A 67,420-nucleotide genomic window follows, 5' to 3' on the forward strand; every position below is an offset into this window, starting at 1 on the left:
TGCACAACCATGTTTTAAATGAAAGTGATAGATAGAACAAGGTTTATAATAAAGCCGAATGATCAACTTGTTTTATAATCATTTCGGTTCCAAATAATACTGTTAGTTGTTGTTTAAAAAAAACATAATCGTATCATTGTACTATACCAGCCAAAGCCGAGAAAGAAATCAGAGCTTTGAATAAGGGAGATACATTAAACAACAAACAATACTTGAAGTAAAGGCTTTTGACCACAAAGACAGTAAATCTCCGATGAAAATTTTAAACGGAAAGTTTAACGGCAAATTGCAAAATCAAAAGACGAAACATATAAAACAAATGGATAACATGTTTAATATTCTTTCATTTTTGCTTAATTTTCAAAATTATTAAGATAATCTGTTTAAACAAACATTTTATATTCTCTCTTTTTTTCAAAACACAAAATTAAATTTCAGTAAATAGTTCAAATATAATCTTTAACTTTTCTTTATTACCTAAACATGCTTATTTACAAGTAGTTTTTATATCTTTGCCTTGAATATAACAGACTGTCGTAGATAGTTGTAAAACATTCACTTTCTACTTCACGGTCGAAAATAAAATAGAACACAATTGTTAACATCATTTAAAAACTAATTATTCGTGAATGTAATGCATTTTTCATAAAGTAACTTTATATTGTCCGTCATTAATACATTACCCGTTTTTCATCTATTCATTGTAGTTCAATGTTAAATGCAAAATAGATAATAATTTAAGAACTTACGGTAAAAGATTGTTCAATCTCACGTTTATAACGAAAATCAAAAAATACAATATAGTCTGGTATTTTACCAGTTAATGAAATATTAATAGAACATTTATATCATGGTGAAAATGCAATATTGCAAACGATAAACAATATTAAAGGCTCAGGCTAGTGACCACAAAAGACTAAATACAATGTACCAAAAGGATATTTGATGATCGTCTATTGTAATGGTTTACTGCTATGTATGAATATTTAGTTATTTATTGCACATCTAATAGCTTTAAAAAGATTTTTGCTATTTTTACTGACTTTCCTTATATATATTTCGTTGCTGTAAAACTCATTAAAAAGGTATATTTTGATTCCAAACAAAACTGTTATATTATGTAACAAACATTCATCATTCGATTACCAAATCGGAGATTGTTAAAAATATTTTTCATATTAGGGCAAATTTTGCCCTAAATCATCTCCTTTGACATTCCACGTGGGGACAATGGAAATCAAAAGAAGCAATTTCAAGCAGAATATATGATTATGGTTCTCAGTCGTACGTTTATGACTTGCAGTGGTATTTGTTTACCGCCAAGTGTTTATGGACAGTGTTTTCTTGCGTGTAAATATTTTGCTATAATACTGAATTTCTCGACATTTTCTAACAGTCTTTACTCATTAAAAGGGGGTATATTTTTATCCAAAGCAACACTGGTACATTAAAATAATAGCATTCAATATTTAATTTTTTAAATCCGAGATAGTTTGAAATATCTTTTCCCTGAGGGTTAATTTAGCCTTAAATCTTCTGCTTTTACATACAAAATCATGAAAACAAGGGAAGTCGGAAGAATTAATTTCAAGCAGAATATAAGGCTCCAATTCTGAATCGTACTTTCATGGTTTTTGTAATTTATCTTATTGATTTGATAAACATAAGGCCAGACATTTCTCTGCGTTAGCGGTTTTAATTATAAGACTTAAAGTTCTATAATGTTAATGTGGTATTCTTCAACATGGAACATGGTTCATTGACTGCAACACATCGTTTAATACCAGTGAAACAGGAACCAGATGACCCTTCTAGAGAAGCTGGATCATCTCTTTGTTTGATGGGATTTTTTTTTTTTAGCTTTTATAAAAATAGAAGATGTGGTATGATTGCCAATGAGACAACCCTCCACAAGGACCAAAATGACACAGAAATTAACAACTACAGGTCACCGTACGGCCTTCAACAATGAGCAAAGTCCATACCGTATAGTCAGTGATAAGAGTCCCCGAAATGACAAAGTAAAACAATTCAAACGAGAAAACTAACGGCCTCATTTATTAGCATGATGGTGTCTGACTTATGGTTATATTTAATTTTATTGTCCCATTGTTTATTCTTCCTTGTTTACAGTCTTCAATAACGTTCTTTTTTAAATATTTTTACGAAGAACTGTAGACGAAAAACAACGAAAACAGTATAGCCGAAATCAAAATTAAAAATAAAATTTAGAGCCAAAGCCGGCAAGAAATCAGGTCTTTGCATGAATTACCCCATGGTAACAATGGTTTAGAAACGTAAGGTTTTACTCCTTCGGGCAAAGTTGATCTTAGATGAATTTGAATATTGTGTTGGTCGTGATAACTTCACGTATTTAGTGTTTAATATATCATTTGCTTTCAAAAAAATTCTTCATTTCGACGAAACCTAAAAAGTTCTCAGGACGCACGAAATTAAGACCCATTATTTTTTTATTAAAACTGAATATATGAATATCTGCTTGTTATTGGATAGTAGCCGATCACATCAGATTGTGAACCATTAATATAAAACTTATTACAATGTAATGAAATCTTTTGACCTTTAGTAATTGTATTCATTATGAATCCTCTCAGTCTGTAAAAAGATTTAAAAGCTATTTTGATATTGCATGAAATACATTGACCATGATTCTACAACAATACTTCATTCAAGGTCAAGACTCTTTTTGATGATATCTTTATGTTCTTTTACATCGTATGTCATTGCTTTAATTATAAATAGAAAAAAAAGGATCTATGACAACAATTCCGTATTGTCTTATCTTGCATTCTACAGGTGAATTGTCGTTTCATGATACAACTAATGTAAAAATATGGAAAACCAATGGTACAAAATGCAAGATAATAAAACTTATTGACTAACCTTAGAAATCGTTTTAAAAAATCCCATAAAAACACCCGTTTGATGCTCTTAGCCATCTGTGACTTTCCAATTTAAATGCTGTAACAAGAACTATGCTTAAACGACCAAAGTTGGAGTAGTTGTCAAGTGACTGTCACAATCCTGACTTTGTACAGGCATTTTTAAAAATAAAAATAAGGGATTGGACCAAGTTTTTAAGAATGCAATCATTAAACTTGCATTGCAGTCATTTCAGTTCTTGATAGTTATGTATTCTGCTGTACGAAAAGCCTGGAAGCTAAATAATTAATTATAAATGGTTCCAGGATTATAAAATTTGAAACGCTAGACGCGCGTTTCTTCTACATAAAACTCATCAGTGACGCTCAAATCATAATATCTAAAAAGCCAAACAATTGTAAAATTGGACAGAATAGAGACCCCTGAAATTCCAAAAAAGTTATGTCAAATACGGATAAGGTACTCTATTCCCGGGATAAGAAAATCCCTAGCATTTCGAAAACAAACATGCATTTAAAGAGTAACCAGTGACAGATTACTCTTCCGGTCTAATTACATACAAAGAATAAGATCTGGTATGATTACCGTTGAAACAAACTATCCACCAGAGAGGATGTAACAAGTATTGGAAATGTACGGGCCTCAGCGATGAACAGATACATTCAATAAAGTACGCGGTAATGTGGAAAAAGTTCCGGGAGAACATTTTCATGAAATTTGTCAATTGTGCACGTGTTGCTGAAGGATTTCGATTGTTCAAAATAATATTCTGTATTGTAATGTTAATCTGTAGAAAAAAAAACCAGACGAAATTGAAGTTATAAATATTCTTTTTTTTTCATTAAAACATTCAAAATGTTGTTAACATTGAATACAAAATACACTTCGCATAAACAAAAATTGCAAGTTTTTTTATGAATAAAAGGAAAATACAACAATCACGTGAATCCTTAATAAATTTTATCATGTGTTTGGCATTTAACGTTATTGAAGATTGTAACCAAGGAAGAATAAACAATGGGACAATAAAATTAAATATAACCATAAGTCAGACACAGTCAAATATGATAATGAAAAGAAGTGTTATGATTTACAATGAGACATCTCTCTCAGAGACCAAATGGCAAAAAAGTTAATAAATTTATTTTTTGGGTAAAATATATGACATAATTTCAATCAGAATTTACAATTCTTGTTCTCCTGAATAAAGCTTTTTCTTTCTTATTAAATTACCTACATTATTTCAATAAACTCCCATATACGTATTCCAAATATATTAATATTTCAATTTTAATTACGTTTACCAAAGGTTTATGCAACACAATTTAGAATTTCCACAACCTAATTGATATACACAACCAAAAATAGAATATACATCGATAATTTACAGCGCATTTCAAAACACCATTTAAAGCTACTCATTTATTTATATAATGTACGTGTACGCGTACTTGTCCCTAAAGTAGTGTAAATTGTTTGTTTATATATCATTTCATAGTCTTTAATCAATTTCGAACAATAAATTATCGTTTAATCTCACGTTAATAAAGAAAATGGAAACTAAGAGCATAGTACTATTGTACATGTACATATAAGCATTTCTGATATTTTGCACCAGAAAACTTATATTTTCCAGCTAAAAATTTATATATGGTTCCCTTGGAAATTAATTGGCGACAACTGAAGTCAACTGTGACATGTCGAAAACTTCAGATTATTTAAACTGGCTCTTGTTATTTTTTATACCGTACAAGAGAAGTTTGTCAAAAATCTACATACGTATACAACACTGGGTAAAAAAAAAAAAAGAAAAAAGGCGGTTCCATTTTCTAAGACACCTGTAAGCGCCTGTAATGAACGACCCCTCATTGTTTTAACAATGATATAATTTTCTCGTTACTACATGATAGTAATGAAGTTATTCCCTAACTATATTCTAATTCGTTTTCAAATCAATATACCTAGGAATAATTAGGTCGTTGACATTACATATTAATAATAACAAATAGTCACATCTATAATATCAATAACTAAAAAGAAGATTTCCCCAATGGACTGTGTAAAAAGAAAATCACATTGTAACTACCTTAAGAGACCATCTACATGTTGATTTGATTTGATTTTAAACATATTTATTCATTAAGATATGAAAAGGATTGAGCAACAGGTACAGCCTATAAAAGCTCTCTCCATATTACATGTACAAGGTATAATTCAATCACAACAACTGTATTTAAAATAATGCAATATAGTGGCACATGTATGCTACTTGTGAGCACACACGAGCAAATATATGTTAACAGTGTTACTTACTAAATGCAAAATATATTTAAATATATAGGCAATTAATCATCAGTTATTTAAAGTACCTTGAAACATGCAAATATCCTTTATAAGTCATTAGAAATATATATATGGCTTGAAAGAGACACTAAGCTCGCTTAGTGGAATAAATGAATTAATGTTGGAGTGTAGAAAAAAATAAAAAATAAAACAAGATGAAACAAAAATTAAGTAAGTTTCAAACAAAACGTTGAGTGTCACTGATATATTTCTGAACAGATTTAAAAATAGCAATATTCATATCATATGAAAATAATCTGTTTCCAAAAAGTAATAATTCAATATTTATCAACAATGGAGTAAATGGAATCAAGAAGGATCTGTCTTACATCATTATACTTAGGGCAAATAAAAAAGAAATGTTGGTTATCCTCAACAGGATGGTTACAGTTTGTGCAAAAAGTGTTCTCGGATAAGAACTGATTAAACAAATGAGATTTAAGGTTGCTAGCATTATTTCTGAGTTGACAATGACTTATATTTAGTTTCCTTATCCCATAGTTGAAAGGTTTAAATATATCATCAGTCCTATAAAACTTATCTAGTCCACTTCTAAATATACCCACACTTGGTGATTTTTGTAAACTCAAAGGAAGACTATTCCAAAGTCTTATAGTGGAAGGAATGAAACTATTAAAATAAGAGCTAGTTCTAGTAAGAGGCGGGTGAAAAGTGTTATTTTCATTCCTCAAAGTATAAGAGGTTTGTCTGGGAAGATATGGCTGTACTAACTCATATAAGTATGCAGGTGTCATCCCATTTAATATTTTGTAGAATAGTATAAGCTTATGTTTATTACGTCTATTCTCCAGAGTTTCTAAACCTAATTCAATATACATGTTGCTGTTATAGTTTCTGTGTCATTTGGTCTCTTGTGTAGAGGTGTCTCATTGAAGACCTGTTAATGACCTTCTGCTGTTGTCTGGATGTTGTCTCTTTGACACGTTCCCCATTTCCATTCTCAATTTTATCGGTATACTACTGTTGCCTTTATTTATCATTGTCAATCATACCATATCTTCTTTATGTTATATCTAAGACCAACATTATATACAAGAAGATTAGCCAACAAATATTAGAAAAAACACGTTCAAGTCAATTCGTCAACATTTTGCACTTCTGAATTTATTCACATTTCATAGTTCATAAAAGGCATATTAAAAATAAAATAATAAAAATACCAAGCTACTGGATCAATTCAAAACGGAAAGTCCCTTAAGAGATTATATAATCAAATGCTCAGAAACATCAAACGAATGGAAAACAACTGTCATATTCCTGACTCGTTAAGGCATTTCCGCATGTAATAAAAGGGTGAATTAAACTTGGTTTTAAAGCTAGCTAAACCTCTTACATGTACTTGTATGGCAGTCGCATAAAATTCCATTATTTTGACAACAATGTATGAAACAAAAATATGATATATGAAAATATGAGAATAACGTCCACTGTGTTTTTAATGTGTGTTCTTATGTTGTACTATAACACCCCTGTCCAAGGTTAGTGGAGGGTTGGCGCTTTCAAACGAGTTTAACCCCGCCACATTATGATGTTCCTGATCCAGGTCAGGAGTCTGTAATTCAGTGGTTGTTGTTTGTTGCTGTGTTATATATTTGTTAAAAGTTCTATATTTTGTACTTAAATTAGGCCATTAGTTTTCATTTCATGGCCTTAAAAGCTGACAATGCGGTATGGGTTCTTGCATTGTGTTATAGTCTTTATCGTGATAAAAAAAAAATAAGCGAAAAAAAAACCAACAATTAGCTTCTACATCGGTACCCGTAGGGATTTGGTTTTAGCATACATTTTTCATAAGCCTTTTATTTGCAAAACACTGTCTCAGATTTTAAATGGAATGTAAAGAACAGATTAAAACATCGTGTACTACTAATATAATGTTTACACTAGAGACATTTTTTTTAGTTCATGCTGTGTTTAATTAGATTTCTATATTACAACCAAAATGACTAAGCTAAATTCAATCTAGTGCACAGACTGCCTTTTTTACACTTATAGCATTATTATATTATTGATTACATACTGGTTGCATAAGACTAAAAGTGCACTCATCCTTAAATACAACTTTATAATTTCCATGCATTATAAAGAAAGTTACATCATTTTAGAAATAGGGGATAGGAGGTATAACAATATTTGGATTATGATGCCTTGGATGAATACGTTCAACATTTAGAACTAACAATTTAAGGAACATGATCTGCTTACCCTTCCGGACCACATGAAATCACCCCCATTTTTGGTGGGTTTCGTGTTGCTCAGTCTTTAGTTTTCTATGTTGTGTCTTTTGTACTATTATTTGTCTGTTTGTCTTTTTTTTTTGGCCATCGCATTATCGGTTTATGTTCGATTTATGAGTTTGACTGTATCTCTGGTATCGTTCGCCCCTCTTTCATGCAAAAGTCTTACTTCAATGACTTTTGATTTAATGAAAAGTAGGCGAACAATTTATCTGTGTTAACGGGTTTGATCATATATAGTTCAAGTCATACAAAAGGTAATCTGGCAACCATGCCCTTATGGTTTTAGTCTGGTTTAAATAGCGAATAAGATATATTCTGAGCAGATATGTTGTGATGGATGACCTTAAACTTTTTGTATACAACGCCTTTGTAAAATGTGCAAGTCTCAATCAATAGAGGACGAATCCCATCTCTTGCTGTTTTGTGAACGCTATGAACAATTACGAACAACATTATTTAATGATATCCGAGATAAGTACAACATAGACTTAAATACGCTACCAGCAAACATCAAATTAAAACATTTATTTTGTAATTACAGCAAGCTTGTTTCTAACTTTATTTTGAACTGTTTTACCATCAGACAATCTAGAATCAACTGTTAACGTGCCTTGCTATAATTTGCGTGTAAATTTGAACTATATTTATTCATTTATTTTATTTTCAATAATGATACACAATTAATGTACAGTGCATCATAAGCCTATTTGGCTGGCTGAAAATTACTTGTATATATGAATGTAATTTTTGTTATAATTCAGGTTGCACTTTAATATTAAAATATTCTATTCTATTCTATTCTATACAGAAATGCTACATGTTCATGTATTACTTGATTTCAAATGGGGACCTTTCTGTAGCGTAAACGTTAATATTTACGATTTTCAATTGTTTTTTAAGATTTAAATTTAAATTGTTTAAAAAAGACACAAAACTAACAAAAATTAAGTGATGGCATTTAAAAATCAAGTCTGAGGATGGATTACGTTATGTTCTCCGGAGGGTCAAACATATTTGCACTCGTTACCCATCAAATTGATCAGCTGTCTTGATATCAGACGCTCGTCTGGAGTCAAATTGTTCCTCTGCGGTCACGTTGATGGAAGTTAAATTAAAACCAGATTTGTAACATTGTAATATAATGGAATTTGATGCGACTGTCATATAAGTGAGAGGTTTAGCGCTATAAAACCAGGTTCAATCCACCATTTTCTACATGAGAAAATGCCTGTACCAGGTCAGGAATATGACAGTTCTTGTCTATTCGTTTGATGTGTTTTATCATTTGATTTTGCATTTGATTAGGGACTTTCCGTTTTGATTTTTCCTCAGAGTTCAGTATTTTTGTGATTTTACTCTTTGATTGACTTTAATAGTTGAAATGCATGTAGTGGGGAATGATAATAATTATGAATGTCATGCGTATCACCCTTTAACGGCAAACATTCTTCGTTCAAATCGCTTAGTGTTATTTATTTGGACGTTACCACAATACTTCTCATTCCATTTCCCTTTTCTTGAAAAAAAAGTTACATGATTTCGCATCGCCCTTATTGGGTGGGAAATTGAAAGTTAATATTTATATTATATGTGAATATATGGCGTTTGTGGTTAGTATACGTTTACGATACAGATACATACTATAATTAAGGAAATAAATGTGTATGGTATTGATGTAGCCATGTGCGTTTAGGACTAAAGACAGGGTTTTGTCCTCAACCTTCTGCGATTGAAACACTTTCAGACGATAATAATGCTGACCTTTTATTTCATCCGCCCTTTTTCCTGCTCATTTAACCTTCTCTAAGCGAACTGCACAGACCTATCAGACGAATTCAATTACCGACTTCCTTTTTATGCAACTTTTACCCAATAACTGATATCAACTAAAACACTAATGAAGTGTTACTCCCCTTTTTTTACAAAATACTCAATAACTCAAAAATAAAATTTTGAGTCATCACCAAAAAGTATACAGATCTTTAGATTAATATAACAAAGAAGTGAGTAAAGTTTTAAGCAATAATCATAAATCGTTTTTGAGATACGGCACGACATGTAAAAACCCCCTCCCCCTTTTTTACAAAATACTCAATAACTCAAAAATGAAATTTTGAATCATCACCAAAAAGTATACAGATCTTTAGATTAATATAACAAAGAAGTGTGTAAAGTTTTAAGCAATAATCATAAATAGTTTTTGAGATACGGCGCGACATGTAAAAAACCCTCCCCCTTTTTTACAAAATACTCAATAACTCAAAAATGAAATTTTGAATCATCACCAAAAAGTATACAGATATTAAAATTAATATAACTAAGAAGTGTGTAAAGTTTTAAGCAATAATCAAGAATCGTTTTTGAGATACGGTGCGACATGTGAAAAAAACACACCCCTGTTTTAGTTACAAAGTGCCGTAACTCAAAAAGTTTAAATCTTATTTTCAACAAAAAGTATACAGATCATTTGACCATCATAAAAAACAACTATATTAAGTTTCATGAAATTTAGATAAGTCATTCTCAAGTTACGGTGCGACATGTTTACGCCGGACAGACAGACGGACAGACGGTACGACAGACAGACGGACGGACGGACGGACACCGGACATTTGTATACCATAATACGTCCCGTCAAAATTTTGACGGGCGTATAAAAATTGATTTTCTTTTATAAGTACAACTAACATTGTGTAGGTCGAACTATTCTTATATCAAAGCTGTAACTTCTGTCTGTCACAAATTGTGTCGTATCATAGTTTGTATTCAATTATCCTATCAATAATACAGTAAGACAACATTTTATGGAGATTTTTATTCAATCAAGTGGATATGGGAACTGTAAGAAAATGTTAATACAATAAATGATAACTTTATGTAGATGATGCTGTCAATTACTTTTGAACACAGGTATACTTCTGTTGCCTTTATTTGTCAACTTTACCATTATTGTCTATGCATTATTCTATGAATATTTGAGAAAACCAGGAAAAAGTTTGTATATACTTAGTGTATTTGTCTTGGATTAGAAGATACGTTTTAAAAGTAAGTTAAAAAGTTTATTTTACCTTGGTATACCGCACAAAGCATTCTCTGTAAAACAAGGAGTTGTGGTTTGATACATGTGACCAATGATACAACTATCAAACAGTTTCTAGATAACGTAGATGTAAGCATATACTGCTCACCATACGGCCTTCTTCAGTTCTCTTTGACATACACATTACATAAAAAATTTCAATATAACAGTGATTATGTTCTATTAAATTGAGGTAGTTCCTGTTTGTCCTGATAAATAGTTCTTGGACTGCTTGTCTTTCTAGCCGGATGAAAAATGTAGCATAGTATCTTTTTCTGCTTACGGCAGGAAAACTACTGGGAAATCTCTAAATAGTGTTATGATTTTCTGAACTAGTTTTAAATAGTTTAATGAATTCGGCTGGATAAATTGACGAAGAATAAAACCTTATTCAACGGACAATTTCGAAAAGCCGCTTTTGTACTATTTCGAAGAATATTACAGTGAGTTGACTGTTAGAGTTGCTCTCCACCAATTGCAACTCATTCAAAATTTTGACCAAATTGCAATTTGTTTTTTAAAATCAAATTGTTCAACTGGTCAGAAATTTGAACCAACTGCTGTAGAAAACCACAGCCAAGTCATGAAAGTGCAAGGTGATAAAATAAAACATACTTACAATCCTATAAGACTTTAACTCCACTTTAATGATGTTGTAACAAAATTTTCCATGGGGGAGATAATAACTTTTCTTTCAAAAAGTCTTTATTCAAAAGAATAATATTTTAGGTTATCACCCCTGAAAATTTATCAATAGCATATTGTTATTTCACACATATTTTACTGAATATATGATGTTTTATTTAAAATGATATCTGATTCTTATAAATATAGAAGACTTTTAGAAAGAAAAACTATATGAAAGCTTAGTTTGGACAATTTAATAGCAATTCAAAATAAACAGTTCCCCTTCAGCATGGAAATGATTATAATATAACTATACAAACTGATAAACTAATTTTTGTCACAACATCATTAAAGTGGAGTTAAAGTCTTATAGGATTGTAAGTTTATTTTATTTTATCACCTTGCACTTTCACATTTTGACTGAACAATTTGTTCAATTTTCTGACCAGTTGAACAATTTGGTTTACAAAAACAAATTGCAATTTGGTCAAAATTTTGAATGAGTTGCAATTGGTGGAGAGCAACACTAACAGTCAACTGACTGTAAGTACTGTATCTGTTTCATAATTACTATCTCTTCTTAGAAAAATTAAGGTTTCTATTATTTTTTACTCTACTATTAACGACTGTATATCTTATTTTATTCCACGTGATATCGTCTTTATTTAATTTTTATTACAATTATGTCTTATTGTAAAGCTAAGAACTAGACCAGGAACGATATCTATAGATGCATTTGATGGTATAGCAGCTGTACTAAAAACGATATTCTCACGAAGGCGATGTAGGTGAAAGTATCGTCTCTGTTTCTATAAAAGCAGAACAGTGCAAATGTTGATATCAACTAACATTGGAAATGTTGCAATTTAACTATCAATGCACGAAATTCAAAAAGGAAATTATCACAAGTATCATTTTTGCCTGTAAATTGACATAATCAGAAGATATTTACATCTAATATTCAATTCATATCATGTAAGGACTGTTTGGTATACGTACGGTTTGGTATACGTATTGGTTAAAATGAAAATGAAAATCAGGTGGACAGAACATATAAATCTACTCTGAATGTAATAAACAAGGGTATTTTAACCTTTTCTTAAATTCCAATTTTCACAGCATACATTTTGTGTTATATTATGTCTAATATTCGAACAAATAATAATAGTGCTTGCTTGTCAGGAATATGACAGTTCTTGTCCATTCGTTTTTTATGTGTTTTGTTATTTGATTTTGCCATGTGATTATGGACTTTCCGATTATATTTTCTTTTAAGTTCAGTATTTTTGTGATTTTACTTTTCATCATGTTATAGTTGATGTGTTTAATGGTCGTATAGTTGGATGTATTCCCCTCGATTTTGGTTATAAAACCAGGATTTGCTTTCTCATAATTGAATGATGACTTTGAATACCGGTTAATTACTGTTGCCTTTATTAAGCTTACCATAATTAATTAGATTTTTTGAAACTTTTAGGTACTATTATATTGATGGTATAAAATGAAATAAATTAAATACTTTTAAAAACAATAATTTTCATTACTGGAAAAAGCCAGCTGAATAGATATTTTGTGAATAAATAAATGCTTAGAGGTTTGTGTTTTACAAAATAGCATGCCATTCTTTAATTTGTTCCCTCTGACATTGCAATGGGTTTGGTAAAGTTCCAAACTGACTTTGAAGCCATCTTTCTTCTTAATGATTCAACAGCTCTAGAATCTATTCAAGAATAATTTTTTCAATAATTGATACTATCGACTTAGTCCTTCAAAAAAAAAAAAAACAAAAGAACACCGAGACAAATTTAATTTCACTGCTCTGCACTGTATTCTAACTATAACACTTTCTCGTTATCTAATGAAGATTCCGGTCGTAAGAAAATTTGAGAAATTAAATTTTCAAACAAACGAGAATTACGAGACAATTCAATATTGAGATCCAACTTAACGATCAGTGTCTTATTTCAACTTTGTACTTGTTTGGCTTTATAAATATTTTGATATCAGTGACTAATGAGTCTTAGGTAGACGAAACGCGCGTCTGGCGTACTTAATTATAATCCTCGTACCTTTGATAACTATTATTTCAAAATTGAATATACTATTTTTAAGAAAAGCATACATACCTAAAGATACATATATACAACTAACTTTTGCATTAAGTAATACACGTCTAATGTTAAGATAAATATGCTGAAAATGTATGTGACATGTAGATATAAAATCCATTATAGGATTATAAGAAACCTGCATTAACACCAAAAGATAATAACATGGAAAATTTAAGCTAGAGATGACATTTGAAAAGTGTACGAAGAAAAGATTCCAAGAAATTAGTCTTTATAATTGTAATGCTTTTCGTCTGATCATAGTTTATTTAGTTTATAACAGTCAGTTTAGTTAACTTTAAAAAAGATTCTTTGGTGAATTATTTGTTATATTGAATTTGATGTTGAAAAAGATCTTTCTTAGACTCTGTTTGATTTATTACTTATTTCTATTTAACTCTTTTTAACAATAAGAGCATTGCAAAGACACTTGAATCTTTGAAAACTATAGTTTTATCTCTAAAAGATCTTATTACTGTTGCTTGGTCGCTGTCTTATTTATTTATATCATACATTTCCATTGACTCACAATTCTTGTGCATCTAACATGTCTGAAAAGACTACTCAGATTTAAAAAAAAAAAAGAAAAGGTTTTTCCTCGCGTTTTGTCTGAATTTTTGGTACAAATCTGGAAATATTGAATGCTTGTGGTGTGCATACCGGTGTCAATAGAGTGTTACAGACATAACAGTAACACAATGTCGATTTAAACATACATGTACATTGGAACAGGAATACAAACAACTAGTGATACTTTATATATACAATAAGTACGATTGACAAGTAAAACAAAGTTACAAAAAAACTCATTTGTTGAAGAACAGCGATTATGAAAATTCACAATTCTGAAAAACATTATTTTCTATTCATACAATTAAATATTTCATTTATTTCTCCTGTTTTTAAAAAATGACAAACTTAACCGTCGTGTTTATACATTGTATTTGAATAATGGTTGACAATAGTTATCAAAGGTACCAGGATTATAATTTAATTTGCCATACGCACGTTTCGTCTACATAAGGCTCATCAGTGATACTCAGATCAAAATAGTTATAAAACCAAACAAATCCAAAATGAAGAGCGTTGAGGACCGAAAATTCCAAAAAGTTGTTCCAATTACGTCTAAGGAAATCTATTCCTGGGATAAGAAAATCCGTAGTTTTCCGCAAAATTTAATGTTTTGTATTAGGAAAATTATAAAAATGACCATATAATTGATATTCATGTTAACACCGAAGTGCTGACTACTGAGCTGGTGACACACTCGGGGACGAAACGTCCACCAGCAGTGGCATCGACCCAGTGGTGTAAATAGTTGTCAAAGGTATCAGGATTATAATTTAGTACGCCAGACACGCGTTTCGTCTACATAAGAATAAAATAATAAACCAATGCGTTTCCTCCAAGTTATATCGATAAGAAAAAAAAAAGAAAAAAATCCAGACTTAATCCAGATTAATTGATAAATTTCTATGTCTTCAATTAATACTTACCAAAGGAAACGTGTAGTATTGTAGATAAGATTTTTGCCACCTCTCTCCATATTAAAGACTTTCTATCAAAATATGGATAGACAATTTCTGTTTGAGCCAAAATGCACCCTTTTTGTACCTCAACTCATTAGTGACAATTGCATATTACAAACTTTGCGCCAGTAGTTTTTTGTTTTTATTAATTAATAAGTTCCTAGTTTAATTTGCGACGAAACTGATGCCAATTTGCGCCAATATTTTTTATAAAATTATTTATTTTTAATCAATCCCTATCTCCGCTCATTAATTATCAAGGTTGGCCTTGCTTCTCATGCGATTCTAATAGTTTTTTTCACTTGATTTGTGTCTTTTAATTTATATATTAGATTTAAACATCCGTAAATTACAGTAATTGATGCATCTTTGTTTGCTCTAGGAATCGATACAGGCTCAATAAAGTATTTTTTATGTAGTTCACTAGAATATATCAAATGATGTAGATAAAACATGTGTTATAAAATACAATGGAATACCGCACATACAGGATCTTGTGCTAAGTTTCCATAATTATTGACTTTGTTATATAAACTAAATTGAATGTTTCTTTTGTTAATTAACTTTGTCTAATTCTTACGTCTTTTACAGTAATGTTGTATGTGTGATATATACTGTAGGTAGCGTGTGGTATAAAAAAGAAACATTTAAAAGATACTAGGTTTATAATGTTGTACGCAAGACGTACGTTTCTTCTACAAAAGAATAAAGGGCCAAATAAAGTACGATTTTGAAGAACATTGAGAACCCGAAATTTCGATTTTTAAATTTGTCAAATTTAGCTAATGCAATTTATTTCTAGGGTAGTATATTATTGTTGAAAATACTAAAAACAGCTCTTTGGCATAACATTCGGTCACTTGTTATATATCAAGTACTATGATTTCCTATTTAAAATTGAAAGATGTAACAGTTAAACATTGGTAATTTGATAAGTACCCATATTATTTATGGTACAATAGAAGTTTTTAACGACCTTGACTGGCTAAACAGCCCTTGGACGGTCGGCAAAATCGTACAATTGAAAATTATGTTCTAACGCTTTTTGTACCTTTGTAAACAAATTGGCGCCTATATAATATTTAAAACCAGAAATTGACTGAAAAAGGCTGATTCTGATTGTTCGATTATTTACAATGTTTAATCGTGCTTTACTCGCATATTATTGCTATGTTTCAATTAAAATCTATAATTGATATCTAAAGCTTGCATTTACACGTTAATTGTTGTTTCTATTCAACAAAAGAACTATTTCCTTCCATTGCTTTAATTATTCAATACTTTCAATTTCCTTACATTTGTAATCTCATCTCTCGTGCAGTTGTCCATTAATAGAAACAGAAGTTGTTTATCGATATGATTTTCTTTGTCAATTTTACATTAAGTTATACAACTAAAGTTCTAATAATTCGAATGAACAAAATCCTTATACTTTAGAATTTTCAGACGACAATGTTTTGACCTTGGCAATTTAATTGACAGCGCATAATGTTGTAATAATTGTGTTTAGATTAATCTTTGAACTTATAGGTTTAAAATAATCTGAGCAATGCATTGAACTATAGATTAACTCAAATCAATGCCCATCATCTATGTACCTTAGTTGAAATTTTACATTTCTTTGAACGTCACTGATAAATCTTTGTAGAGAAAAGGCGCGTCTGGCGAACACCATTTTAAGTCTGGTATCTTTGATGAGTTGATTTAAACATATATCTGAAATGATTTATGTAGACAGTTTGGCAAAAAAAAGTTCATATATACATTTTTCATTTGCAGGTAATTATAACGATGCCCTTTAACACTAACGTCTATTTAGTCTTAGACGGCTGTGTATGCTCTGTGTATGCGTCCTTAACTTTAAGGGCAAATACCAAGGTTTATATAAATGTTGCTTATTTTTTTTTTAATTCTGGCTTCATGACGATTTATTTACCCTTTTGTTAACTATGAGTTATATTTTTATTTGCTTATGTTATTTTTCTAAAAACGAAAAATATGTTCCGTTAATAAATTATCTGCCTATTTGAATATATCCGAATTCAATTTCTAAATAGCGCCTACACCAACTGCTTTAATCATTTCAAACTAATGTTGTCTAACATGATGCCGACTGATTCACTAGTATTTGCTGTAGGCGTGGATCATGTTTTCACGGAAAACTGGACAAAAATGAAAACAGATTCTATAATAACACCTATCCCTTTTACAAAAATCAAATGAAACTAAAAGCAGCTATTCATTTCTAATTTAGGATCGATTGAATGAGATCAAAGACACTCATATTTAGAAAATTAGCATACCTAGTCCAGGTTTTGTTTTTATGATAACAAGACTGAACAAATGTAAAAAGGAAAGGACAATTTATCCTTCTATAACTAAACGAAACGACGTTTTCACAAAAAGGTTTATAGAAAATGACGCCAAGAAAAGAACAGCATTGTTTCACAAATGAAAGACATTTTTTTCTATTTCACTTTTATGAAAATTAGAGTTGTTACAACAATTCATTCATACTTTTTAATGTATTGGTTTATTTCAGGATTCCAATTAAAATGAATGATACAGATTGTCAATATGATTTTGAAGTGATAGAAGGGATTACCAATGCTACAGAAGTTGACAAACAGGCATGGCCTTGCGAACTGAGAGTATTCTGGGTGGAGATATATCCTTTCGTGACCTTGGTACGTGGTCTTCTGTCATATGGTACAGCTTTTATAATTGTACTTGGTTTATTATTCAACCTTACGTCTCTATTGGTCTTGACCAGGAAGCACATGCGAAAATCAACAATGAATTTATATCTCTCCGCTCTTGCCATATATGATTGTCTTGCTTTGACTATGAACTTTATGATTGGAGTACTCCGAGGCCAGAACACACATATCAACAAAGATTTCCAGGACCATGAAGATCTCTGTAAATTCCATGGCGTTATAGTAGAGGTGTTTAATCTACTATCGATCTGGATCATTGTTTCGTTTACAATCGAAAGGTTTATCATGATTAAATTCCCACTCAAAGGAAAGCAACTGGTGACACCAAGGCGCGCAATTTACGTGATAATTGGCGTATCCCTAGGAGTTCTTGTCTTCTCAATGCACAAAATTGCAGTTTCTGGATTTGAAGGAGATTCTGTATTTGGATATGCAGCCTGTAAAACGAGAAGAGCTATATTTGTAGAGATAATATATTTCTACGTAGCTTTCAACACATGGTTTCCAACTCTAACAATAGTAACACTAAATACATTAATTCTTCTGGAAATACGAAGGAACAAAAAGAAGAGAGCGCAAATGACAACACAGTCAATGTCAAAGTCTGACGAAAAAGCAACGAAACTACTGTTACTTGTTTCATCTGCATATGTTGTGCTCGTCCTACCTCTTGGATTAATTCAATCCACGGAACTTATATGGAATAATACTCAGAAGGTTCTTCCATCAAACCCAGACTATATTTACTTCATGTCGACAAAAATAAAGTTAAAATGGGCAAGAGCATTTTTCTTTTTCTTTTACCAGTTGAATTTCGCCGTCAACTTTTTCTTATATGTTTCGTCTTCATCTGCAACAAGATTTCGGGCAACTCTGAAGATACTATTAGGTATTAAGGTTGATCAACAAGAGATGACATGGAACAATACTATGAAATCAAGAGCAACCAAAATTAATTCTGTTGCTCCCGCACCATCTGACGACGGACCTTCGAACAGAGATTTGCATCCGAAGAAAAAAGAATTCCTTCCTGAAAGTGAAGCATGAAACGGATAATATTTGATTAAAAACCAAATGTGATACTGACAATCGCATGACAATTGTATTACGAAATAGTATTCCTATTTATATGTTGTTTTTATTTCATCTAGTATGATGTAAATATGTCATCATACATGTAGATAATAGATATTTTAGAAGCTATAAAATGTATTAAGAATTGTTATTATAATTTTGCAGGTAATTTGAAAGCTTAAAATATAATTTTAAATATTATAAAAGATGGCTTAAAAATAGAGCTAAAAGACTACAATTTACATGTAGTCTTGTTCCATTTTTAATTGCAAAGTAACCAGTCACTTCTGTACTGACACAAGATTAATAGCAATCGTTTTTTTTTTTTGTTTGTTTATAAATTTAGAAAGTTTAAAGAAACTTAGGTTTCAACTCCTTCATGAAAAGTTGAACTTTGATTGATATACCAATTTTGTTTAGCCAATTTCAGTCAGATAGCTAGCTTTTCAGCAGTGTCGCTTCTACTACATCTCTGACTTTTAAATATTCGGCTTGGAAGTTCTTGATAAATGTAAATTCAGGAAAGTGCTTCAGACGCAGATGCAATTTTTAACTTGTTGTTTTAAGGTTAAAGCACAAATGTGCATGATGCGATGTTCTTACAATACATATTCAATCAAATGAAATCTAGAGATAAGTAAAAACAATTTGTATACATAGTAACAATTGCTTTAAGCATTTTTATTAGGATAGGTTGAAATGAGAAACAACACTTAATAATGTTGTTTGTCCAAGGCGCTATTAAACTTAAATATTTAAAGGTCATGAATTTATAAATACATTGAAATATTATTACATTTGTACACAGGGGAACAAATAAACAATAACCATATTCATATAAGGTCAACTTTACTTATGTTGACGGTCCCTTGATTAGGGTAGCTAAGATATCTAAACGTAAAATTACGTCACTTATATATATTATATACAGCAATATGCATATCTTCAGATCATGTTTTGCATCTTAGATAATGTCTTCGGTGTTCATCTTTAGGTTATATAGATTCTGTATTGTTATTTTGTCTTAAATTTGGTCATTACTTGTCTGGTTAAAATTGTTTCCGATCTTTTGCATGAAACCTTGTTGTATGGGTGTGAATTTTTAGTTGAATGCAGTATTATTTTTTCGTTTGGTACTTTGATGACAGTTTATTTTCTTTTTGTTTACTCTGACATAGTTTCCATTGAGACTTTTGTTTAAATAAATGTGCATTGTTGATATTTTGTGTTTCAAAAAAATAAAATTTAACATACAATGTTCGTGTAACATATATTTAGACTTCTATGAAGTAGTTACTGAAAAGTTAAGAACTTTAGAAAATAAATAAAGTTTAGACCAAATGTTTATTTATTTGAATGTACTAACACAAGGAACACATATTGTAATGTTAAATGTAAAAATAAACATTTTGTTATTGTACATTGTTCTTTATTTTATAAAACAAAACAACAATATTGGAGTTATTTACATGTTTTATCATTGTACGTGGTGTAAAATTGTCTAGACTTGCGTCAATTTAAGTTTGGAATATCGAAGTACCGTGCTGAGCAAATCGACGGGGGCCACATGTGGAGCAAGATCTATTAACATTACAGAGAATCTAGGATCACTACCGGTTGTTCTGGGGATTGTGTTGCGCAGTCAATAGTTTTATGTCTTGTTTTGTACATGACATGCTTGTCATTTTGGTTGTTTTATTGAAAAGCCAGAATTCTAATAAAAAAAATAAACATAAATCTGAATAAGCCATTTGTTCTTGAGATCTTAAAATATGAATTAAGCTAAAGTGGAAAATACGTTAAGGTAAGCCATTGGTATTTTGTATTTATTTCTTGCGATACAAAGTTTTTTCTCGCATGAGCTAGTCGGGACAAAAAGAAAGAAATGAAACTCCCAACATTGTTTGGTCAACAATAAGTTATCGATATATATATATATATATATATAAGTACGTCTGAGTCAGTGACAACCCTACAACAGATGTATCCATCGGATCACCATCAATGATGGTGATACATGGCTGTGTACATAATGTATATACAACTCGTCTAAACATCAACCCAACAATGTTAGATCTGTAAATTTGCTTTCGCAAATTTTTGGTTCTTCCCTCGCCGGGATTCGAACCTTGTGTTACCTTTCCACTAGCGGGACGGCTGCAGTGCAGGCGATTTGGTGTCACGATATCACAGTAGCATGGGTTCGAATCCCGGCGAGGGAAGAACCAAAAATTTGCGAAAGCAAATTTACAGATCTAACATTGTTGGGTTGATGTTTAGACGAGTTGTATATACATTATGTACACAGCCATGTATCACCATCATTGATGGTGATCCGATGGATACATCTGTTGTAGGGTTGTCACTGACTCAGACGTACTTATGAATATAATTATTTTCTGTGACTGTATCTTACATTAATTTGTAGGATCCTTTACTATAGATAATTTAGCTGATCTGTAACAATAACATCTTCATGCCTTATATATCATGTACTGTAGTACGCCGCTAGATTAAAACTGACGTGGAAAGGTAACACATGCCCACCGAAAGCTCTTTTTTGAGAGCCCAGGTGGTCGTGTGGTCTAGCGGGACGGCTGCAGTGCAGGCGATTTGGTGTCACGATATCACAGTAGCATGGGTTCGAATCCCGGCGAGGGAAGAACCAAAAATTTGCGAAAGCAAATTTACAGATCTAACATTGTTGGGTTGATGTTTAGACGAGTTGTATATACATTATGTACACAGCCATGTATCACCATCATTGATGGTGATCCGATGGATACATCTGTTGTAGGGTTGTCACTGACTCAGACGTACTTATGAATATAATTATTTTCTGTGACTGTATCTTACATTAATTTGTAGGATCCTTTACTATAGATAATTTAGCTGATCTGTAGTAATAACATCTTCATGCCTTATATATCATGTACTGTAGTACGCCGCTAGATTAAAACTGACGTGGAAAGGTAACACATGCCCACCGAAAGCTCTTTTTTGAGAGCCCAGGTGGTCGTGTGGTCTAGCGGGACGGCTGCAGTGCAGGCGATTTGGTGTCACGATATCACAGTAGCATGGGTTCGAATCCCGGCGAGGGAAGAACCAAAAATTTGCGAAAGCAAATTTACAGATCTAACATTGTTGGGTTGATGTTTAGACGAGTTGTATATACATTATGTACACAGCCATGTATCACCATCATTGATGGTGATCCGATGGATACATCTGTTGTAGGGTTGTCACTGACTCAGACGTACTTATGAATATAATTATTTTCTGTGACTGTATCTTACATTAATTTGTAGGATCCTTTACTATAGATAATTTAGCTGATCTGTAACAATAACATCTTCATGCCTTATATATCATGTACTGTAGTACGCCGCTAGATTAAAACTGACGTGGAAAGGTAACACATGCCCACCGAAAGCTCTTTTTTGAGAGCCCAGGTGGTCGTGTGGTCTAGCGGGACGGCTGCAGTGCAGGCGATTTGGTGTCACGATATCACAGTAGCATGGGTTCGAATCCCGGCGAGGGAAGAACCAAAAATTTGCGAAAGCAAATTTACAGATCTAACATTGTTGGGTTGATGTTTAGACGAGTTGTATATACATTATGTACACAGCCATGTATCACCATCATTGATGGTGATCCGATGGATACATCTGTTGTAGGGTTGTCACTGACTCAGACGTACTTATGAATATAATTATTTTCTGTGACTGTATCTTACATTAATTTGTAGGATCCTTTACTATAGATAATTTAGCTGATCTGTAACAATAACATCTTCATGCCTTATATATCATGTACTGTAGTACGCCGCTAGATTAAAACTGACGTGGAAAGGTAACACATGCCCACCGAAAGCTCTTTTTTGAGAGCCCAGGTGGTCGTGTGGTCTAGCGGGACGGCTGCAGTGCAGGCGATTTGGTGTCACGATATCACAGTAGCATGGGTTCGAATCCCGGCGAGGGAAGAACCAAAAATTTGCGAAAGCAAATTTACAGATCTAACATTGTTGGGTTGATGTTTAGACGAGTTGTATATACATTATGTACACAGCCATGTATCACCATCATTGATGGTGATCCGATGGAAACATCTGTTGTAGGGTTGTCACTGACTCAGACGTACTTATGAATATAATTATTTTCTGTGACTGTATCTTACATTAATTTGTAGGATCCTTTACTATAGATAATTTAGCTGATCTGTAATAATAACATCTTCATGCCTTATATATCATGTACTGTAGTACGCCGCTAGATTAAAACTGACGTGGAAAGGTAACACATGCCCACCGAAAGCTCTTTTTTGAGAGCCCAGGTGGTCGTGTGGTCTAGCGGGACGGCTGTAGTGCAGGCGATTTGGTGTCACGATATCACAGTAGCATGGGTTCGAATCCCGGCGAGGGAAGAACCAAAAATTTGCGAAAGCAAATTTACAGATCTAACATTGTTGGGTTGATGTTTAGACGAGTTGTATATATATATATATATATATGTGGTTCTTGTTTTGTTTGTTTTAAGAAATCAAGAATTCAAATCAGAAAACATATTTTAATCTATAACAATAAAGTTGTAACAAGAACAAGAAATATATATCTATATAACACATAGATTAGAATGGAAGGAATTTCTTGATATTTTAAAATATGAATTAAGCTAAAGTGGAAAATACGTTAAGGTAAGCCATTGGTATTTTGTATTTATTTCTTGCGATACAAAGTTTTTTCTCGCATGAGCTAGTCGGGACAAAAAGAAAGAAATGAAACTCCCAACATTGTTTGGTCAACAATAAGTTATCGATATATATATATATATATATATATATGTGTGGTTCTAGTTTTGTTTGTTTTAAGAAATCAAGAATTCAAATCAGAAAACATATTTTAATCTATAACAATAAAGTTGTAACAAGAACAAGAAATATATATCTATATAACACATAGATTAGAATGGAAGGAATTTCTTGACATTTTTTATCTTAAAAAAACATTACTACGCGTTTAAACATCTTGAATTGCTAAAGTAATGTACATTTATTCAAATGTTTAAAATACAAAAAAATATTTCAATATCTATTGAGAATATGCAAATACATTATTACAACAAAAAATGCAGATGAAAGCTATTCATCGTTGTAAGTTTTTTTACATTTATTATTTAGCATATTTACACAATTGTACTATAAAAATATTGCTTAGTTTCGTCCAAAGTACATCGATAGAAGAGCGAGGAAAACTGCGAAAGTCCAGGACATTTGCATCATGTCACCTGTAAAATAAAACCAAATGATTTTACACATATTTATCAACATAACAGCTGCATGATAGAATATCTTTAAGGTATCAAATTGTAGGGATATTATTTTTTAAATCTAATTCCTCTGGTTCATGTCAATGAAAACACAAAAAACAATTAGTTTTACTGTAAAATTATATTCAAATTTGCATCGTCGATGACTAAGTTTAAAATTTACATTATCACAAATATTTCGAGATTTAAAATATTTTGTTGATTAAATATCATTAAAATAACCATGTTTTATTTTGCAATCTCTGGCGGTCATCTTCCTACATTTAGAGAACTGTTTTGAAGAAGAGTTTACACTGACTCGTCGGTTCATTTCGTACTAGTACGTCTATATAAATAGACGATAGTTTTATAATTGAAATTCAAAAAGGATATAAAACAGGACAAAGACAACTTAAACGGACTTAGGCAAAATTACGAGGTATAAATGTACTTTTAAAAATCTCCACGGAAACATAAAAGTAACCACACAACTGAAATCTTGTGCAGTATTTCTTCTTTTAAAACCAATAACGGAATGAGTCAATCGAAACACGTACCCATCAAATTGTTCATTTAAAGAAGAGAATAGAATGTACAATAAATTCTATGTTGAATCGTTTTCAGAAATCCATAGTTAACCTCGGTTTTAAAGGGGGTTTGTGTCGCTTAATCCTTTTTTTTTCGAGATGGTATTTATGGACAAGTGTGTCATTTGATCTTTTACATTTGAAAAAGGTCTTTGTCTGTAATTATTTTCAATTCAATCATTCATTTTAAAGGGAAATCTTCATCAGTCAAAGTTGACTTATTACGTCGCGTTTGAAATAGTAAATAACAGAGTAAAGAATTATAACGGGGAATTTACCAAAGAGACAACAACCCTACCAATGTTTAAAAGACAAAGCCAACAAAGGGTCTTCAACGAAGCGAGAAATTTACCACCTAGTGAGCTTAAGCTGATTCTAGACAAAAAGTTATGCGCAATTGACGTCACTTTAAACTGTCTTACATACAAATGAACCACAATTATAATAAATAATATATACAAGACTAACAAAAAGCTAGAGGTTTCTGACTTGGGACAGATACAAATAATCCGCCGGTGTAAAACATGTTTTGTGAGGTCTTGATCCTCCTCTTATACCCTAGCCTATTTAGTAAAACTACTGTGGATTCATGTATATTCGTTGGATACCGTTTTTCGTGGATTTCGTTGGTACAGATGAACTGCGAAATTAAACGTTCAACGAATGATAAATTTTCTATAGGTTTGTATATAGTCATCAGCAAAACCACGAAATTAAATATCCACGAACATGCAAGTTTCACCTAATCCACGAAAATTGGCAGCCACGAAAATAAATGAATCCACAGTATTTGATCTTTCTATTATACAAATTACTCACATCCTGAGAATGTAGTATTAGCTACACTAGACAAGGCAGCCAGCTGAGATGAATCCAAAGCACTTCTTTGATTGGTTGTAGTCGACTGAGCTTGGCTAACACTAAGGGTGTTGATTTGAGTTGTTGTAAGTCCCTGCAGTATAATAAAACATGATATATCATTTCTATGTAAAAGCAATGACAAAACTAGCTATCATTCACAAATTTAAAAGCATAGAGAGAACGCAGATAAAAATAGTAATCAAAGGAACCAGACTTAAAATTGAATACGCCAGACGCCCGTTTCGTCGTGTATAGTAAAGTTATTAATAATAGTGTATGTGATGTTTTAAAGTTTATATTGTACTGAACATCAAAAGATGAACCACTTGTTTACATCTTTTTGGCTTTCAAATATATGTATCGAATGGATTAGTTACCTCACAGAATTATTTTTTGTATATATATACAGGAATACATTTTCGAAATTTGGAAAACTTTTTAAAGGATTTTTTTCTAACAAAAACCATTGAGATTATAATAAAAACAGAAAACCTTTTTTTCAATTTACAACCGTGATAAATACAATAATAAAACAAAGCAAAATATATACCTTTTAAACCAACAGAAAAATGAGACAAAAGATGAAAAGACGTGCTGTTTTCTTAATATAGTTCACTAAAAAAACTCGTAGGTCTTAGTAAAACATGTTGTGATAGGACATGTCTGGAACATAACTCTTTATTTCCAGAACACAACGTGACAAGTTGAATAGATATTTTCATTTTTAATTGTTTTCGTCGCCAGTTTCTGTTGTAGGTATATAAATATAGATCATAGTTGTCACTGAATATTAAGCAACCACTATCCAAACAACTGTTATTTTGTTTTTCTTAAGAACTACTTACGGCAAATGTTGAAGATGGAATGTATGATACATGATTTGAGTCAATAGCATCAATTTGGCTTTCGGACAGTGTCGACATGTCAGAGCTGGTTAAACCACCTGAAAAAAATGCAAATCATTGTATTAAAGGATTAAAAAAAGATGAATCATTTGATTTTGCTATAAAATAATTAGAGTTATAATAATCTTGTTGCCTAACAAAAAGGCTGCAACATGGGCACCGACATGCAGTGAACATGAATCTTCAGATATTCATGTTTAAACACAACCAATTGACTTTTTTCATATTTAACATTATTATAATAAAATTATTTTGAATGAACACAAATTTGGACGGTCTACCGTTACAAAATATACATTTACAAGATTTTGTTTTTTGTGATTCATTCAGAAATACTTATTTTTATCCATCGGATGGGTTAAGCCTTTTTCAACTGATTTTATAGTTCGTTCATATGCTATACGGAATGGGCTTTGCTTAGACCCTACGGTGACCTATAGTAGTTCATTTCTGTGTCATTTTTGGTCTCCTGTGCAGCGTTGTCCCATTGGCATTTATACCAGATCTTCTTTTTTATATTAAGGTAGCAGGGGTGTTTAAATATGTGAAGATAGCTTTTTTTAACTCTTCTGTAAAATAATTCTTGTTCAATGTTCTTTAATTTTCATACAAAAACCGGGAATCACGGCCTTTGTTTTTTCGTTAAACATGTTAAAACAAGTTAAAATTAACAAAATCACAGCTGATATATGGATTAATAATTGATTAATATTCAATGAGAGAGTTGCTTTCTCATAGATAGTAGCAAAATATCAAATAAAAATGAAAATAAACTTAATAACACTACAATTTTTTTATGATTTCCTCTTTAAATTAAAAGATTTAGATGATTTCATTGCATGAAACTTTAAGTTGGTTAAATATTTTTAAACCAAAATAATATTCTTGCAACATTCCCGTAAATGATACACAGAAAAGAACACATGATCTACCTTTTTGATTTACATAAACTAACCTATCACAATGCCAATATTTGTAATGGTTGTTGAATCCCAAGTTGTGATATCGGATCCATATGCAGATTTTGCCAATGTAATGAAAGACGAGAGCTGACCATCTGAACAAGTGGTAACCTCGCCAACAGCGTCAGCAGCAGATCTGTATGAAACATAAATGAAACAGACATGCACATGAGGTAACATCATGTATTTAACGTATACTTTGATTTATCATGCGTGCTCGTCTTGTAATAAAGGCGGGAAAATTTTCGAAGAAAATGTCTACTCTACCGGTCTTATATATCTTATTGTGTTTGCCCCTAAACATATCTTGTACTAAAATAGTTTGACCTTTCACTCTAACGTCTCGGAATGTGGTCGTTTACACAAAAAGAAACCATCTATGTCTTCAACAAATTTTCCGACAATGCAATGTGCCCTCGACTTAAAACTAGGACTCGTGAATTTTCCCCCCGTTATTGAAGTAACGAAGAAAACACTTGTCAATTTTCCTTGATCGCATTGTAAATTACCATGAAAATCAAGTACTTTAAAAGCCATTTGAACAAAATTTGGGTTACATTTATGTTCTTTTGATTTTATCCAATGAGAAGATTGATACGATTTCTGTTATTTGATTTGACTTTGAAGAGGGGAATATAAAGAGTGAAAACAATTATACTGTTTCTATAACTTTTAAAATCAACATTAGTTAACATAGCTTAAAGAGTATTTGAAATGTATTATTCACATCTAATTTTTTATTCATTACAAAAATAACTGAAAGATGAAGCAGACTAAATAGCTGAACGCCGACTTGTATGCTCTTTTTAGAAACATTAATTTGTTCTGGAGGCGAAATACAATTATATTTTTTTTATTACAATTATAATATCATCGGCTTTGTATGAAATAATATACCGGTATCCTTCCGTGTTTTAGCACCACGCGTCTAGTCAACGATACTTACGAATAAACACTGTGACTTATGACATCGATATGACCTGTTTCTGCTCCACATGTCATATGACCTAGGGACCGCAATTCACTCGATGTTATTGTGCTAGCATCGTCTGATTTTTCCAAAGTCAACCATCTTTCAAACAATGCGTTTTTCTATAGAAAAAGATAGAAATGCTTATAAATTGTTAAATTTATTTATTTAAATAATTTCAAAATAAATCGTTCTAACATATGCTAATCGGTCATTCTTTTCCAAACCATGCACGCATTTTCTTTTAATCATTTAGATTTGATACAATTGATTATTTGAAACATAACTTTACAAGGTTTATCAAACACGCATTATAGATAATTTTCAAAGCATCTTCACAACTCTTTGAACAATACTAAGTACTTTGAGTTTTTTTCTACACTTTTTTTTTCTGTACAGATTAACGTTATAACTATCGTGTCGTTATTGTTTTGGGTTGTTGTATTATGTCGTATACAATCTTTATTCGATTATTGTATTATATGTATGTCATATGTGTTTTTCGCTTACAGTTTCAACATAAATCAGGCTTCTTGTGTTCCGTTTAAATTGATTTACAGTTTGTATTGACGGTTTTGAATAACTTACTATACATACGGCGCACACTTTGTTAATTCAAGAAGCTTTCAATCTGCATAGGGAAATTTGTTTTCGACTTTAAGGTTTCGAAGTTGAAAAAAAAACCAGATATGCTTTAAAATCTTTTGGTATAAAGTGCAGTAAGTAATGGGTATTCAAAACGCTTTTGGACTGTGTATAGACATTTGTTTCAGAATTATAAAACAAATATTTTTGTTTACCTGAGCATCTGTCCAGCCATCATATTCTCCAAGTTTACTGACGGCATCTAAATCAAGTGTCAAGGTACCTATTTCAGAAACTGTTAATCCCTGTACAATAACTCCTGCACTATAAACAGTGGTTGCAGTCCATGTTGTTGGATCTCCCCAAACCTAAAATAAAATTGAGAATGGAAATGGGCAATGTGTCAAAGAGACAACAACCCAGGAAAGTGGAAAACAGCCGAGGGGCACGGATGGGTCTTCAATACAGTGAAAAAAGATAATACATAGATATCATATATGGTATAATGCAAGGTTGCATACATGAGAAGTTTGTTTAATCTTGGAGGGTAAATGATTATGGAATTGTTTATAAAAAATACTGGTGCACAGGTCATATTTCTGTATTAAAAGTTCGTTTGTAAACCGTATATTTTCATTGTCATGTATATAAAAAGAGCAAGAGATAAAGTGGAGGCAACCCGTTTAAAATTGTTTGGAACAATTTTATAGAAAGAGTATAGAAACAAAAAAGAAAGATAGCAATGCGATGATCCAATCCGTAACTCAGAGAGGAAAGCCAACACAATGGTAAAAAAGACAGACAAATAACGAGCGTAACTATACCTGCTCAAACGAGAAAATCAATTTCGTTGAGATGATCATCGATAATCTATAAACATAACACTACACACAGTTATAGGGGTTTGTGAATGAGTAAACGAATTTTCTGAGTTATTTGGTCTAGTCTAGTCGCATCAATTAATCCTACAAAATGTTTTTAATCCTTATAACTAAAGCTTACAGTGTTACGTTTTGCAACTGTAACTAGAGCGTCTATCTGGTCAGTACTGTAATCCGTTACTGCTCCCAATATATCAATACAGTCTGTAAATTCTGTGTCATCTAAATTGTTTATTTGATCTACGGTGATTGCCGATAATCCAGACGTTCCTATGCTTGTCATGTAAGAACAGGTCAGAGATGCTGGCAAAAAAATCAAGAAATGTGAAATGAAGCGATATAACAATGGACACTATATAATACACAAAATGTTTCTCACTTCGCATTTACATTACGAAATAAAATTTCGTGCAAATTTGAGACAGTTTAGTCTGAAATGAACCGTTGTTTTAATGTTTATACGGTTATTGAAGCCTATACGTACAATTACGAACGCGATATATGTTGCAAATCAAGAAGTTTCTCACTTCGTTTTTTAACAAACCCAAATAAAATTTGCATCAATTCAAAAGATTGAAGCCTTTAATGGTTATTGACACTTCATTTATACGATTTCGAACACTAAAGACAGTAGTGCAAAAAAATCGTTGGTTTTCTATTTTTATTTCTCAATCGCCTATATTCATGTTTACTAAAGAATTAACATTAGTTCACATTTTTTCCTCCACATGCCTATCAGGTTTATTTTGCTTTTTATTGCAAAATTATAAAACACACTTTATTTTATTTTGACTGCAATAATACTTACATGTAGACCTTTTTCGTCGTCCAGCACTTGCGCCTGAGGTAGAAGAGCATGCATCTTGTACAGCCAAAAGTTTTTTCATTACTCGCTTTTTATTTGTCTTGAAAGTGGTGTCGTCTGCTGTAGATGTGTCCATTTTGAAACCTTTCATTTTCCTTTTTGTTTCCTTTTCTTCCTTGTCTTTAAATGACTTCACAACCTTATCACTCATATCACAAAGAACTGACTGTAAAAAGTCAACAGTTGATGCATTAAAAGGAAAAAGTACCCCTCTAATATCAATACATGACATAAATATCAAATTGCATAATCAAAAGAATTTCAAAGAAACAAATTAAAATCACGATTTCTATTGAATGGGAGGTCAATAAAAAAATCATATTGAATCAGTCATTTAATTTTAAATAAGACTTATTGAATCTATTAAAGTTAAATAAACAAAATAAATATTCCCGTCATGTCACTGTGATGTAATTTAAGTATTTTCAATCAACACAGTCCGTATGTATAAGTAACATAGTTTTATCTATGTCCATGTAAACCATTCTCAGACTTTCTAAGAAATAATACTCAAAAGTTACAGTTGAAATTTGAATGGTTCAATTCAATACCATTTATGATATTCACATACTATATTTTATTAGTATATGTAGACAAATTCCAAATTAATTCAATGTTCTGAATTTTCAAACCTTAATATTTTTGTAGGGACGTTATTTACCTTGTCAATAGCATCAAGTTGTGTATCTGACATTTCTGCAACGGAGGTTCCAAGAGTCATTATACTGGTTGCGTCCACTTTGGATCCGTCGTTCCTAAAAAAACGTACACTGTGCTTATAATTTACTATCAAATGGTTCTTGTTTTATGAATAAACTCATCATAGATACCAGGATTAAATTTTATATTTACGCCAGACGCGCGTCTCGTCTACAAAGGACTCATCAATGACGCTCGGATCCAAAAAAGTTAAAAAGCCAAATAAAGTACGAAGTTGAAGAGCATTGAAGACAAAAATTCCTAAAAGTTTTACCAAATACAGCTTAGGTAATCTATTCATGAGGTAGAAAAGTCTTAGTTTTTCAAAAATTTAAAAGTTTTGTTAACAGTTAATTTATAAATATAACCATATCAATGATAATTCATGTCAGCACATAAGTTCTGACTACTGGGCTTGTGATACCCTCGAGGAAAGTGAAAAACCATGATTTACGTTTTGTGGTATTTAGTTAAAAACTAATAAAAAAAAAGATAGACAAAAAACAACAAACAAACAAACAAACTGCTACTTGATGGTGTATTATATACGAATATAACACTCAACACGCTATCATTACGGGCCTAAACTCACACATTTGATTGCAGCAGTTTATCACATAAATATATTTGTTTTACAAAAATATAAGTAAAAAACATTCTAATAGTAGAATAAAATTCAAATTCCAAAACACTGAAAGAATTCAGCAAAATACATTTTTCGTAGGCTAATTGAAAAAAAATACATCAAGAAAATTTATAAAATAAATGATATAAAAATCATGGTAAATTAAGAAAGAGAAAATCTTACAAATCAAGTTTTTTCATTACAGCCGATCCTAAAGCTTTTCTTTCTACTGAGCCAAGGGAACATTTTTCAATTGTGGTTGCATATTCTTCCAAAGCGTCGGCGTCAAGTCTATCGAGTGCTGTGCTATCAATTCCACAGACCATATTTCCAGCAGTATCTAGATCGTCTTTTGTAATTTCACCAGAAGTAGTCTTTCCCTGAAAAATGTTTATGACACATGAATTTCTATATTAAGGGAGTTCGCTTCTCAGTTTAAGAATAATTAACTTTCTAAAACACTCGTTTATATTGATAGGGGATTAATAAAGGAATAAAAAGAGCAAACACAATATATAGGTCAATGTGCTTGTTTTCGAGATATTAGCCATTGACATTTTGGTGGGAAAATATTCTCTCTTGACTTTTCATAGGTTTATCATTGACAAGTTTAAGATCTCAAAAACTATTTAAAAAATAATTAAAATTTTATAAGACTTTAACAGATGGCTTATCATTATACATGTAAAAGATTTATAAAAAGAAAAATGGGGATCAATGGGCAATTTTTTTTAAGGCTATCAAATGGATAAAACCAGAGGATTCCGAAATTTTGACAAAAATCCCAAAACATGACAAGCAAACTTCCTTAAATTCCTTTCTCCTTTCAAAAGGTTTTGGTGTTAATAACTTATTCCATGTGTGAGGCAAATAGTCAATTATTTTATACATTAATAATTTTCTCGTGACGAATAACTACGTTTTAAAAAAGTGTTTTAACCAAAATATTGAAATTCAGAAACAAATACGGGATATAGAACTACATTACAGAGAACAACGGGGAAACAAAGCTTAATTGTTTGTTTGCTATTTTAACTGTTTTGGTTTGAGCTTCACTGATAAGCCTTTGTAGGCAGAATGCACATTTGGCGTACAAAATGTTAATCCTTGTATCTATGCTGAATTTATAAAGTAGATTTTGTACAGACTTTGCTCAATTGTTGAAGGTGACCTATAGTTGTTTAATTTCTGTGTCGTTTTGGACTCTTGTGGAGAGTTGTCTCATTGGCAATCATACCACATCTTCCTTTTTTTAATATTTGCTCAACATTTTATACATATAAGGTGCTGCGTTGGCAACAGATCATTTTTTTTACATAAGGAACCTTGGTATAAAAATCTCTTACTGTATTGCAATCAATGTTTAAAGTTTATTACAAAGTTACAGTTGGATACATTTGGTGTAAAGTTTAAAGTGATGATACTTTATCCACAAAGACACAATCTTAACTATTAAGATAACTGTCTCAACATGATATACTGGAAGAATATCAAATAAAGAAAAAAATAGCTTACAACTGAGTCCATAACAAACTTGAATCCATCCTTCATTTGTGTCTTTGATAGAACTTCAGTATCAGCTTGAGAGATGGTACTAACAATAGCATCCTTATTACTTGTTCCATACTTTTTCATTTCAGCATAGCTACAAATGTATTGAAAGAACTGTATTACTAATGCCACTCATCTTTTTTGATAATTACATTTTTTTTGCGCTCCCGATTATGGAAATCCAGACAAGCGCTTAGAACGCAATCATTTTTATAAACTTTTGTTTTTATTTACTTCTAACTTAATAATATTGAACAGAATTTGGGCGACAGTAAATTAGGGAAAAGTCTCTGCCCCAACTTTTTAGTCAAAATTATTATTAAGTAAAGCTATGGTGATTATGTTTTGTTTCGGTGATCGTTTGTTCATGGCAAAACAAATTTTCTTTCATGAATCAATAAACAAATAAAATATTTTCTCAGTAAAGAAGTGATTGACTGGTCCAAAACATGTGTTCTCTTCATAACTGTTATTCAAAATGTTTCTAAAACATATGTTGTCTAATTAGCGTTTAGTTGGCATATCCTCATATGAAGCGTAAATAGGATTTATGAATCGTCTCTGTCTTCATATCTGATTTTTCCCAATTTCAAAAAGGACGAAAACAACACGTCCGAGGCACTATTCTTGATTGACCATCACCAAGAATGCTCACAGTTAAAAATTTGGAAGATAATGATGTAAAAGACCAAATCATTTGAAGAGCTATATGACTAGAAAAAAGGGCCAAAAAAATTATCAAATCCGTCTTAGGTTAACTTTGCCTGTCAGAGATACTTTATAACCTAATTATTAAAAAAAGTACTTAAAACCTCCTTAAAGAAATGTAATTCGTTTCAGATTTCTATAAATGGTTTAATTGGGTTTGAATATCAGAAAATAGCTGCTGCCTGTACTTCACATTTCAAAAGAGATATCAAAGCATTTTGTAAACACACATATCAGGTAATAAGCTTAGTAGACAAACCTATCAATTCAAGTAAATGAACGTATGAGTACAAAATTAAACCACAAAAATACTAAACTAGAGGAAAATTCATAACGGAAAGTCCCTTATCAGATGACAAAATCAAAAGCTGAAACAACTGTCATATTCATATAAACTACAGACGTTATATACGTTATAGTAGCTTTAAATAGTAGTTCAGGAACTTCAAATATGTGGCTACATGTATATATTACTACATGTTATTTGCAGTGACTGTTTTCACTTTGTTCAAGGTCATGTAAACATTATTGTTGACCTCAAAATCAGTCACTGTGTATCTTGTATTGTAATGCTATATGTAGCTTACCTTAACTGTGCCAGCAAATTTGGAGCAGACTGACTCAATGTTGCACTGTCTGTGTTTGATTCTACTTCTGCTGTTGTCGAAGAATCGAAATTAGTTGCTTCTTTGAAAGCTTTTACAGCAGCATCGACCTAGTATAACAAATGAAAAGCCACTAGTCACTTTCAAGTTCCTATTTTGATGTGTTAAGATTGAAGACAAGTAGTTGATAGCAACCGCTATCCAATTATCAAGGATCGTTTTAACTATTGCATTCATACTTTGACTTATTCATATAGTGTGAATCAAGACATTTTTCATTATGCTGAATACATAAAAAAAAGTCTTCGATTATAAGAGAAACATTTATGAGGTATGTTAAAAGATATAATGTTTTATAATCAGTTGATCAGGTTTTACCAATATTGAGAGATTTTACAATCTTACCATGCTTACGTCAAGAGAAATGATGTTAAATAGATATATACTCTAAAAATTCAAGGAAAAAATGTCAAAATGCAATTATACTTTTAACATTTATTATGGATTAGAAAGCAAAAAAAGCAATAATTTATTGTAGATATGTATCATTTTGTGAAAAGCTTCACTTTGTATCCAATACATTAGATAATCGTGTCGTATATCATTTTCCATCAGTTGAAATTTGAACAGCTTAAATTTTTTTTTATAAAATGCGTGTGTTAATAAAGATCAACTAATTATTTATGTTTCTGATATATTTTTCTACCATGCAAAGACAGGAAAAAAATAAAAAGATGTTTGAAGATTTACTTTTAGAAACATAAATTGTTATTCCATTCCTGAACGTGAATGTTACTTTTTAGATCAGCGATATAGTATGCAATACATGTGTACGATGCATGCATATCACACCTAGTTAAGCTTGTGTCCAGAACCTAAAGGTTATATAAGGATCACAGTTTGTTTACATAAATGAACCAGTCTAGTCTTTACTTAAATTGTTATTTATTTATTTTAGACACAAATTGATCAATTTTAATGTTCCTTTACTGTAAACAAATTATTATTATAATCAGAGTTATTGTCGGATAAACAGATCTTTTAAGATTTTATTCATTCAATTATCAGCACTTCAAGAGTTATACGATCGCCATTACAAATGAATCCATTATTATAGCAGACAATTTTCCTGAATTGTCCTTTTTTCATTTGTTAATTTCAACTTACCCGATATAATCCATTACAAGCTTTGACTACTGGCAATGCGAATATATATTTAATTGAATAATTATTACTTATTAAATTTACTTTGTTCTCAGTACAAAACCATGTAAGTTTATACCAAATGCCATGAGAAATAACAGGAATATTGTTAATATAAATAAAACAAAAACAAAAATACAACTGAACATAAATGACAACACTAAACTCGAGGTTGACCAACATCTGGAATTTGGTGTTTCATGTTTTAAGAATAATTTCCAAACAAATTAGTATTGTATGGTTTTATGTGTAAATCAAGGTGAAAGGCAGCCCTACATTTATATCAGGGTTACAAAATATGATATTATAGATGCAATCAACATATATATGCACCGAACTTTTATCTATTTACTTGAAAGACATTACAGAACAAAACAGAATAAAATATGCGTCATTCTAATAATAGAACACACGTGTAAGAAGAAAAGCACTGTTGGTGTACATATGCATGTATAAGAAAGGTGTATGTTTTGAAAAATGCGTACAGCAAAACATAACAAACACGTCGACAATAAAAAACAATAACATCAATCTGACGCCAATTATATAGGACGTTTAATAGAGTAGACATAGGTAAAGAGAAATAACTCTTAAAATCATCAGCACGTTTGTGTCAATCATTTTCATAAATATATTCTAAGCTTCTAGGTAACATAGATGGTTTTCAATCCGTTTTAGGTAAATGCTGAAAATACATTGATGAAACTTGACCCACAAATGTGTAACTGATTAAAAAATGTATCTCCCTGAACCGAGGTCTATCCCTTTAGGTAAATCAAAATTACTAAACACTCTGCAATTGAAGTTAATATGATTTTCTTGCTCGTGTGAGATAATTTCATCGTTACTATGAAGCATTTACCTGTTCCTTTTCGATACACTGTGACTTTGTAATAGCGTTCATTTTATCGACGCATTCACCATCTCTAGAAATATTTTTGATATCGGCTACGGTTAATCCACATGCAATCTTCTCCATGTTGGCCAGACGTTGTAGTGTGAAGTTGGTATCGGCTCCTCCAAGGTCGCCAATGGAATCTTTCACTTTTTTAACTAAGATTTTAGCCTAAATTAACAGATAAAATAAATATTGTAACAATATTGCTTCAAAATATATACAATAGCATATAAGATATGGCACATCTTTAATACTGAAAATTGTTTTAAAATTAATAACATCGAAAATAGGTTAGGTTAGATTAGGTTAGGGTAAACATTAATGACTTGATAATCCATCTAATAAAACGTGTTTCTCGTAATACCTTATACTGTTTTAGCAATGAGCAAGCACGAAGTTCGTGACAAAGACGAAACCTGCCCAGATTTACGTAAAAAACATGTACATAATTTCAAGAAACTAAAAACAATTGTATTACCACTCCACTTCACAAATCGAGATACTATAATTTGTCAATTATTTTTGTTCTCGATAACCCTAAAATTTCTTAACTCATTTAACATGTTTAAGAAAAACAAAGAGTGAATGCAATTCAATTTTTACTTTTGTCGATGTGAATATCTAATCTTTGCAAATGAAAGCAATTTTGCATAAAAACCAAGTCGAGGGGTAGCGAGATGTGTTGCTTTAGAAAACAAAGATCTTGTAAATATTAGTTTCTTGAGTTAACACACCCGTTTTGTATCCACTTCAATGGTAACTTCAGATGACTCTCCAGTAATATCAGGTAGATCTGAGAGATCTGCATTCTTCAGAAGTTCTGTTGGAACGTCATCGCCAAGACCACTTTCAATTGCAGCTTTTACACCTGTTGCACTAGCTGCAGCCTACAAATTATGAAGTACAAGAACAATAGAATACTTTCATATGTATTCTGTCATATCGTCAAACATAAACACTACTGAGGGGGATATATAAGTTTTCCATTAGAAACACAACATAAGTCCTTTGCAAAATACGATGTGTCGACAAAAAATATTCCAAAGTAACAAAAATGCAGATAAGTGAGAGCCATGAATGAACTAATAAGATGTCTGAAGGATAAGAAAGCACAGTGATTAACTTGTTTTCTTTTTTTAATTCTAACAACATAATAAAATGACAACTAAAGATACAAAAGGATTTACTGTACATATGTTTAACATCCCAAGATACAACGCTAGTAATTAATTTATAGTCATAAACGGTCATTTTGATCTTTACATAGGCTGAAAAGTGTGAACAATGAATTATTCAGTCGTGTTAATTCGTTAAGTCAGTTCAGTATTTTCTTGACAATTTCCACTATCCGGAACTTTTCAGATAATTCAGTGAGAGGTAGATGTGAACAAGTAAAGGATCTCTACTGAGCAGTCCATTTACAAGACTAACTGAACTCAATTGACTGCAAGTGAAAAGTATGAAAGTACATAGAATGAAATTCAAAACAGTGTGGCTGTGGCCATTGATTGACACATTAAATTCATTCATTGACTGGGACAATTTACGTGAACGTTTGTCTGTAACGACCACTTCTCACTATGTACTTTTTAAAGACACTTAAACTATGGGGTCACCAAAGGTTCTCAACACCTTAATAAAGTAATTCGAAAAATTAATCAGAAATAACACGATGTTTTGATTTATATCAATTATATAAATCAAAACATAAAGGTTATTCCTGATTAATTTTTCGAATTATTTTATAATTAAAGGCGTTAAGAAACCTTTGGTGACCCAACAGTTTAAATGTCTATCGTAGGTACGTCGTGAACAGTGGTCGTTACAGACAAACGTTCACGTAAATTGTCCCAGTCAATGGATGAATTTAATGTGTCAATCAATGGCCACAGCCACACTGTTTTGAATTTCATTCTAATTTATCGCACTGGATAGTCTTAAAACGGACTATAAAACCGAATTAACCGAATAATTCATGTTATCCTTCACGGACTAATGATAACAATAGCATTATCTTAAATATATGTAGCAGTCCAAGGGATAACTATAAAAGTTAAGATGTTACCTTTAACTTTTTTTATTTAGATATACGATACTTTTTCTTGTTAACTAATAATATTTCTCCCCTTAGATATAGCATTAAAAAACTTACTTTTTCCATTAGAGCCGCAATCATAGATTTTGGTGGACTCACGTCGCTTTTCATAATATTATCAGCAAACATTTCAATGATACTGTCGGAAAATGAGGCATCGGGTATCTTCTTTAAATCAGTAGCAACCATGGCAACGACACTAGTTCCAAGCTTCTCAAGGTCAGCACTAGTAAAATCCCCCTTAGAAATAAGATATGATTTCTGATAAATATATACACGATTACATACAACGCAAATGTGAATACATTGTATTTTATCTCCAAGCTATATCATGGAAAATTCAACTTACTGTTATTTGATAATGAACAGAATAGTTTTGGTTTATAATACACGAGTTTACTTACATTGGTTTTTCCTAAAGCTGTCTTTGCAGATTCCAGCAATTTTTTACCCTAAAATATAAAAAGGGGAAACATTTGTGAGCTTTTATTAAAATAATATACAAACTTCTAATATTTATCATGGGAGACACTAGGAAAGCAGCATCTGCTTATCTTTCTATAACCTTAGATTGCCCCCGTTTTTGTACTGTTAGCGTCGCTCAACCTTTGTGTAGCAAAATTGTTTGTTTTTCGTCATATATAGTTTTTTGCCATAGCGATGTTATTATATATTGACTTTTGAGTTTTAAATGTCAATTAGGGATCTTATTGATAATTCTTCGTCATGATACACAAAAAGTCATGTTTCACGTAAAACAATTCAAGGGATATATTGATAAAAAGAACGCTATTGAGACCCGGTTATGAAACAAATAGTAAGTGAACACAGTTCCATACTTTCTTTAAAAAATGAGGATTTATAATATCTTATATTTCATTTTCTTTAAAGACCATAATATGATTTCTTTACAGCATTAAATATCTACCTAATTTTTCTATATATATATAATCAGATCAAAAGAGGCAGACCTAACCAAGGAGACTTCATTAAGCACATATTTAAGTCCAACTAAAACAAAGAAACCCATAGCCAAATAAAACAAAACACGAAAAGTAAAGAAACGTAACCGTCTACTAACCACAATACAGACAATATAAGAAACGTAACCGTCTACTAACCACAATGCAGACAATTTAAGATTGAGCAAAATTAACCCTACCAAAAATGAAGGTGTTCTATGGAACATGCAGATTTTGAGACACTTGTGGCACTTGTATATAAACTTTCAAACATATCTTTAAACACGCAATGCAATATCAAATTTGTAACTCACCATTGACTTTGATGTAACCGTAACATTCTTCATTTTACCACCTGAGATTGCACTTTCCATGGCAGCAGAGGGGATATTATCAAAGGATTGCATGGGTAAAAATTGAATCAGAGGTCCAATGCAGTCGATGGTAGCATCGTCGTATGTTGAAGGGTCAGCTAAGCTTGGTACACGTTTTAAAACAACATCTGCTAGTTTTGCAAGCTGAAAGTAAAAAGTTTCGAACTCAAAGATGGCAGTGGTGTTGTAACAATTTTGTTGTTTAATTGTTCACAAAAATTAAGAAAAACATTTTACCATGTTGTAAAATCACCAACCTAAGGTAATTCAAAAGCGTGTATTCCTAATGAAATTGTATCCCGCTTAGCTTTTAAAGGGACACTAGCTACGAGATATATAAATAATCTAATATATAATGTTTTTGAAAAAAAATTAATTAGTGAAATAATAATTCGATTTTAGCAGCCACTAAGGTTCAATTTTGTCAAAAGAAGCTGAAAAAAAAATTGATTGTGAATAATTCGACCTCGTTGAATGCGTATTCCTGTGAACTTCAATTTAACCCCTTAGCTTGAGATGGATACATGTGTAACACGTGAATTGTATGTGTAAAGTTATTCAAAGAAAAAGAATGTTAACATTGGAAGTGAAACAAAGGTGAATCATTTGATTCACTGGTTCGATCCACAAAAATCATTCTTATACAGGTAAAAACGATGATAAACATGTCTTTTTCATCTATAATATGAAACTAAATAGACCTAGAATAATCCAACAGCACGAGTTTGCTTAATCTATTTATATCTATATTTATTTTTACATCGCTTATATGGTCATCGGATGACTTAAGAAGTCAACTCGATAATTAATTAGATGGCGCCAAGACTAAAATACACACGAAACGAAGCACTGTATTTTCATGCCTGTGCCTTGTTAATTGTTTATTTTAGACTTTTGATAGTTTGGATAAATGTTTTACATTGTTATAAATCAAATATGAGAATTTGATTAAAATCGGTGAAGGTGAATTTGACAGCTAGTGCCCCTTTAAAACTTTTAACTTATAATGATGATAAGGATTCGTAGTTTTAATACATATACCAGCTTTATCAAAATCCCATATTCAAGGAAATTTTAAAGCATTACACATACTACATGTATTACTACCATAAAGTGTTAATTGTAATGCTATCACGCTCAGCTTTGACAATTTCAGCATATAAGTATTACAAGGATGATTCGTTTTAATACATACATCAGCACTGTCAAAGTCATCAGCTTTATCACATATTTCACAAACAGCGTTTTCAAGTTCGGTAGTGTCAAGCTCTGCTAGTAAACTTCTATTGTAAACCATCATCTTGAAAGAACTGTAAAATAACTGAATCTTATAAATTGACATACATTGACATACATTGACATACATTGACATACATTGACATACAATGACATACATTGACATACATTGACATACATTGACATACATTGACATACATTGACGTACATTGACGTACATTGACATACATTGACATACATTGACGTACATTGACATACATTGACATACATTGACATGCATTGACATACATTGACATACATTGCAGGTATTTTTTAATAATTGTACAAAATTTGATTATCATGGGACTATTCAATTCTGTTTGACACTTGAGGTAAATGGTGTTCAAATATAATTCTGTATTGAAATTTACATTGTCATTTTCAAAGTAAAAATCGTTACTAATTTCTGAAATCAGATTGATTCTAAGGCCAATGTAAGCATTAAATGTAATTGTTTCCTTTATAGTTTTTGAACAGAACCCAACAAATTTAAGACACGATCTTTTCCCACATTTATAGTCAGTCAACCTGATGCTGGTAGAAATGGCTTTTCTTTTTTTAAGTTATACCTACATGTACGTTTTTCGACGATTTAAAAAGAAAAATGCTGTTGTCTCACTTAGTTGTGTTGAGCTATTGTTAAACTTGAAGATGTGTTTATATTGTAACTAGAAATCCTTATCGATGACTAAACAGAATATTACAATATATTTACTTGACAATCTGGTCTTTTGTTAAGTCTTTCGGATCAACAGTTTCTAAAACTTCTTTCATGAATTGTATGCCTTCCTTTGTATCAGTTTTGCTGTAGTCAACTTTAGACAACATCTACAAAAAATATCAAAAACCTCATAAATTGTGTACAACATTTTTAATTTGTGTTGTTCTTGTTGTTTTAGATGTGTAAAAAATCTATTATCATTCCAGAAATGCAAATTCAAGCCATCCTATATCATTTATCATTTGAATATTGCCAAGTTAACATTATATTGAAACTTTAAACCTAAATGTATGTTCATAACTTTCTAAAAGGTGTGCCAAATTAAGGCTTTGACCTATAGCAATTGTTTCAAATAGACACATTTTTGCGTTTAATGATTATACACTTTGAGTCTAGTCTACAATAGTTGACACTCTTGCCTTGATAATCTATGATAAAGGTATTTACCTCTGATTTATCCATAAGGTCACCCATTATGGCGGGATCAGCTCCACAGAAAGATAAAAGATCTGCTAGTTTGTCCTTTTCGTCAGAAGATACTGGAGTTCCTTTTCTTTTATCGTCTAACATTTTTGAAGTTGTAATGTTTGCAAGAATGTTGATTTCACGTTTGTCAAGTTTGTGACAGTGTTGGGCTAAGCTATCGATGCTACAAAAGATAAATATATTTTGAATTGATTGGATTGATCAATTTATTTGTGTTTAATGCCACTTTTTTTAGCACTATTGTGGTATTTCTGCACGATCCGTTTAATTGGTGAAGGGAACTGGAGTAACCGGAGAAAACCACATATCTTCAGTTTGGAAACTGACAATAGAAGTGAATAAAGATACATGTAGGAGTCGAGCGAATATGCCACGTGTAGAATTTTAACTCATAATCTCGATGTTTACGTGAAACTTATGGATTGTTTTACTATTAACAAAAAGCGTGAGGTACTCAAAACACTCTTTTTTTTTACCGATTTTTTTCATATCTGAAGTAAAATTTCAGTCACCATAGAAAAAAATAAAGAGGTTAAAGCCTAAAAGTCACAGAAATTTGATGACTACCTAATGATTTACATGATAGATATCTTTTTATTATTGTAATAGAATTAATTGCATAACAGTGTGGTCGACAGTAAAACGTTTGTAGGTTGTAACTTGTTTGTCAACGGCTATGATTTTATGCTCACCCAGTCTGTCAGAGGCCTTCTAGTGGGGATTGAAATATTCACTTGTTACACATTCCGATACATAAAACGAAACTTTCTTTTTACAAAGCTTGAAAGGAATTTGTTTTAAATGTTTATTATAATCATCACATACAACCGTGTCATTTATAAGAATAATAATGTTCAGAGATGATATTATTTAAAAATAATAAAAAAAAAATAGGTTTATCCGTTGTAAAAAAACTATTAAGTTGATGGGGTTAATTCACAAAATATCTCATTGATTAAGAGCACAACTACTTCTACGGTGTGATCATTTAAGAATGGCCTACTATTTATTCAATGCGTATACATGTGGGTTTTGTTTGTGAAGAGTTCTGGATAATTAAAAAATCATTTGATTTCTTTGTTTAATACCATAAAACGATTCATTCTTTCAGATATTTGTCACTTTGCCTTATCTTCAAGTCCAACACAATTTCTCACGTTTTTTACAAAACTTATATTCTTGTGATGTATTCTTTTGTTGAAAAACAAATGTATAGATATAGATAGATATAGGAAGATGTGGTATGAGTGCCAATGAGACAACTCTCCTCCCAAGTAATAATTCATAAAAGTAAACCATTATAGGTCAAGGTACGACCTGCAACACGGAGCCTTGGCTCACACCGAACAGCAAGTTATAGAGGGCCCCAAAACTACTAGTGTAAACCATTCAAACGGGAAAACCAACGAGAAACGAAAAACACATATGAACTACATAAACAGACGACATCATGCATTGTAACTTTTAAAGCCAATTAAGTAAAAAAAATAATCTGAAAGAACGTGCGATATCATATTAGGAAAATTGATGGTCAAACCATAACAAAAAATCAAGTAAAGAATTTTAAGTATTCAACCTTTATAGCTTGCTGTTCGGTGTGAGCCAAGACTCCGTGTTGAAGGCCATTTTTATTTATTTTCAAATTACAAAGGTTATTCCTGATTAGTATTTTTAATTATTTTATTTAGGCGTTTAGAACCTTTGGTGACCTCACAGTTTAAATTTCTATGATAAGTACGTCGTGAGCAGTGGGCATTACAGACGAACGTTCACCTAATTTCCCCAGTCAATGAATGGCCATAGCTACACTGTTATGAATTTCATTCTAATTCAAAGTGTCTGCGTGTGGTTAGTATAAGTTTACTACTTGTTTTTTTTTTTTATTTTTATAATTTTCATAATTAGTGATACGAATTTTAGATATTCAACCCCAATTATATTATGACAAGACGAAAAATAAAAACCGTTAGCCACAATGACCAGAGAAGAAGTTAAAAAGAAAAGTAATGTCCATCGAACCATTAAAAAAAACCACACACACACTAAAGCAAACACTAGATTTTCCAGAGAAGTAAGCCGTTCTTGCTCTAGTAGCGATAAACGTCATCCTAATTGTTGTAACATCCGGAGTTGAGTTATGTCATGCAATACCCAATACAAGGATATGACGCATTTAACCCCAAGTCATTGCTTAATGTACAAGTCATTTGTAAATCTGATTCCTTGACCGATTGTATAAATTAGAAAGAAAACTAAACCTATTTATGCAGATCATTCCCACCAAAACCCCAAATTAAAAAAAACAAGAATGTGTCCATAGTACACGAATGCCCCACTCGTACTATCAAATTCTAAGTTCAGTGGACCGTGAAATTGGGGTCAAAACTTTAATTTGGAATTAAAATTAGAAAGATCATATCATAGGGAACATGTGTACTAAGTTTCAAGTTGATGTAACTTTAACTTCATCAAAAACTACCTTGACCAAAAACTTTAACCTGAACTTCGCACTATCATTTTCTATGTTCAGTGGACCATGAAATTAGGGTCAAAACTATAATTTGGCATTAAAATTAGAAAGATCATATCATGGGGAACAAGTGTACTAAGTTTCAAGTTGATTGGAATTCAACTTCTTCAAAAACTACCTTGACCAAAAACTTTAACCTGAAGCGGACGGACGGACGGACGGACGGACGAACGGACAGACGAACAGAGGCACAGACCATAAAACATAATGCCCCTCTACTATCGTAGGTGGGGCATAAACATTCTCTTATTCTAATGCGGAGAATTATTTATTTAGGCATTAACTTCTACGTGTATATAAATTGATAGGTATTTGATATTTCAATTAATACATTTTGTATAGAATAAAATTGAGAATGGAAAGGGTGAATGTGTCAAAGGAACAACAACTCGACCATAGAGAAGACAACAGCCTAAGGCCACCAATGGGTCTACAATGACAAAGAAGTCCATTTAATTGAAAGTGTAATTATATTGCGATAAAATACTTCAATTCAATAAACCTGCTTAAACATTATGTCATCGTGAAATAATGGAAGTGCTTAGTTAATTCTTCTTATAATTCATTAGCATATTAACGTCTATTTATACAATTATGATTTTTTAAACTATTTATGGTGTTTATCAATATTGTTATACTAACTTATCAACCATTGTATAAGAGGAATCAGATCGTAACAAAACAGGCAACAACATATAACGTTGTTAATGAAAATGTGTAGAGATCTTCACCTATTATTATAGTGAGACAGAACTTTTAAAAATAATATTAAAAAACGTACATGTATCTAGTTTTACAATGAGAGGGAACACGTAAAGCCTTGACTCTCCAACATTTGTATATACTAAGTACTATACAGTAGTTTTTAAAGATATATCAAAATAAGTAACGAACTGAACTTCGAGGAAAATTCAAAAGGAAAGCCCCTAATCAAATGACAAAATCAAATGCTGAAACACATCAAACGAATTGATAACAACTGACATATTCCTGACTTGGTACAGGCATTTTCTCATGTAAAAAATGGTATTAAACCTGGTTTTAGAGGTAGCTAAACCTCTCACTAGTACAACGTTGTGTGAACAGACATAATAGTTCAAAATGTCAAAAATAGGGATACAGCAGTCAACATTGTGTTATAATTTTAATCACTTTATATATATATAATCTCAATACATGTAACTGTAAAGCCTCGGTCACACCTTACCGGATAGCTCGAACGGACGCCTAACGGATAAAAAAAAAGTTATCCGTTGACACAATTTTTATCCGTTGGGAGTCTGTTGGTGTACTAACGGACATGTAACGAATGCCTAACGGACACACAACGGACATTAAACGTACGTGAAACGGATACGTACCGGACAGAACGGACGTCGAACGTACATCCAACGGACGAGTACCGGATAAAACGGACACCTAACGGAAGCGTAACGGATAAAACGGATGAACAAAATAATCTGAAAAATAAAGGCAATAAACCCTCTAAAAATTAAAGGCAATAACCCATGAGAAATTTCAGTTGGCATTTGTCCGTTTTACATCCGGTAGGCATCCGTTTTATCCGTTATCCTTCCGTTAATGTCCGTTTTACATCCGTTTTATCCGTTAGGCGTCCGTTAGGCGTCCGGTAGACGTCCGTTGGTGAATTGGTCTACCGGATCTCCAACGGATGCATAACGGACACGTAACGGATACAAAACGGACGAGTACCGTACAAAACGGACGACTAACGGACGACTAACGGACGTTCAACGGACATTTTATCCGTTGGACGTCCGTTCAAAGTTTTGAACATGCTCAAAATTTTCCACCGGACAGAACGGACGTCAACGGATAAAACGGACGCTTAACGGACGCCTAACGGATATGGACGGACGCCTAACGGATAAGAACGGACGTCTAACGGACATGAACGGATTGAAAAAAAGTTATCCGTTAGGCGTCCGTTCAAGCTATCCGGTAAGGTGTGACCGAGGCTTTAACATCGTCGGAATTCAAAACGTAATTATCAATCGACCAAGGAATCAATTTCAGCTGACATCTATAGCACATTCGTCAAAAAAAACCCTCTAGGTTATAAACTTTTTGACTGCTTCAAGTTTTTAGCACGTTTGAAAACACGACAATTACTCTGGCTACGCTAGACATTGCATGCTGGTTAACAACCAGGGGTAGGTCATTTGTTATCAGTGTACTATGGTTATATATATTTCTATGCGTATATAATAAATGTAACCATTAGATTTATTTTTGCGCAAAATTTAATAAACATACAATAACATAGCAACAACATGGAACGCTTAAATCGTGGGCAAAACGGTAGAAATGACCAACAGTGGCAACACAAAGTAACCTAAGAATGAATGAAATAAATAAGACCGAGTAGAGAATTCTATTTTTTCTTTTATTAATTTTAGTTTTCTGCATTAAAGCTTTCTGGACGCCAATACACAATGCATTATATTTTAATTTTAGTACATAAAATAATTGTATAAGTGTTTGCTGTTAATTGTAACAGAATTAATATATGAGTTTGATTTGATTTAATATAATATCAATATTTAAGTCCATTCACTTTAAAATGCAATTTTATGAAGATTAAAAAATTATTCACTAAAGTTATTTAAGCCATCATGAAATGATCGCACGGTGTTTATATCAATTATTTGAATGATTTATTATCAAAACATCTATTTATACAATAATTACTTTTTAATTTATAAGATGTAAGTAAAATATTGGTAAACTCACTTATCAACCATGACGTCAGGTGGTGCTATTTTTAGACAGTCCATGTCTAGAATATCAGGCGAGTATTTCATGGTCAAATTCCATTGTTCTTTGTCCCAGTTCGAGCAGTTCCTCACGTCAACAAGTGATGCAATTGTTTTTGCATCTGCTGTTCCTGAGGCCTACGAATAAATATGGTTAATAAGTTTAGATGCTGTAAAACAATATTTATAAATTGAGAACCATCAGGAGGATGCTGATGAAGTACGATTCAAATTAAATGAATGTTATAAGGTCAAGAATCATGCAGGCACTACTCCCTTTTCTCTAGAGAGTAGACCAATATTAATAGACATACTATAATAAGTCCAATGTTACTAACAATTAACATATGCATAATCAATGAACAATTTTCTCGTATTATTATTCTAGTATTGACTTAACAAAATGTATATATATATATGTCAATAAATCTAATCAAATGATTATTCCCTGGGCAGGTAGTAGAGGGTAGCAGGATACGTCAGGAGAAGCGGCTTGGAGTCTTTATGGTTTTTGTAACAAGCAATATTTGATGAATACTGTTGTAATGTTGTTAAGCAAATAAATAAAAATACAATCATGTACTTATTTTTTTAAAGATGATGATGCACATTCTGCTTAGCATCTATGTTCTTACAGGTTACATGTACCGATGGTGTATGGTATTTTGTCCAAGTACTTGTTTCCGCAAAATTTCTTTCAAACAATACATCATTTTTAGCAGAACAGAATAAATCATAAAATCTTATCTTTTATAGAATTACAATGTACATTGGGTCGAATTTCGTCAAAGCAAAATGCAGAAAAACCATAATTATATTTATGAGTAAAACCAGAGACATATAATACAATTTATATGTCTCTGGTAAAACTAATGTATATAAGGTGCTAATATCATACATATAACAAAAACTTAGTATATGAATATGTTTGTGGAAAAAACATTGCAGGCATTGAAATGGCCAACCGCTTGACTGTTAATACCTTATGGCTAGAAAATGCCTTAAATTTAGCGTTCCTGCTGGTAAATCCGGAAATATTAAGCTTCAACTTTACAACCATGATTTTATTAATGATACTGTGTACTCTGCTTCTTTACCAGGAATCAACTAGCGTGGTTGAGAAAACATATGACATTGGGAATATTTTAGACACCACACATGAAATAAATATTCCCATAAACACGCCGTGTTGAAGACCGTACTTTGACCTACAATGGTTTACTTTGAGTAATATTGTGACTTGGGTCGAGAGTTGTCATATTGGCACTCATACCACATCTTCTTATATCTATGTACAGATAAAACTTATCTTGAAATCAGAGCATTTTTACCATGTGCTTGCAAACTGTTTCGTAGAGATCCTGTGGCATGATGCAGAACCGAATGTGTGGATTTATATCTATTTATATCAAATTATACAAATAATTTAACTTTTAAATTAGGTATAATTTTGAAAAAAAAATCAGTTTACATTATTGTATTTTAAACTTTCATCCAAATATACCTACAAATTTATTTTTTTTAATTAAAACACGAGAAATTCATTGAATTTTTGAAATTCTTACCAGCAGAATTCTGGCACAATCTATATTTCTGTCAATGGCTACCCTGGTAAAACAGTCGATATATTCAAGACCTTCACACATTACTAGCTTTTGATCTTTATTCATTAGTTGAAACATGTTGCGCTCAACAATTGACTGAAAAAGAAAAAAAATGCACTAATGCCACTAACAAGTCCATATGTGTGGAGTTCATGATACTTTCAGCTGACATGGTAGACTTGTTTTGCTGAGAGTGTTCTAGAGTAAAGGTAGGCGAACAATAAACCAGCGGGACATTGAAACGCATAAGAGTTCAATAAACCGACAACATCATGGCGTCAAAAAGAATGAGACCAACAAACAAATAATAGTACAAAAAACCACAGCACGAGCATGGGCTTTCTCATGTGCTCCAGAAGGGTAAGCAAATCCTGCTCCACATGTGGCACCCTTCGTGTTGCTCGTGTTAGTACACACCCGGTAATAAATCTAATACGGACTTTTTCAAATGGATTGTTTCTGCATCTTTCATCATACTAACAATGTATGACAGGAACATCGGGAAAATAAAAAAATAGTTGGTTGTTCGGTGTAAAACAAGGCTATAATTGTCCACTTTTACAGATGGTGACTTGGATGGAGAGTTATCTCGTTGGCACTCATACCACATCTTCATATTTCTATAAACCAAAATCAAGCGTCACATCTTGCTGTAACGCATTATTTTTTTGTGGAGACTGTCGTCTAAAATCTAAATATAAAATAAATTCTTCAATGTTAAAATATTAAAATACACGGTAGTACAGTCTACATTTACCTCGAGAATGGCGAAAGGAACCTTTGGTAAAAGTCGTAAATCTGCAACTGAAACTGTTCTTGGGTCTCTAATAAAACCTAGTAGATCATCTTTTCCTTTTTGTTTCAGAACAGCCCAAGTCTTCATGTAGAATTCAATACCATCACAAGTTGACATATATGCGGTTGTTGTGAACACTTAAAATAAAAATCACATGTCCATCAATTTTAAATCTAAAAAATCATCTGATACTGTTATTAAGTGTGATGTGTTTCATCATTGGTGAAGATTTTTTTTGTAGATTAAGTGCATGTCATTTAGTGTAGATAGTTTTATTTTCTTACGGAATGTCTGGTTTCTTATTGTCAATATAATATTACTAATTTGAGTAAAATAGTGCTGTTGGGTTGCTGTTTCTTTTACATAAAAAAAATCCTATTAATGAAGTAAGAATTCATACCTAAAGTTCGCATCATAAAAGTACTATCTATTATTTTCGAAAATTGTGAACGAAACTGTTGGCAATGGTCGTAAACCTCCAAACACCGGTTATTTACCTTTAGAGTTATTTCCGAAAAAATATTGCTGAGAGCTTGCTTTCAATAAATATGAACGATCTTTTTAATAGTACGGAATTTTTCTTTCTTTCGTGTTTCTTTTTCTAACTTCTAGCATACTACTGATCGAGAGTTATGTTCACTACTTTCTTCAAGTATATTTTTTGATATACATGTAGGTCTATAATGAATTACATTGAATATCTGATTCCGAATTAGTACATTTTTTAGACACTTTCAAAAAGAATCGCTTCAGACCAACTAAAAAAGACTTAATTGAACATTCCCATTGGTAGCAGTAGAATTATTTGTACCCAAATGATAGAAATAATCGAAAATGATATCAGCGTTCTTAGTTCACTCGAAAGACTTGACTGTAATGAGTCAATATCTTACGCTTAGGAATTTTTGACTTGTTTGGAATTAGCAACCAATTATTTGGAATTATTCCTTTAACAATGTGTTTGTTTTTATTTGATGGTCTTCATATATCTTCAGATATCCAATACTGGCGTCACTGCCCCCCCCCCCCCCCCCACCTTTTTCCCCCAATACACTGATATGCATTAAATCAGTTTCAGTAGCTATAACATTTGGAATGTACTTACATGAAGTGTTGTGGAGAAAATCATAATCGTCCTGGGTTCTCGGAAGCCAAGAACTATAAAATTTCTGTTTGATGACACCAAAATCATCAAATGCCATGCAAACCTTTGTTTTGTCTTTGAATAACTGACACGATTGGCATTCCATGGGACACGGGAAACTCGCAGGCACAGGTGATCCGGTTGGTACTGATAAAATATAAAAATTATAAAATATTTATAGATTTATTTTAAAAGATATTAGACCTTTATTTCTGGCATCAGATTCATTTTTAATCTGATGAGATCTATTTTATCAGTTAAAGTACCAGTTTTAAATGTTGTTGCATTATTGAAACGTGACTTATGTGGATGTTTTGATTGGTCAAAATATGATTAACAAGAACGACGAGACTGTGCAATGCAAGTTTTGAAACCGGAAGTTTAATATTACTCGTTGTATTTAATACTATCATACTTCATATCGAAATGCCAAATTTTGATTGGTTTATACTAGGAGACTTATGAACTAAATAACTCTTCACGAAGTCAATCAAAAATATGCAAATGTATTATAAACATATCCACAATAAGTACTCACCTATTGGTTTGATAGAGGGTAAAGCTGGCATTGACGGTATATTGGCTGGAAGAGTCAACCCTCCAAAAGGATTAGGTGGCATTGACGGTCCATTTCCTGGTAAAGTAAACCCTCCTTGCGGTTTTGGTGGCATTGAGGGACCGTTAGCTGGAAAAGTCATACCTCCATGAGGATTCGGTGGCATTGAAGGTCCGTTAGCGGGAAAAGTCATACCTCCATGAGGATTCGGTGGCATTGAAGGCCCGTTAGCTGGAAAAGTCATACCTCCATGAGGTTTCGGTGGCATTGAAGGTCCGTTAGCGGGAAAAGTCATACCTCCATGAGGATTCGGTGGCATTGAAGGCCCGTTAGCTGGAAAAGTCATACCTCCATGAGGATTCGGTGGCATTGAAGGCCCGTTAGCTGGAAAAGTCATACCTCCATGAGGTTTCGGTGGCATTGAAGGTCCGTTAGCTGGAAAAGTCATACCTCCATGAGGTTTCGGTGGCATTGAAGGTCCGTTAGCGGGAAAAGTCATACCTCCATGAGGATTCGGTGGCATTGAAGGTCCGTTAGCGGGAAAAGTCATACCTCCATGAGGATTCGGTGGCATTGAAGGCCCGTTAGCTGGAAAAGTCATACCTCCATGAGGTTTCGGTGGCATTGAAGGTCCGTTAGCGGGAAAAGTCATACCTCCATGAGGATTCGGTGGCATTGAAGGTCCGTTAGCGGGAAAAGTCATACCTCCATGAGGATTTGGTGGCATTGAAGGCCCGTTAGCTGGAAAAGTCATACCTCCATGAGGTTTTGGTGGCATTGAAGGTCCGTTAGCGGGAAAAGTCATACCTCCATGAGGGTTCGGTGGCATTGACGGCCAATTTGCTGGGTAAGTCATCCCTCCAGAAGGGTTCGGTGGCATTGACGGCCAATTTGCTGGGTAAGTCATCCCTCCAGAAGGTTTCTGTGGCATGGACGGCCAATTTGCTGGGTAAGTCATCCCTCCAGAAGGTTTCTGTGGCATAGACGGCCAATTTGCTGGGTAAGTCATCCCTCCAGAAGGTTTCTGTGGCATAGACGGCCAATTTGCTGGGTAAGTCATCCCTCCATAAGGATTCGGTGGCATTGACGGCCAATTTGCTGGGTAAGTCATCCCTGCATAAGGATTCGGTGGCATTGACGGCCAATTTGCTGGGTAAGTCATCCCTCCAGAAGGATTCGGTGGCATTGACGGCAAAAATCCAGAAAGAGGGTTTTGAGCAACAGTGACTTAAAAGAATACAAAAATTCATAAAATTGATATTGGTTTTACATATATATATAAGTTGCTCACATCCACTTTATTTTAACTTTGGTGGACAGTTGTCTGATTGGCAATCACACCACATCACCTTATTTGTATAATCGAATGTAAAGAAATAAAATATAATATATACTTTTAATGGTGGTAAATTCCATTTAACATTTTGATATATTAAGACAATTGTCCGGCATATTTCTTAAAAAACATCAACAGTTTGTGTGTAGATATGGTGATGTCAAATGTAGAGAACGATTGACTAGACTAAGTTTACATTATCGCAGTGATGGAAAACGCAGCATACCTACCCACTTTTTAAAATGCCCATAGGGGTTTCACGTGCAAGATGGCTCTTATAGTCCAACAAAACCATTAAAGGGGCCTTCAAATACATTTTAATGTTGTTTTTTGTTTGCTTCTTTATATTGTAACAAGCCTATAACCATTGTAAAATGAATTGTTTTGTTTAAAGTTGTGGACAAAATTGCTCTTTCAAAATTTCCATTAGGGAACCTACAATGGGATGACCCCCCCCCCCCCCCCCCCCCCCGCAAATAGTGACAGTTGGCATGTATGACACAGTATATTGCATATAAAAGAAATTATAAGTCAATGAATATGACGTGCAAAGTACGAAAGATACAACTAAATAACGTGTTGTTTATTAAAATTCATCAAACTGAGATAAACCGAAGTAAAAACATTTAGTGATGTCACATACATTGTTGTGTTAAATTTGGTACTGTACCTCACTTATTTACTTTGTGAGACCATAAAATAATCGTGATACGTCACGTTTTTCGTTTTGTTTTAAGGTGGCTCGGGCCTATTCGAAGTTTCTATCAGAAGTGCCGTATTTTTGGTTATTTTATTCTTTGAAGAAAATGAATCAAATTGGTCGAAAAAAAATAGGGGGTCACGGACCATTTAAGATCAAAATTCTACTTTTAAACAGGTATGTAAATGGGACCATTTTCAATGAAATGATAGGGAAAATACAGGTGTTGACATATTTTTATCGGAATATCAAAAAACCGTTCTATGACAATTTGTCCAAAACTGTTATATGAATAGCTGGAATATAGCTTCAAAGAATGAGACAATAAAAAACATAGGTCACCGATAAGGAAAAACAAATATTTTGCCTTAAAACCCAAATTTTTGCGGGAAAATGGTGAAAATGGGTGAAATGTCATTTTGACCCTTTAACAAATACGGAAAATAACGAAAATATTCTATAAGTCACATAACTACAATGAATTAACATTTCTAATCAATCAAAATATTTTAAAAAAAATTATCAAATTTACGATAAATACTTTTGTAATTTATGCGTGAAATTATGCGCAGTCGAATAGTCCCGAGCCACCTTAAAGACAACGTGAATATGAATTAATATTTTTTGATTTAATCGGTAGATTGGATATTATAATCCAAATATTATTTTCATATTTGTTTACTTACCATAACAGGTCAGGAGCCCTACAAGTAGAAACAATAAATGTTTGATGATAGTTTTTAAAACTGAGGATTCAGGGGCGGATGCAGGAATTTTCGAAAGGGGGGGTGCTAACCCAGGGCAAAGGGGGGGGGGGGGGGGGTGCAGGGGGGTGCAAAACATATGTCCCGATACAAATGCATTGATCGGCAAAAATAAAGAGGGGGTGCGCACCCCCGGAACCCCCCCCCCCCCTGGATCCGCCACTGGGATTTTTATTTCTTTATATGTCTATCAATACAATTGTGTTCACCTAATACATACATTGTACTCTTTTAGATATATGTATTAGACTAAATAAAGAAGAGCCTAGGTGGTTGAGTGGATAAGCGCGTCGAGCATAGTGCAATGTTATTTGGTGACACGATATCTCAGTAGCACGAGTTTAAATCCCGGCGAGGGAAGAAAAAATAATTAGGCTGATGTATAGAATGATAAGAAGAATTATATATATATTGAAGCTGTATGAAAAAATATAGTGCCAGAAACTTCGTTAACTATGTAAATCTTATACTGAAACATTCAAATTGAGCAGTATTTTGTATAAAGACCAAATGTCACTACAAAATTAAACTTCAAGTCATTTTCTGTCACTACCAAAGTTTATGGTGAGAAAACCCTAGGGTTGATAAATTTGATTTTTATCTAAAAAGATGCGTTTTCTGTTAACAGAACAACACCATATTACATTTTTTTTTCTATTCCTAGATATTTTGAATTCTAGTCGGCAATATAATTTAAATATCTTAAGAAATTATGGTTTCACACATATATAACTCTGAACTGCTTAAAAGGCTATTATTTTATTTAACAATATCCAATTTGAAATGTTTTAAGTATAGTAAGCAAAGACTTTTCAATCCTTTTAAGATTGCATTTAAAAGTTTAACGTAAGTATTTGTTATGACAATCATTTAGTATTAAAAGCAGAGTGTTAAATGCTTGGCATAGACATTTAAAGCTTAAATAATTTTCATTACAATAACCTTCCTTCAATACTAAACGTCATCTCCGCGGTCTAATTATTATTTATAATTTCAATTCATTATCTTAACAATAAGCAGGTTAAAACGTCGCAGGTCAGTTTAAAATGTAGGTGTAATCCTTATATCATAATTGAATTATAAAAGTTATGCCCTGCCAAAGACAAGAATGGCAATGAACAATGATTAACTTAATCTCTACCCTACAGTTCTATTGAAAATTTGTAAAAGGCTGATTTTTTTCAAGATTGTTATAAAGTTTCTATGGACCTGGAACCCTGTATCAAAATATAAAAAAAAAACAAGAATGTGTCCATAGTGCAGAAATGCACCACTCGCAATATCATTTTCTATGTTCAGTATGTTCAATGGACCGTGAAATTTGGGTGAAAGTTTAAAGTTGATTGGACTTCATCTTCTTCAAAAACAACTTTGACCAAAAACTTTAGCGGACCGACAGACAGACGGACAAACAAAAGTAGCTAAATCATGTGTTTCGACAGTGTGCACAACATAACTGTCTCTTTGCATGCACCTTGGAATTCAGCCTAGTCAAAATGTCATGATAATCATGGACTTGCAATAGGATGCAATCGGAATTAACCATCTAAAAGATAAATGACCGCAAAAACATGTGAGTGTGGACACAGACATATTGCATTGCATGGTCATCAGTTCACATAATAATGTTTTTTTTTTTCTTTACTATGTAAAATTCCCTGAAATGTTGGTAATTATAGTCACTGTCGACAGGACGTAATGTAAAATTAAAGAGCTTGACATATTTTTTTCCTTTTCTTTTTGCCTTTGAGGTTTTATTTCAATTCTGCATCAAATGAATAAATAAACAAGAATGTCAGTAGTGGTTTACAATTAGTTATAACTGTAAGCGTGTATTGGGCGAACGAGAAGCATACCTAAGCGTTTATCGGGCGTTCAAGAAACGTATGGTTGCGTATGACTGGCGTTTGTCTAACGTAGATGAAATGTACGCTACGAAGGAAAAATGTTTCCTGAACGTATTTGAGACGCGTCCCGGTCGTATCTTGAACGTTCTATTATGAGGTGTTTGTTACAAACACACTCGCATACGTTTTAGTTAAAGTCGAACGATCTCGAAGCGTATACAACGTGCCCTAAACGTGTCTCAAACTTATCTGTAGCGCGTTAAACGCGCTTTTAGCGTATGTAAATATAACGTGCGTGTAGCGTACAGGTACAAATGTATACGCTAGACACACGCTTGAGCTGGATTCAAGTTTTTATGCTGCATAAAAATTTCCTCGAGTTGTAGCGTTCACCAAGCGTATACCTTTGTATTTCGAAGTACTTCAAACTTATGCAACGCGCGTTTAACGATTGTTAAGCGTTCCTCTGGCGTGCAACTAACGTATACCGACTTTGTCAATTTTCTTTGTACGTTTGGTGCACGCCGGTCTATACGCCAATGTGTGACGCCGTTCAAATTAAATTGGTGTAGAAATTATAGACACCCGTATGGCCTTCAACAATGAGAAACAAAACCATACTGTATAGTCAGCTTTAAAAGGCTCTAACATGAAAAATATATACAAAACAAATCACGGAAAACAAATAGCATGACAGACATAAACCAACGACAACCACTAAACTATAATAGGCTCCTGACTTGGGACAGACACATAAAAAATGTGGTGGGGTAAATAGATATAGGAAGATGTGGTATGAGTGCCAATGAGACAACTCTCCATCCAAATAACGATTTATAAAAGTAAACCATTATAGGTCAATGTATGGCCTTCAACACGGAGCCTTGGCTCACACCGAACAACAGCAAGTAACAACACGTGTTTGTGAGTGCTCAACTCTCTCTCTAACCTAGGACAGTGTTATAACAGCAGAACATAACAACAAAAGTCTACACATCAGTTGAAAAAGGCTTGACTCATCAAATTGATACATAGTAAAAACATTGAGCAAAAACACAGACAGGACGTTGCTGGGTATAAACTGTTTAACGAGTGGATCCTCGGAATTTTGTAAGAAATCAAGTTATCGACACCCCTGGTTTTATGATAACTTACTAGTATAACAATCACGATTTTTACGGCTTTTTTTTATGGTAGAATAAATGGTAGTATATGTAACTATTTCAGAAAGATTTGTTTTACAAAATCTACAAAAGTATGCTATACATGTATATTGTTTTTTTCTAAAATAATGCTCGTGCTTTTGGTATATTTAATATAAAGACGGAAATTTTCATCGGTAAAGGTAAAGTGAATGGCACATGTTTTATTTTCTGAATTTACTTCTTTCGAGAATTATGTAGGTGTATCAGTGGGCTTTCTATAGAAGTTATTTTTGTTAGCCAGTCCGAACAAGAGTACCATGTTCTGTGAGGCTTTGTTATCTGGAACAACAACAATTACCTCATGCTTCTTTAAAGACTTAAGACACCAGTATGCAGAACGTTCATTATTGTACATGACAGCATCGTTAGTTTCAAAAGCTTATAAACTGATAGATATTTCAAATACTAGGCACGGCATTGCATGTTTAGAAACAAATATTCTTCAAGATGAGAGGAAAATAAATCAGATCAAAATTATAGAAAGTACAAGTAATCACACAATGTCATAAGAATATTTGAAAAAAGTCAAAAGGCTTAATATAACTATGTATGAGAATAAAATCCACAGAATAAGGAAAGGTCCTTAAAAGCTCAAGAGCAACCACGCAGTTAAAGACGGAATAAAAATCACAATATTAATAACTAGGACAACTTAAAGTTCCTTCCATTGGGAAATTGCAAGTAATAAATGACAATCAAGAAACAAGACAAAACCGGAAATACAACCATTAATATAGAAATATTCAATTGGTCTCGAAACAGACTAGTGTCACCTACAGTTTACATGTTGTCCTTCATAAGTTCTATGTTCGTTATCTCGAACAGACTGACCGTTGACCAAAATGATGCCAACATTGATGCTGCAAATCGATAATCAAAGAGATGGTCTTCTATATTTCCCTGAAGACAGAATCCTCCGGAGAAATAAATCATAATACTAGTAAAAAGAATAACTACATGTATATAAATTTATATGAGTCATGTTAACACCATTTACGGCACCTGATATCAACGAAAGTGTTGCAAAAATAACTGCATAGTCGCTTAATACAGAATGAAGTTGAACTTGGTGAATGAAAAAATATAAGAAATTAAAAAAAAAAAAAACATATTAAGAAATTACACAGTTGTCTTCTCGATGAATACAGCTTTCATTTGAACTTGAAATTGGTGAAATAAAACAAATAAACATATAAAAACGCCTATTGAAAGTACAAGTCTCTACAATATCCTTTAATATTTATCTCTAAACGCATTTTTTTTTTATATCTATGGCGGGGGGGGGGATTGGGTTGGGGGGGGGGGGGGGATTTTTTTATACTCTATATTTTTCTTCCAAATCTCAATTTCTTCCTCATACTGGTTAACACTTCATGGTAACTTGGAGAACATTTGAAGGGTCGTGTTTTATGTTTAAAAAGGATCAAATTGTTTAAATGATTTATTCACTTCTTGTTGAAAATAAAAAAATATTATTTAGACTTTTTTTATCCAGACAGTAGTCATACACCCTATATATCACAGAATCACACTAAGTTTAACCGAAATTGACGGTTTAATGCCTTTTCTTTGAATATTATCATTACAAATTTAAACATCTTTTAAACTACATGATTTCATCACAGTATAACGTCCTGACACTGATATTAAAATCAATGTTCGATTTATTTATTTCTATACTAAGTTTCTAACATGATGAAGTACACCAGCTATCCAGTTGAAAACTTGAAAAAAAATAACCGTTTTTGATTTCAGTAAAATTAAACTCATTTTGTGGATATTTATGTCAGGATAGATTTGTTTGATAGTTGACTTTATTCCTCACCGAGGTGTTCTGTTCAAGTAAAAATTGCATTTATTTTAGTTAACATTAGATTGTCAAATTAAAAAGGGTATTTTGAATTAGAACATCTTCAGAAATTTTGAAAACTTTAAATTCACCATTTCCACTTTTAATTTGTTTTACATTTTTTTATCAACCTGACATAATAAAAGGCAGCACACATATTTTTTATAGAACAGTTTTAAATCATCATACCTGCTCCAAGAAAAAACAAAAACATGTAAGAATCCATTCTTGACCCACCGACCTGCAGTGGAATAATGTTCGTTTTAAACCACAAATTTTAATATATATCCGATGATATAGTTTAATTATAAATATGGATTGACCTAAAACATTTCCATTGTTGCTTTAAATTCTTTAAAGCAACACGCTTTACCTTGTTGCTTAGCTATTTTTCAACAGATTTTTATAACTATTTGATCATCTTCGATTTTAGTAATTTTTATTCATTTTAGTAAATATAAAACAATTAAATATTTTAACAGTTATCATTTTAATAGATGGACACGCGGAACGACTAGTAAATATTGAATTACTATTTGCACTGGTATTATCGATATTATTACCCAAGGGAGTTCAAAAACAGAAAGGTTATGCCAATTATTTTCAAAAGACCAATAATGCAACAAATTAAATGTTTTCTACTCGAAGCAGAATACCTAGTTATAAATATTTCATCCATCTTCTTTGAACTGAAAAGAGAATATGCAATATTGCAGTTTTATCTAATGAATTTTTTTATATTCCTGACGTAATACTTTATAAATATTATATGAATGTTTCACTTTCTTAGACAAATAACTTTGATGTTATTTTCAAGCTATGAAGCGACCAATGAAACATTAAAAAGAAATAAGAAATAATTAAAAAAAAAAATAGCAATATGTGCAATGTCAGTAACTTTACGTATTGAATATTTATTATCGCTATTTCGTGCATTTTTCCCGGTTGATCTTTTTTGTGATAATTTTCATTTCATGCTACTTGCTTGAGAAGGAAAATAATCACTAGAAACTAAGTAGGCACATGGCGTTGCTAACGAAATTGACATGAAATTGACAACGTTGTCAAAGGTAAAATAGCGATAAACAGATTATTATTGATCATCTCAACTCGATTGCCTTTCTCGTTTTCGCCGTCCCGGCTGAAGCGAGAAAATCAATCTCGTTGAGATGATCAACGATAATCTATAATTATCCCATTTGTCTGTCCCATTCTATGGAAAAGCACAAGAAACAATATTGGCTTATGTCCAGGATATGTGATATTTTTTACAAACATGTCCATTTACTATCAAACCCGGTTTAAGATGGGGTTCGTGTTGCTTAGTCCGGTTTTCCAAGTTGGGTATTGGACTATTCTATAACTTTTCGTCTTTTGTTTTAACAGTGGGGTTGTGGGTTTGTCCTCGACTATTGAGTTTGAATGTCTTTATTGTATATTTTGCCTCTCTTCTGTCACTTCTTTCTTCTATGAATATAAAATATCACTTAACTTATATCCAGTATTAAGATTAAAACTGTAATGTTTATTGGTCGTTATGGTTATAAACCAGGAGAATCTTGTTGTATATATGCATATTTCATGCAGAAGGAAGCGTTGCGTAGTTCTAGACGTTTGGCGGTTAAGTTAGTGGTTGGGTACCAGGGTATGGGGTGTTTGAGAGAAATTCTTGTGTTCGGTATTGGGAACATTTAGAGAACACCCCTATCCAGTAAATAGTGTATTCGCCCTGGAGTATATAAGAGGGTGAGGAACAGACTTCGGATTCTGTCGATATTCTTTTTAAGAAGACCAGTGTACAAGAGAAGGCACGTTACATAGCTGTAAGTGATACTGTCGAGGACAACTTGTACTGGGTACACGTTGGTCTTACATAGGAAGTTGGCAGAACAGACTGTCCCGTTCGGAGGACAAGCTGTACAGATGTACCAGTACGCACTGTCTTATTGTGACAGACTGTCCCACTCGGAGGACAAGCTGTACCAGCCACACTGTCTTGAAGTGACAGACCGTCCTATCTGGAGGACATGCTGTTAGATTGTATTATAGTTGTATATATATTTGGCTGTTGTTACTTTATATCGGCAAAGAGCCCGTGTGCATATTTTAGTTCATTGAGCATAACTTAGATAGATGTAGTTTATTAATATTGCCGTATATGTAGTTTGTGGACAACTTGGATCCAAGTATTGACTGGAACGGACGTTTGGGATATGAACGCCTGGTTACACGTTACAAAACTCAATTTGTAGATAGCATACCAATTCCATTTACAATAATAAAATGCCTAAAACATAAATTCATGATAGAGACGACAGTGTAGATTTGATGAAAACCATTTTTTCGTCCAATGAGATTAAGTTAATTTCTCCATTGTGAATTTCTCGTATTTAACACTATTAAGCATATACGCATACCATACGCATTTCCCAGTTTAAAATACCATATTAAAAAGCTTGCATTGTTATGATGGTTATACAGATTTTAATTGATGATTTGTTTTTTTCATAAGAAGATACTGACAATGTGAACAAAGATTTCAAATTTCAAATTGAAGTCATAACACCAAAAGCAGATTTTGGTATCTGCAATGATAAACACGAATGACGTTACTTGTTGATCCCAACAGTCTACCGTTATCATTTTTTAGTGTGTTTCACGGTTTGTAAAACATTTGCAATTTTTCTTTTGATAAAATATTATAAATCCCCTGTCCTGTGAAATATATTTTCTTTTCACAGTCTGCAAATTCGCCTGTCTAACAATCGTTTACATGGACATATCATAAGTCACGTGTAGCATGCAATGTCAGGTGAAATTATTGAATCAAAATTATTTTTCCATTGTTATTTACCTATTACAATATGCAAATATTTGCTTTTTATTAGCACCATATACAAAAATTATTGAGAACAAAAACTATAATCGATTTCTCTTATTACTCACAAGCAAACATTTCCTTCGGGACCAGATTCAAGTTAAATAAAATGTAATTGAACTTTTCACAATATTTTATTCTCAGTTATTTGTATATTGTAAATTGTCCTCACTTGCAAATTTGTTTAAATACTGAAAAGAAAGCTTTATTATATGAGCTTTCTTTAGTCTTTAGTTTTCTATGTTGTTTCTTGTGTACTTTTATTTGTCTGTTTGTCTTTTTCTTTTTTAGCCAAGGCGTTGTAAGTTTATTTTTGATATATGAGTTTGAATGTCCCTCTGGTATCTTTCGCCTCTCTTTTATATTCGTTTACTTTCAGCAGTATTATATACATGACAGTCATGCCTATCAATATCTATATTATTGTTTTTGACGATATAGACTTTTTATGAAGAAGAAAGAAAAATTTGCCGCCATTTTCTTTTATTGACAACACAAGAGAACAGGGATAGGGGATTGTTGTTGTGTTCGAGTCCTTTCTCCAACCCCCATGATAACGCCAGTCGTTTGTTACATATACATGTATTCATGACTTCTCTTTATATTGATATTTTCAAATTGCATAGTTCATACATAAACATTTTATCATTATATTGCTGATCTCTACAGAATAATAATATTTGACATTACAAGACAAATTTAATAAAAAAATTACGTAATGCGTGATTTAGCAGATACATTGATATGAATATTTAAAAACTGTAATAATTCAATATTGTTTTATCTTTTATTTTACAGGCATACGTTGTATTGATCATTTATATGTTTGTAAGTTCTGACCTCCACTGTCTTGGAACCTGCATGTCATAGTAAACACTTGCCAATGTTGGTCATTCATTGGCTGTGTGTGATGTACAAGTACGAAGCCACGTCCGGTCAGAATAGGGACGCTTGACAAGTTTAACCCGTTAAAAAGAAACACTAATCCTTTTTACACGATAAACTTCCTTACAACAACTCTTTGAGGGTTTCCTAGGTAGCTTGGTCCAAGGGTAAAAAATCCCTATCCAAAAGAGGGCTTGAAATTTATTTTTTTGTGTCCGTACATTCCGTCAATTTGTTATTAGACGATCCTTATATATGAATGGAAAACTAATTCAAAGCTCATTGGCCTATTTTATTTCTTAATTTCTTAATGGAGTAATTGTGTACTCAAAGTGCAGGTCGGTCGCTTTAAACAATGTTTAGAAAGCCAAGCAATAAAATTTAGGACATGATTTATTTTTATCAAACTACTACCCCCTTCCAATTATCCTAGATATTTAAAAAAAAAAAAAGAAAAAAAAAAGAAGTGTAGAAAATGGATTTCGTGTTGAATGCCAGGCAGATGATGGCATTTTTTTACTCCTATTGTACCCAGGAACATATATTTTGACTGTTCCCAGGTGTATCATTTTATCCCTAAGTAGACAAACTGTTTCCCCCCATCACTTCTTAAACAGATAAGTTTATCAAGAAATCTAAAAGCAAAAAATGTTTTTGAGAAAAAACATAAAATGCACCCAAGTAGGATGAATACATGGTCGGTGACTGATAGGAACCAATATTTCAACCAAGTAGCTAATTTTATATCTTTTCATTGAAATTGAAATGTAATGTGTAAAAAAAGTAATTGTAATGAAATAGATCCATGTATAGTAGTGGAAAAGTAAATAGTTTATGGTATTGTGAGTATTGGATATTTGATGAATCAATTACGATCTAGAAAAAAAAATAAAAAAAATTTGGTTTTATAACTAACCTATTTAAAAGTCCTACATATTGGCATCGACTACCCATTTATTGAACTGCTAATCATTGACAAAACATGTAATGCAAACAATTATACTCTACCTTTTAAGTTCACGCGGCTATCAATGTCGTGAGACAAGAATTAAAAGACTATGGAAAATTTGGGATTAGGCTATTTAATTTCTAATAACTTTAATTCGCAATAGCATTGGTCTTAAAGATCGCTTTCAATGTTAACAATTTTCTGTGTCAATCTCCACCAGCCATGCTGACAATCGGATGTTTGTAAAGTAAAAGATCGATAGGCTTAAATGTAAAAGATCCATATGTTTAAAAAGCAATATATCCATGATGAACTAAAAAAGACCAAAACAAATACTCAAACTATGTAAAAAAACAATGCAAATATTCACATTTAACTGCAAATTATAATATTTTGTATGAGACTTGTCAAATATTTGAATAGACACCATCTCACTAACATTGTCACTCATCTGCTTTATATTTAAACGTTATCAACAATTTACATTTAGTAAGTAAATCCTTTTAAAATGACCCTTTTCTGTCAATGCAAGTTATCAACCCACCATTTCAAATCGGCTTTCATGTCAGATGTTATACTTATATTTTGATAAAAATTCCCAAAATGATAAATTTTTAAGGCCTGGATTTTCTGAATTTCTGTAATATAAATTACCAAATTCCACAGTTAAAAGAGTGTATATTACCATTCCTAAAATATGGGCAACTTATCCCCCCTAAGAAATTAAATCGCCGTGGAAAGGGATAAGGAGGGCTTAACGCGAAATAAAGAATAAATACGATCTCTTCAGACTTTTGGGGAACATTGTCCTCATAAACCATTTATATCTCCGATACTCATTTCTTTTCACATTAATTAGTCATTTCATTGTATTTTGATAGTAAAGCAAGAGAGTGTTTTCCGAAATCTATAAGATTGCATATCTTGCTGAAACTCATCATCCAAATCAGGTTCCACCCTGCCCATAATTTTTAGTAGTTTGGTAACGTTGCAATCTGCTTTCACAACAGTTTTTTGCTGTTGTTGTATACTTGAGGTAAAAGACCTAGTTATATTTAGGGATATTTTGGCTTTTCTCGAAAGGCATGTTATATTTTGGTGTGTGTAATTTTGGTGCTTTGTCCAATTGATATGTTTAATTTGGAGCAAACTCATTCATATTTGCCTTTATTAAACCGTTAATTGACAATTTTCAAACTGGAAAAACGACAATGTTAACCTAATGAAGAATCGGATACGGATGTAATGCAAATAATTCCGCATATCGTTGCTCATAGCTGAAAGAAATAAGAAATAAAATCTTAAAATTTAACTCACCTTTTAAATAGATTACTTACTTTTAACAAATATCATATGAAATAAAATGTAATCATCTCTTTTGCAGTACATTAAAATCTATTGACGATAATTGCAGTACCGGTATTTGTTGGTGTTTGTTTATATTGCACTTCTGTTCCTGTTTTTCCTTTGTTTTCCTGTTATAGTTGATGTGTTTCTCTCGGTTTTAGTTTGTAACCCGGATTTAATTTCTCTAAATCGATGAATGACTTTTGATCACCAGTATACTACTGTTGCCTTTATTTGACGAAGACCAACGTCTAAACTTGAGTTTGACCACCACGTTGTATCTGCCAGATATTTGCCATATTCATTTTACCTTACCTGGATAGCAAAAGTTAACCTTACCTGGATAGCACAAGTTAACCTTACCTATTGTATAAGTTATTGCATCATATTAGTTACATATAGTGTGCTAGTGACCTAATATGGTATATATGGGGTCCGTAAATTCCGTATCGGGTGAGAGCGAAGCTCGAATCCCCATATGGAATTTACTGACCCCATATATACCGTATTACGTCACTAGCACACTATGTAACGAATTTATCTAACCGACTATCTTAACGTGTAAAATTTAGACTTGTGATCTATCAAAATGAGCAAGCCAGTCTTCAATACTGTTAGCATTTAGAAACAACTTCCATTGATTCTACAAGAACAATAGCCAACGATAACAACTTGTTAGGTTTAAATGTGTTTAATGAATTTATTTCAATCTTAATCATCAATTTCTTCGTCTGTTGAAACCTTTACGGTTTTTCTCAGTTCCGTTTTGTTTTTATAAAGGGACGTAACACCACTACTAACCGTGTATGAAATAACGCGGACGCTTTCCACCAATCACATTCCTAGAAATGTATAGGAGGTAAGATAAAATACTATACATGGTGTCTGAAGTTATTATCAACTCACCTGGAAATTGGTAATGGTTTTGGGGAGGCGAAATTGTTTTAAATTTTGTTTTGTATCAAGAAGACGATTTCGAATAGACGAAATAGACGGATAACTTTTTAAGTGTTTAATACATTTGTCAACAATCCTTTGTCAGTTTCACTAATAATTTATTTGACAGTTTTTTATTCATTTGAGGAACTGAGGTTTGATTTTGTTCTTTGTCATTGTTATGACAAAATATACGGACAGTGTCAGTGCTACTGAAACTTATTACTATCACCAGTGTTACTGATAAATTATATATAAATACTTGAATCTTACAAATAATTTCTTTTTATAAGAGATCATGAAAGAACCCTTTAACAAAGCTACACTTACACAACTGAAGTATTTAAATAGCATTGTGGAGGCCACAGCAAATGCAATAATAAGAGCAAGATATGAAAAGGGTACACTCACAATGAGGAAACTTCCGGAATCTTGATTTCTAGTAGCTTTTCTCAGTCAGACTCTCTGACTGATGAAAGCAATACTGAATGTGGCATTAAGATTTTCTGACTAGTAGAAACAGCTCCAAAAAAGTAGGATGGTTTATATTG

General features: G+C 32.2%; 2 protein-coding genes across 2 annotated transcripts; one reads left to right on the plus strand and one right to left on the minus strand.

Annotated features, from left to right (window-relative positions):
* Positions 1-17,406: 17,406 nt before the first annotated feature.
* On the plus strand, positions 17,407-18,618 carry LOC139490070 (G-protein coupled receptor 35-like). Its single transcript, XM_071276922.1, has one exon. It carries the CDS (start codon positions 17,407-17,409, stop codon positions 18,616-18,618), a length of 1,212 nt encoding a protein of 403 aa, XP_071133023.1.
* A 4,919-nt stretch (positions 18,619-23,537) lies between these two features.
* Positions 23,538-60,140, minus strand: LOC139488619 (uncharacterized). Its single transcript, XM_071274349.1, has 27 exons — positions 60,064-60,140; positions 54,896-54,913; positions 52,156-53,400; positions 51,579-51,764; positions 50,435-50,610; positions 49,639-49,773; positions 48,051-48,211; positions 42,728-42,929; positions 42,275-42,387; positions 41,480-41,594; positions 40,225-40,428; positions 39,353-39,400; positions 39,006-39,188; positions 37,588-37,740; positions 36,818-37,021; positions 34,735-34,862; positions 33,404-33,533; positions 32,072-32,268; positions 31,226-31,319; positions 30,508-30,730; positions 29,821-30,002; positions 29,034-29,186; positions 28,210-28,355; positions 27,257-27,399; positions 26,242-26,339; positions 25,355-25,487; positions 23,538-23,927 (listed from the first exon to the last, which is right to left on the minus strand). The coding sequence occupies exons 1-27, from the start codon at positions 60,098-60,100 to the stop codon at positions 23,854-23,856; spliced, it is 4,881 nt and encodes a 1,626-aa protein (XP_071130450.1). The 5' UTR covers positions 60,101-60,140; the 3' UTR covers positions 23,538-23,853.
* Positions 60,141-67,420: the final 7,280 nt, after the last annotated feature.

The sequence above is a fragment of the Mytilus edulis genome, chromosome 9 (assembly GCF_963676685.1).
Source record: "Mytilus edulis chromosome 9, xbMytEdul2.2, whole genome shotgun sequence".
Taxonomy (NCBI): Eukaryota; Metazoa; Mollusca; class Bivalvia; order Mytilida; family Mytilidae; genus Mytilus; species Mytilus edulis.

Bases quoted from the DNA above. Each gene is read 5' to 3' on its own strand.
- LOC139488619 (XM_071274349.1), bottom strand. From the start codon at position 60,100: ATGGATTCTTACATGTTTTTGTTTTTTCTTGGAGCAG. The intron at 37,741-39,005 runs GTAAGTTTTTTA...CATAATTTGTAG, and splicing joins TTGCGGCTCTAATGGAAAAA to GCTGCAGCTAGTGCAACAGG. The intron at 30,003-30,507 runs GTAAGTATTATT...TTTTTTTGCCAG, and splicing joins ACGACGAAAAAGGTCTACAT to CATCTCTGACCTGTTCTTAC.
- LOC139490070 (XM_071276922.1), top strand. From the start codon at position 17,407: ATGAATGATACAGATTGTCAATATGATTTTGAAGTGATAGAAGGGATT.